Raw genomic sequence first — 72,089 nt, 5'->3', positions numbered from 1 at the left:
TCTTTGGTCTAGACCAACGTTTTGGTCAAGTTTCGTCGAATTCTGAGAACGTTCAAAATTTAGCCATTTTGCGCCGTTTTATTAGAGCAAGTTGGTTTCCCTTTTATTCAAACTTGTAGTTATTGTTATGCTTAGCAAATTTACCACACAAATTCTTCTGTCTAGACCTACGTTTGGGTCAAGTTTCGTCGAATATTGAAAACGTTCAAAATTTAGCTGTTTTGCTTGGTTTATTAAAGCCTGTTTCTTTCCTTTTATACAAATATGTAGTTATCGTTAGGCTTAGCAAATTTACCACACAAACTCTCGGGTATAGACCAATATTTCGGTCAAATTTCGTCGAATTCTGATAACGTTCAAAATTTAGCTGTTTTGCGCGATTTTATTAAACTAGTTTCTTTCCCTTTTATACAAACTTGAAGTTATTGTTACGCTTAGCAAATATACCACACAAATTCTTGTGTCTAGACCAACGTTTGTGTCAAGTTTCATCGAGATATGAGAACGTTCAAAATTTAGCTATTTTGCGCGGTTTTATTAAAGCAAGTTTGTTTCCCTTTTATACAAACTTGTTGTGATTATTACGCTTTGCAAATATACCTCACAAATTCATGGGTCTAGACCAACGTTTGGGTCAATTTTCGTTTAATTCTGAGAATATTAAAAATTTAACTGTTTTGCGCGGTTTATTAAAACAAGTTTGTTTCCCTTTTATACAAACTTGTTGTTATTATTACGCTTAGCAAAATTTACCACACAAATCTTTGGGTCCAGACCACTGTTTGGTTGAAGTTTCGTAGAATTCTGAAAACGTTCAAAATTTAGCTGTTTTGCGTAGTTTTATTAAAGCAAATTTTTTATCCTTTTATACAAATTTGTAGTTATTATTACGCTTAGCAAATTCACCATAGAAATTTTTGTCTCTAGGCAAACGTTTGGGTCAAGTTTCGTCGAATTTTAAGAATGTTCAAAATTTTACTATTTTGCACTGTTTTATTAAAGAAAGTTTGTTTTCCTTTTATAGAAACTTATAGTTAATATTACGCTTACCAACTTATAGTTATTATTACGCTTACCAAATTTAACACACAAAATTCTTTGGTCTAGACCAACGTTTTGGTCAAGTTTCGTCGAATTCTGAGAACGTTCAAAATTTAGCCATTTTGCGCCGTTTTATTAGAGCAAGTTGGTTTCCCTTTTATTCAAACTTGTAGTTATTGTTATGCTTAGCAAATTTACCACACAAATTCTTCTGTCTAGACCTACGTTTGGGTCAAGTTTCGTCGAATATTGAAAACGTTCAAAATTTAGCTGTTTTGCTTGGTTTATTAAAGCCTGTTTCTTTCCTTTTATACAAATATGTAGTTATCGTTAGACTTAGCAAATTTACCACACAAACTCTCGGGTATAGACCAATATTTCGGTCAAATTTCGTCGAATTCTGATAACGTTCAAAATTTAGCTGTTTTGCGCGATTTTATTAAACTAGTTTCTTTCCCTTTTATACAAACTTGAAGTTATTGTTACGCTTAGCAAATATACCACACAAATTCTTGTGTCTAGACCAACGTTTGTGTCAAGTTTCATCGAGATATGAGAACGTTCAAAATTTAGCTATTTTGCGCGGTTTTATTAAAGCAAGTTTGTTTCCCTTTTATACAAACTTGTAGTGATTATTATGCTTAGTAAATTTACCACACAAATTCTTGGGTCTAGACGAACGATTAGGTCAAATTTCGTTAAATTCTGAGAATGTTAAAAATTTAGCTGTTTTGCGCGGTTTATTAAAGCGAGTTTGTTTCATTTTTATACAAACTTGTAGTTATTACTACGCTTAGCAAATTTACAACAAAAATTCTTGGGTCTAGACCAACGTTTGGGTCAAGTTTCATTGAATTCTGAGAACGTTCAAAATTTAGCTGTTTTGCGCGATTTTATTAAGCAAGTTTGTTTCCCATTTATACAAACTTGAAGTTATTGTTACGCTTAGCAAATATACCACACAAATTATTGGGTCTAGACCAACTTTTGTGTCAAGATTCGTCGAGTTATGAAAACGTTCAAAATTTAGCTATTTTGCGCGGTTTTATTAAAGCAAGTTTGTTTCCCTTTTATGCAAACTTGTAGTTATCGTTACGCTTATCAAATTTACCACACAAATTCTTGGGTCTAGACCAACGTTTGGGTCAAGTTTCTTTGAATTCTGAAAACGTTCAAAATTTAGTTGTTTTGCGTGATTTTATTAAAGCAAGTTTGTTTCCGTTTTATACAAACTTGTAGTTGTTGTTACGCTTAGCAAATTTACGACACAAATTATTGGGTCTAGACGAACAATTAGGCCAAGTTTCATTATTTTCTGAGAACGTTAAGAATTTAGCTATTTTGCGCGGCTTATTAAAGCGAGTTTGTTTCATTTTTATACAAACTTGTAGTTATTACTACGCTTAGAAAATTTACCACACAAATTCTTGGGTCTAGACCAACGTTTGGATCAAGTTTAGTTAAATTCTGAGAACGTTCAAAATTTAGCTGTTTTGCGCGGTTATATTAGAGCAAGTTTGTTTCCTTTATATACAAACTTGTAGTTATTATTACGCTTAGCAAATTTACCACACAAATTCTTGGGTCTAGACCAACGTTTAGGTCAAGTTTTGTCGAATTCTGAGAACGTTCAAAATTTAGCTGTTTTAGGCAGTTTTATTAAAGCCTGTTTATTTTCTTTTATACAAATTTGAAGTTTTTATTACGCTTAGCAAATTAACCACACAAATTCTTGTGTCTAGGCCAACATTTGGGTCAAGTTTCGTCGAATTCTGAGAACGTTCAAAATTTAGCTGTTTTGCGCTGGTTTATTAAATTAAGTTGGTTTTCCTTTTATACAAACTTGTAGTTATTGTGACACTTAGCAAATTTACCACATAAATTCTTAGGTCTAGACCAGCGTTTGGGTCAAGTTTCGTCGAATACTGAGAACGTTCTAAATTTAGTTCCTTTGCGCGGTTTTATTAAACCATGTTTGTTTCCCTTTTATACAACATATAGTTATTGTTACGCTTAGAAAATTACCACACAAATTCTTGGGTCTACACCAATGTTGGGGTCAAGTTTCGTCGTATTTTTAGAACGTTCATAATTTAGCTGTTTTGCGCGGTTTATTAAAGCAAGTTTGTTTCCGTTTTATAAATACTTGTAGTTATTGTTACGCTTAGCAAATTTTTTACCACACAAATTCTTGGGTCTAGACCAACGTTTGGGTCAAGTTTTATCGAATTCTAAGAACGTTTGAAATTTAGTTTTTTTGCGCGGTTTATTAAAGCAAGTTTGTTTCCTTTTTATACAAACTTGTAGTTATTGTTACGCTTAACAAATTTACCACACACATTCTTGAGTCTAGACCAGAGTTAGGGTCAAGTTTTGTCAAATTCTGAGAACGTTCGAAATTTAGCTGTTTTGCGCAGTTATATTAAAGCAAGTTTGTTTTCCTTTTATACAAACTAGTAGTTATTGTTATGCTTAGCAAATTTACCCCAAAAATTCTTGTGTCTAGACCAGAGTTAGGGTCAAGTTTTGTCGAATTCTGAGAACGTTCAAAATTTAGCTGTTTTGCGATTTAATTAAAGCAAGTTTGTTTCCCTTTTATACAAACTTGTTGTGATTATTACGCTTTGCAAATATACCTCACAAATTCATGGGTCTAGACCAACGTTTAGGTCAATTTTCGTTTAATTCTGAGAATATTAAAAATTTAACTGTTTTGCGCGGTTTATTAAAACAAGTTTGTTTCCCTTTTATACAAACTTGTTGTTATTATTACGCTTAGCAAAATTTACCACACAAATCTTTGGGTCCAGACCACTGTTTGGTTGAAGTTTCGTAGAATTCTGAAAACGTTCAAAATTTAGCTGTTTTGCGTAGTTTTATTAAAGCAAATTTTTTATCCTTTTATACAAATTTGTAGTTATTATTACGCTTAGCAAATTCACCATAGAAATTTTTGTCTCTAGGCAAACGTTTGGGTCAAGTTTCGTCGAATTTTAAGAATGTTCAAAATTTTACTATTTTGCACTGTTTTATTAAAGAAAGTTTGTTTTCCTTTTATAGAAACTTATAGTTAATATTACGCTTACCAACTTATAGTTATTATTACGCTTACCAAATTTAACACACAAAATTCTTTGGTCTAGACCAACGTTTTGGTCAAGTTTCGTCGAATTCTGAGAACGTTCAAAATTTAGCCATTTTGCGCCGTTTTATTAGAGCAAGTTGGTTTCCCTTTTATTCAAACTTGTAGTTATTGTTATGCTTAGCAAATTTACCACACAAATTCTTCTGTCTAGACCTACGTTTGGGTCAAGTTTCGTCGAATATTGAAAACGTTCAAAATTTAGCTGTTTTGCGTGGTTTATTAAAGCCTGTTTCTTTCCTTTTATACAAATATGTAGTTATTGTTAGGCTTAGCAAATTTACCACACAAACTCTCGGGTATAGACCAATATTTCGGTCAAATTTCGTCGAATTCTGATAACGTTCAAAATTTAGCTGTTTTGCGCGATTTTATTAAACTAGTTTCTTTCCCTTTTATACAAACTTGAAGTTATTGTTACGCTTAGCAAATATACCGCACAAATTCTTGTGTCTAGACCAACGTTTGTGTCAAGTTTCATCGAGATATGAGAACGTTCAAAATTTAGCTATTTTGCGCGGTTTTATTAAAGCAAGTTTGTTTCCCTTTTATACAAACTTGTAGTGATTATTATGCTTAGTAAATTTACCACACAAATTCTTGGGTCTAGACGAACGATTAGGTCAAATTTCGTTAAATTCTGAGAATGTTAAAAATTTAGCTGTTTTGCGCGGTTTATTAAAGCGAGTTTGTTTATTTTTTATACAAACTTGTAGTTATTACTACGCTTAGCAAATTTACAACAAAAATTCTTGGGTCTAGACCAACGTTTGGGTCAAGTTTCATTGAATTCTGAGAACGTTCAAAATTTAGCTGTTTTGCGCGATTTTATTAAGCAAGTTTGTTTCCCATTTATACAAACTTGAAGTTATTGTTACGCTTAGCAAATATACCACACAAATTATTGGGTCTAGACCAACTTTTGTGTCAAGATTCGTCGAGTTATGAAAACGTTCAAAATTTAGCTATTTTGCGCGGTTTTATTAAAGCAAGTTTGTTTCCCTTTTATGCAAACTTGTAGTTATCGTTACGCTTATCAAATTTACCACACAAATTCTTGGGTCTAGACCAACGTTTGGGTCAAGTTTCTTTGAATTCTGAAAACGTTCAAAATTTAGTTGTTTTGCGTGATTTTATTAAAGCAAGTTTGTTTCCGTTTTATACAAACTTGTAGTTGTTGTTGCGCTTAGCAAATTTACCACACAAATTATTGGGTCTAGACGAACGATTAGGCCAAGTTTCATTATTTTCTGAGAACGTTAAGAATTTAGCTATTTTGCGCGGCTTATTAAAGCGAGTTTGTTTCATTTTTATACAAACTTGTAGTTATTACTACGCTTAGAAAATTTACCACACAAATTCTTGGGTCTAGACCAACGTTTGGATCAAGTTTAGTTAAATTCTGAGAACGTTCAAAATTTAGCTGTTTTGCGCAGTTATATTAGAGCAAGTTTGTTTCCCTTATATACAAACTTGTAGTTATTATTACGCTTAGCAAATTTACCACACAAATTCTTGGGTCTAGACCAACGTTTAGGTCAAGTTTTGTCGAATTCTGAGAACGTTCAAAATTTAGCTGTTTTAGGCAGTTTTATTAAAGCCTGTTTATTTTCTTTTATACAAATTTGTAGTTTTTATTACGCTTAGCAAATTTACCACACAAATTCTTGTGTCTAGGCCAACATTTGGGTAAAGTTTCGTCAAATTCTGAGAACGTTCAAAATTTAGCTGTTTTGCGCGGGTTTATTAAATTAAGTTGGTTTTCCTTTTATACAAACTTGTAGTTATTGTGACACTTAGCAAATTTACCACATAAATTCTTAGGTCTAGACCAGCGTTTGGGTCAAGTTTCGTCGAATACTGAGAACGTTCTAAATTTAGTTCCTTTGCGCGGTTTTATTAAACCATGTTTGTTTCCCTTTTATACAAACATATAGCTATTGTTACGCTTAGAAAATTACCACACAAATTCTTGGGTCTACACCAATGTTGGGGTCAAGTTTCGTCGTATTTTTAGAACGTTCAAAATTTAGCTGTTTTGCGCGGTTTATTAAAGCAAGTTTGTTTCCGTTTTATAAATACTTGTAGTTATTGTTACGCTTAGCAAATTTTTTACCACACAAATTCTTGGGTCTAGACCAACGTTTGGGTCAAGTTTTATCGAATTCTAAGAACGTTTGAAATTTAGTTTTTTTGCGCGGTTTATTAAAGCAAGTTTGTTTCCTTTTTATACAAACTTGTAGTTATTGTTACGCTTAACAAATTTACCACACACATTCTTGAGTCTAGACCAGAGTTAGGGTCAAGTTTTGTCAAATTCTGAGAACGTTCGAAATTTAGCTGTTTTGCGCAGTTATATTAAAGCAAGTTTGTTTTCCTTTTATACAAACTAGTAGTTATTGTTATGCTTAGCAAATTTACCCCAAAAATTCTTGTGTCTAGACCAGAGTTAGGGTCAAGTTTTGTCGAATTCTGAGAACGTTCAAAATTTAGCTGTTTTGCGATTTAATTAAAGCAAGTTTGTTTCCCTTTTATACAAACTTGTTGTGATTATTACGCTTTGCAAATATACCTCACAAATTCATGGGTCTAGACCAACGTTTGGGTCAATTTTCGTTTAATTCTGAGAATATTAAAAATTTAACTGTTTTGCGCGGTTTATTAAAACAAGTTTGTTTCCCTTTTATACAAACTTGTTGTTATTATTACGCTTAGCAAAATTTACCACACAAATCTTTGGGTCCAGACCACTGTTTGGTTGAAGTTTCGTAGAATTCTGAAAACGTTCAAAATTTAGCTGTTTTGCGTAGTTTTATTAAAGCAAATTTTTTATCCTTTTATACAAATTTGTAGTTATTATTACGCTTAAAAAAATTCACCATAGAAATTTTTGTCTCTAGGCAAACGTTTGGGTCAAGTTTCGTCGAATTTTAAGAATGTTCAAAATTTTACTATTTTGCACTGTTTTATTAAAGAAAGTTTGTTTTCCTTTTATAGAAACTTATAGTTATTATTACGCTTACCAACTTATAGTTATTATTACGCTTACCAAATTTAACACACAAAATTCTTTGGTCTAGACCAACGTTTTGGTCAAGTTTCGTCGAATTCTGAGAACGTTCAAAATTTAGCCATTTTGCGCCGTTTTATTAGAGCAAGTTGGTTTCCCTTTTATTCAAACTTGTAGTTATTGTTATGCTTAGCAAATTTACCACACAAATTCTTCTGTCTAGACCTACGTTTGGGTCAAGTTTCGTCGAATATTGAAAACGTTCAAAATTTAGCTGTTTTGCGTGGTTTATTAAAGCCTGTTTCTTTCCTTTTATACAAATATGTAGTTATCGTTAGGCTTAGCAAATTTACCACACAAACTCTCGGGTATAGACCAATATTTCGGTCAAATTTCGTCGAATTCTGATAACGTTCAAAATTTAGCTGTTTTGCGCGATTTTATTAAACTAGTTTCTTTCCCTTTTATACAAACTTGAAGTTATTGTTACGCTTAGCAAATATACCACACAAATTCTTGTGTCTAGACCAACGTTTGTGTCAAGTTTCATCGAGATATGAGAACGTTCAAAATTTAGCTATTTTGCGCGGTTTTATTAAAGCAAGTTTGTTTCCCTTTTATACAAACTTGTAGTGATTATTATGCTTAGTAAATTTACCACACAAATTCTTGGGTCTAGACGAACGATTAGGTCAAATTTCGTTAAATTCTGAGAATGTTAAAAATTTAGCTGTTTTGCGCGGTTTATTAAAGCGAGTTTGTTTATTTTTTATACAAACTTGTAGTTATTACTACGCTTAGCAAATTTACAACAAAAATTCTTGGGTCTAGACCAACGTTTGGGTCAAGTTTCATTGAATTCTGAGAACGTTCAAAATTTAGCTGTTTTGCGCGATTTTATTAAGCAAGTTTGTTTCCCATTTATACAAACTTGAAGTTATTGTTACGCTTAGCAAATATACCACACAAATTATTGGGTCTAGACCAACTTTTGTGTCAAGATTCGTCGAGTTATGAAAACGTTCAAAATTTAGCTATTTTGCGCGGTTTTATTAAAGCAAGTTTGTTTCCCTTTTATGCAAACTTGTAGTTATCGTTACGCTTATCAAATTTACCACACAAATTCTTGGGTCTAGACCAACGTTTGGGTCAAGTTTCTTTGAATTCTGAAAACGTTCAAAATTTAGTTGTTTTGCGTGATTTTATTAAAGCAAGTTTGTTTCCGTTTTATACAAACTTGTAGTTGTTGTTGCGCTTAGCAAATTTACCACACAAATTATTGGGTCTAGACGAACGATTAGGCCAAGTTTCATTATTTTCTGAGAACGTTAAGAATTTAGCTATTTTGCGCGGCTTATTAAAGCGAGTTTGTTTCATTTTTATACAAACTTGTAGTTATTACTACGCTTAGAAAATTTACCACACAAATTCTTGGGTCTAGACCAACGTTTGGATCAAGTTTAGTTAAATTCTGAGAACGTTCAAAATTTAGCTGTTTTGCGCAGTTATATTAGAGCAAGTTTGTTTCCCTTATATACAAACTTGTAGTTATTATTACGCTTAGCAAATTTACCACACAAATTCTTGGGTCTAGACCAACGTTTAGGTCAAGTTTTGTCGAATTCTGAGAACGTTCAAAATTTAGCTGTTTTAGGCAGTTTTATTAAAGCCTGTTTATTTTCTTTTATACAAATTTGTAGTTTTTATTACGCTTAGCAAATTTACCACACAAATTCTTGTGTCTAGGCCAACATTTGGGTAAAGTTTCGTCAAATTCTGAGAACGTTCAAAATTTAGCTGTTTTGCGCGGGTTTATTAAATTAAGTTGGTTTTCCTTTTATACAAACTTGTAGTTATTGTGACACTTAGCAAATTTACCACATAAATTCTTAGGTCTAGACCAGCGTTTGGGTCAAGTTTCGTCGAATACTGAGAACGTTCTAAATTTAGTTCCTTTGCGCGGTTTTATTAAACCATGTTTGTTTCCCTTTTATACAAACATATAGCTATTGTTACGCTTAGAAAATTACCACACAAATTCTTGGGTCTACACCAATGTTGGGGTCAAGTTTCGTCGTATTTTTAGAACGTTCAAAATTTAGCTGTTTTGCGCGGTTTATTAAAGCAAGTTTGTTTCCGTTTTATAAATACTTGTAGTTATTGTTACGCTTAGCAAATTTTTTACCACACAAATTCTTGGGTCTAGACCAACGTTTGGGTCAAGTTTTATCGAATTCTAAGAACGTTTGAAATTTAGTTTTTTTGCGCGGTTTATTAAAGCAAGTTTGTTTCCTTTTTATACAAACTTGTAGTTATTGTTACGCTTAACAAATTTACCACACACATTCTTGAGTCTAGACCAGAGTTAGGGTCAAGTTTTGTCAAATTCTGAGAACGTTCGAAATTTAGCTGTTTTGCGCAGTTATATTAAAGCAAGTTTGTTTTCCTTTTATACAAACTAGTAGTTATTGTTATGCTTAGCAAATTTACCCCAAAAATTCTTGTGTCTAGACCAGAGTTAGGGTCAAGTTTTGTCGAATTCTGAGAACGTTCAAAATTTAGCTGTTTTGCGATTTAATTAAAGCAAGTTTGTTTCCCTTTTATACAAACTTGTTGTGATTATTACGCTTTGCAAATATACCTCACAAATTCATGGGTCTAGACCAACGTTTGGGTCAATTTTCGTTTAATTCTGAGAATATTAAAAATTTAACTGTTTTGCGCGGTTTATTAAAACAAGTTTGTTTCCCTTTTATACAAACTTGTTGTTATTATTACGCTTAGCAAAATTTACCACACAAATCTTTGGGTCCAGACCACTGTTTGGTTGAAGTTTCGTAGAATTCTGAAAACGTTCAAAATTTAGCTGTTTTGCGTAGTTTTATTAAAGCAAATTTTTTATCCTTTTATACAAATTTGTAGTTATTATTACGCTTAAAAAAATTCACCATAGAAATTTTTGTCTCTAGGCAAACGTTTGGGTCAAGTTTCGTCGAATTTTAAGAATGTTCAAAATTTTACTATTTTGCACTGTTTTATTAAAGAAAGTTTGTTTTCCTTTTATAGAAACTTATAGTTATTATTACGCTTACCAACTTATAGTTATTATTACGCTTACCAAATTTAACACACAAAATTCTTTGGTCTAGACCAACGTTTTGGTCAAGTTTCGTCGAATTCTGAGAACGTTCAAAATTTAGCCATTTTGCGCCGTTTTATTAGAGCAAGTTGGTTTCCCTTTTATTCAAACTTGTAGTTATTGTTATGCTTAGCAAATTTACCACACAAATTCTTCTGTCTAGACCTACGTTTGGGTCAAGTTTCGTCGAATATTGAAAACGTTCAAAATTTAGCTGTTTTGCGTGGTTTATTAAAGCCTGTTTCTTTCCTTTTATACAAATATGTAGTTATCGTTAGGCTTAGCAAATTTACCACACAAACTCTCGGGTATAGACCAATATTTCGGTCAAATTTCGTCGAATTCTGATAACGTTCAAAATTTAGCTGTTTTGCGCGATTTTATTAAACTAGTTTCTTTCCCTTTTATACAAACTTGAAGTTATTGTTACGCTTAGCAAATATACCACACAAATTCTTGTGTCTAGACCAACGTTTGTGTCAAGTTTCATCGAGATATGAGAACGTTCAAAATTTAGCTATTTTGCGCGGTTTTATTAAAGCAAGTTTGTTTCCCTTTTATACAAACTTGTAGTGATTATTATGCTTAGTAAATTTACCACACAAATTCTTGGGTCTAGACGAACGATTAGGTCAAATTTCGTTAAATTCTGAGAATGTTAAAAATTTAGCTGTTTTGCGCGGTTTATTAAAGCGAGTTTGTTTATTTTTTATACAAACTTGTAGTTATTACTACGCTTAGCAAATTTACAACAAAAATTCTTGGGTCTAGACCAACGTTTGGGTCAAGTTTCATTGAATTCTGAGAACGTTCAAAATTTAGCTGTTTTGCGCGATTTTATTAAGCAAGTTTGTTTCCCATTTATACAAACTTGAAGTTATTGTTACGCTTAGCAAATATACCACACAAATTATTAGGTCTAGACCAACTTTTGTGTCAAGATTCGTCGAGTTATGAAAACGTTCAAAATTTAGCTATTTTGCGCGGTTTTATTAAAGCAAGTTTGTTTCCCTTTTATGCAAACTTGTAGTTATCGTTACGCTTATCAAATTTACCACACAAATTCTTGGGTCTAGACCAACGTTTGGGTCAAGTTTCTTTGAATTCTGAAAACGTTCAAAATTTAGTTGTTTTGCGTGATTTTATTAAAGCAAGTTTGTTTCCGTTTTATACAAACTTGTAGTTGTTGTTGCGCTTAGCAAATTTACCACACAAATTATTGGGTCTAGACGAACGATTAGGCCAAGTTTCATTATTTTCTGAGAACGTTAAGAATTTAGCTATTTTGCGCGGCTTATTAAAGCGAGTTTGTTTCATTTTTATACAAACTTGTAGTTATTACTACGCTTAGAAAATTTACCACACAAATTCTTGGGTCTAGACCAACGTTTGGATCAAGTTTAGTTAAATTCTGAGAACGTTCAAAATTTAGCTGTTTTGCGCAGTTATATTAGAGCAAGTTTGTTTCCCTTATATACAAACTTGTAGTTATTATTACGCTTAGCAAATTTACCACACAAATTCTTGGGTCTAGACCAACGTTTAGGTCAAGTTTTGTCGAATTCTGAGAACGTTCAAAATTTAGCTGTTTTAGGCAGTTTTATTAAAGCCTGTTTATTTTCTTTTATACAAATTTGTAGTTTTTATTACGCTTAGCAAATTTACCACACAAATTCTTGTGTCTAGGCCAACATTTGGGTAAAGTTTCGTCAAATTCTGAGAACGTTCAAAATTTAGCTGTTTTGCGCGGGTTTATTAAATTAAGTTGGTTTTCCTTTTATACAAACTTGTAGTTATTGTGACACTTAGCAAATTTACCACATAAATTCTTAGGTCTAGACCAGCGTTTGGGTCAAGTTTCGTCGAATACTGAGAACGTTCTAAATTTAGTTCCTTTGCGCGGTTTTATTAAACCATGTTTGTTTCCCTTTTATACAAACATATAGCTATTGTTACGCTTAGAAAATTACCACACAAATTCTTGGGTCTACACCAATGTTGGGGTCAAGTTTCGTCGTATTTTTAGAACGTTCAAAATTTAGCTGTTTTGCGCGGTTTATTAAAGCAAGTTTGTTTCCGTTTTATAAATACTTGTAGTTATTGTTACGCTTAGCAAATTTTTTACCACACAAATTCTTGGGTCTAGACCAACGTTTGGGTCAAGTTTTATCGAATTCTAAGAACGTTTGAAATTTAGTTTTTTTGCGCGGTTTATTAAAGCAAGTTTGTTTCCTTTTTATACAAACTTGTAGTTATTGTTACGCTTAACAAATTTACCACACACATTCTTGAGTCTAGACCAGAGTTAGGGTCAAGTTTTGTCAAATTCTGAGAACGTTCGAAATTTAGCTGTTTTGCGCAGTTATATTAAAGCAAGTTTGTTTTCCTTTTATACAAACTAGTAGTTATTGTTATGCTTAGCAAATTTACCCCAAAAATTCTTGTGTCTAGACCAGAGTTAGGGTCAAGTTTTGTCGAATTCTGAGAACGTTCAAAATTTAGCTGTTTTGCGATTTAATTAAAGCAAGTTTGTTTCCCTTTTATACAAACTTGTTGTGATTATTACGCTTTGCAAATATACCTCACAAATTCATGGGTCTAGACCAACGTTTGGGTCAATTTTCGTTTAATTCTGAGAATATTAAAAATTTAACTGTTTTGCGCGGTTTATTAAAACAAGTTTGTTTCCCTTTTATACAAACTTGTTGTTATTATTACGCTTAGCAAAATTTACCACACAAATCTTTGGGTCCAGACCACTGTTTGGTTGAAGTTTCGTAGAATTCTGAAAACGTTCAAAATTTAGCTGTTTTGCGTAGTTTTATTAAAGCAAATTTTTTATCCTTTTATACAAATTTGTAGTTATTATTACGCTTAGCAAATTCACCATAGAAATTTTTGTCTCTAGGCAAACGTTTGGGTCAAGTTTCGTCGAATTTTAAGAATGTTCAAAATTTTACTATTTTGCACTGTTTTATTAAAGAAAGTTTGTTTTCCTTTTATAGAAACTTATAGTTAATATTACGCTTACCAACTTATAGTTATTATTACGCTTACCAAATTTAACACACAAAATTCTTTGGTCTAGACCAACGTTTTGGTCAAGTTTCGTCGAATTCTGAGAACGTTCAAAATTTAGCCATTTTGCGCCGTTTTATTAGAGCAAGTTGGTTTCCCTTTTATTCAAACTTGTAGTTATTGTTATGCTTAGCAAATTTACCACACAAATTCTTCTGTCTAGACCTACGTTTGGGTCAAGTTTCGTCGAATATTGAAAACGTTCAAAATTTAGCTGTTTTGCGTGGTTTATTAAAGCCTGTTTCTTTCCTTTTATACAAATATGTAGTTATCGTTAGGCTTAGCAAATTTACCACACAAACTCTCGGGTATAGACCAATATTTCGGTCAAATTTCGTCGAATTCTGATAACGTTCAAAATTTAGCTGTTTTGCGCGATTTTATTAAACTAGTTTCTTTCCCTTTTATACAAACTTGAAGTTATTGTTACGCTTAGCAAATATACCACACAAATTCTTGTGTCTAGACCAACGTTTGTGTCAAGTTTCATCGAGATATGAGAACGTTCAAAATTTAGCTATTTTGCGCGGTTTTATTAAAGCAAGTTTGTTTCCCTTTTATACAAACTTGTAGTGATTATTATGCTTAGTAAATTTACCACACAAATTCTTGGGTCTAGACGAACGATTAGGTCAAATTTCGTTAAATTCTGAGAATGTTAAAAATTTAGCTGTTTTGCGCGGTTTATTAAAGCGAGTTTGTTTATTTTTTATACAAACTTGTAGTTATTACTACGCTTAGCAAATTTACAACAAAAATTCTTGGGTCTAGACCAACGTTTGGGTCAAGTTTCATTGAATTCTGAGAACGTTCAAAATTTAGCTGTTTTGCGCGATTTTATTAAGCAAGTTTGTTTCCCATTTATACAAACTTGAAGTTATTGTTACGCTTAGCAAATATACCACACAAATTATTGGGTCTAGACCAACTTTTGTGTCAAGATTCGTCGAGTTATGAAAACGTTCAAAATTTAGCTATTTTGCGCGGTTTTATTAAAGCAAGTTTGTTTCCCTTTTATGCAAACTTGTAGTTATCGTTACGCTTATCAAATTTACCACACAAATTCTTGGGTCTAGACCAACGTTTGGGTCAAGTTTCTTTGAATTCTGAAAACGTTCAAAATTTAGTTGTTTTGCGTGATTTTATTAAAGCAAGTTTGTTTCCGTTTTATACAAACTTGTAGTTGTTGTTGCGCTTAGCAAATTTACCACACAAATTATTGGGTCTAGACGAACGATTAGGCCAAGTTTCATTATTTTCTGAGAACGTTAAGAATTTAGCTATTTTGCGCGGCTTATTAAAGCGAGTTTGTTTCATTTTTATACAAACTTGTAGTTATTACTACGCTTAGAAAATTTACCACACAAATTCTTGGGTCTAGACCAACGTTTGGATCAAGTTTAGTTAAATTCTGAGAACGTTCAAAATTTAGCTGTTTTGCGCAGTTATATTAGAGCAAGTTTGTTTCCCTTATATACAAACTTGTAGTTATTATTACGCTTAGCAAATTTACCACACAAATTCTTGGGTCTAGACCAACGTTTAGGTCAAGTTTTGTCGAATTCTGAGAACGTTCAAAATTTAGCTGTTTTAGGCAGTTTTATTAAAGCCTGTTTATTTTCTTTTATACAAATTTGTAGTTTTTATTACGCTTAGCAAATTTACCACACAAATTCTTGTGTCTAGGCCAACATTTGGGTCAAGTTTCGTCAAATTCTGAGAACGTTCAAAATTTAGCTGTTTTGCGCGGGTTTATTAAATTAAGTTGGTTTTCCTTTTATACAAACTTGTAGTTATTGTGACACTTAGCAAATTTACCACATAAATTCTTAGGTCTAGACCAGCGTTTGGGTCAAGTTTCGTCGAATACTGAGAACGTTCTAAATTTAGTTCCTTTGCGCGGTTTTATTAAACCATGTTTGTTTCCCTTTTATACAAACATATAGCTATTGTTACGCTTAGAAAATTACCACACAAATTCTTGGGTCTACACCAATGTTGGGGTCAAGTTTCGTCGTATTTTTAGAACGTTCAAAATTTAGCTGTTTTGCGCGGTTTATTAAAGCAAGTTTGTTTCCGTTTTATAAATACTTGTAGTTATTGTTACGCTTAGCAAATTTTTTACCACACAAATTCTTGGGTCTAGACCAACGTTTGGGTCAAGTTTTATCGAATTCTAAGAACGTTTGAAATTTAGTTTTTTTGCGCGGTTTATTAAAGCAAGTTTGTTTCCTTTTTATACAAACTTGTAGTTATTGTTACGCTTAACAAATTTACCACACACATTCTTGAGTCTAGACCAGAGTTAGGGTCAAGTTTTGTCAAATTCTGAGAACGTTCGAAATTTAGCTGTTTTGCGCAGTTATATTAAAGCAAGTTTGTTTTCCTTTTATACAAACTAGTAGTTATTGTTATGCTTAGCAAATTTACCCCAAAAATTCTTGTGTCTAGACCAGAGTTAGGGTCAAGTTTTGTCGAATTCTGAGAACGTTCAAAATTTAGCTGTTTTGCGATTTAATTAAAGCAAGTTTGTTTCCCTTTTATACAAACTTGTTGTGATTATTACGCTTTGCAAATATACCTCACAAATTCATGGGTCTAGACCAACGTTTGGGTCAATTTTCGTTTAATTCTGAGAATATTAAAAATTTAACTGTTTTGCGCGGTTTATTAAAACAAGTTTGTTTCCCTTTTATACAAACTTGTTGTTATTATTACGCTTAGCAAAATTTACCACACAAATCTTTGGGTCCAGACCACTGTTTGGTTGAAGTTTCGTAGAATTCTGAAAACGTTCAAAATTTAGCTGTTTTGCGTAGTTTTATTAAAGCAAATTTTTTATCCTTTTATACAAATTTGTAGTTATTATTACGCTTAAAAAAATTCACCATAGAAATTTTTGTCTCTAGGCAAACATTTGGGTCAAGTTTCGTCGAATTTTAAGAATGTTCAAAATTTTACAATTTTGCACTGTTTTATTAAAGAAAGTTTGTTTTCCTTTTATAGAAACTTATAGTTATTATTACGCTTACCAACTTATAGTTATTATTACGCTTACCAAATTTAACACACAAAATTCTTTGGTCTAGACCAACGTTTTGGTCAAGTTTCGTCGAATTCTGAGAACGTTCAAAATTTAGCCATTTTGCGCAGTTTTATTAGAGCAAGTTGGTTTCCCTTTTATTCAAACTTGTAGTTATTGTTATGCTTAGCAAATTTACCACACAAATTCTTCTGTCTAGACCTACGTTTGGGTCAAGTTTCGTCGAATATTGAAAACGTTCAAAATTTAGCTGTTTTGCGTGGTTTATTAAAGCCTGTTTCTTTCCTTTTATACAAATATGTAGTTATCGTTAGGCGTAGCAAATTTACCACACAAACTCTCGGGTATAGACCAATATTTCGGTCAAATTTCGTCGAATTCTGATAACGTTCAAAATTTAGCTGTTTTGCGCGATTTTATTAAACTAGTTTCTTTCCCTTTTATACAAACTTGAAGTTATTGTTACGCTTAGCAAATATACCACACAAATTCTTGTGTCTAGACCAACGTTTGTGTCAAGTTTCATCGAGATATGAGAACGTTCAAAATTTAGCTATTTTGCGCGATTTTATTAAAGCAAGTTTGTTTCCCTTTTATACAAACTTGTAGTGATTATTATGCTTAGTAAATTTACCACACAAATTCTTGGGTCTAGACGAACGATTAGGTCAAATTTCGTTAAATTCTGAGAATGTTAAAAATTTAGCTGTTTTGCGCGGTTTATTAAAGCGAGTTTGTTTCATTTTTATACAAACTTGTAGTTATTACTACGCTTAGCAAATTTACAACAAAAATTCTTGGGTCTAGACCAACGTTTGGGTTAAGTTTCATTGAATTCTGAGAACGTTCAAAATTTAGCTGTTTTGCGCGATTTTATTAAGCAAGTTTGTTTCCCATTTATACAAACTTGAAGTTATTGTTACGCTTAGCAAATATACCACACAAATTATTGGGTCTAGACCAACTTTTGTGTCAAGATTCGTCGAGTTATGAAAACGTTCAAAATTTAGCTATTTTGCGCGGTTTTATTAAAGCAAGTTTGTTTCCCTTTTATGCAAACTTGTAGTTATCGTTACGCTTATCAAATTTACCACACAAATTCTTGGTTCTAGACCAACGTTTGGGTCAAGTTTCTTTGAATTCTGAAAACGTTCAAAATTTAGTTGTTTTGCGTGATTTTATTAAAGCAAGTTTGTTTCCGTTTTATACAAACTTGTAGTTGTTGTTGCGCTTAGCAAATTTACCACACAAATTATCGGGTCTAGACGAACGATTAGGCCAAGTTTCATTATTTTCTGAGAACGTTAAGAATTTAGCTATTTTGCGCGGCTTATTAAAGCGAGTTTGTTTCATTTTTATACAAACTTGTAGTTATTACTACGCTTAGAAAATTTACCACACAAATTCTTGGGTCTAGACCAACGTTTGGATCAAGTTTAGTTAAATTCTGAGAACGTTCAAAATTTAGCTATTTTGCGCGGTTATATTAGAGCAAGTTTGTTTCCCTTATATACAAACTTGTAGTTATTATTACGCTTAGCAAATTTACCACACAAATTCTTGGGTCTAGACCAACGTTTAGGTCAAGTTTTGTCGAATTCTGAGAACGTTCAAAATTTAGCTGTTTTAGGCAGTTTTATTAAAGCCTGTTTATTTTCTTTTATACAAATTTGTAGTTTTTATTACGCTTAGCAAATTTACCACACAAATTCTTGTGTCTAGGCCAACATTTGGGTCAAGTTTCGTCAAATTCTGAGAACGTTCAAAATTTAGCTGTTTTGCGCGGGTTTATTAAATTAAGTTGGTTTTCCTTTTATACAAACTTGTAGTTATTGTGACACTTAGCAAATTTACCACATAAATTCTTAAGTCTAGACCAGCGTTTGGGTCAAGTTTCGTCGAATACTGAGAACGTTCAGAATTTAGTTCCTTTGCGCGGTTTTATTAAACCATGTTTGTTTCCCTTTTATACAAACATGTAGTTATTGTTACGCTTAGAAAATTACCACACAAATTCTTGGGTCTAGACCAATGTTGGGGTCAAGTTTCGTCGTATTTTTAGAACGTTCAAAATTTAGCTGTTTTGCGCGGTTTATTAAAGCAAGTCTGTTTCCGTTTTATAAATACTTGTAGTTATTGTTACGCTTAGCAAATTTTTTACCACACAAATTCTTGGGTCTAGACCAACGTTTGGGTCAAGTTTATTCGAATTCTGAGATCGTTCAAAATTTAGCTGTTTTGCGATTTTTATTAAAGCAAATTTGTTTCCCTTTTATACAAACTTTTAGTTATTGTTACGCTTAGCAAATTTATCATAAAAATTCTTGGGCCTAGACCAACGTTTGGGTCGAGTTTCATCAAATTGTGAGAACGTTCAAAATTTAGTTGTTTGCGCGGTTTTATTGAACCAAGTTTGTTTCCTTTTATACAAACTTGTACTTATTATTACGCTTAGCAAATTTACCACACAAAATCTTGTGTCTAGACCAACGTTTGAGTCAAGTTTTGTTAAATTCTGTGAACGTTAAATTTTTTTGCTGTTTTGCGTGGTTTATTAAAGCAACTTTGTTTCTCTTTTATACAAACTTGTCGTTATTATTACGCTTAGCAAATTTACCACACAAATTCTTGGGTCTAGACCAACGTTTGGGTCAAGTTTCATTGAATTCTGAGTACGTTCAAGATTTAGCTGTTTTGCGCGGTTTTATAGAATCAAGTTTATTTCCCTTTTATACAAACTTCTAGTTATTGTTACGCTTAGCAAATTTACAACACAAATTCTTGAGTCTAGTCCAACGTTTGGGTCAAGTTTCGTCGAATTCTAAAAATGTTCAAAATTTAGTTGTTTTGCGCATTTTATTAGAGCAAGTTTGTTTCCCTTTTATACAAACTTATTGTGATTATTACGCTTAGCAAATATACAACACAAATTTTTGAGTGTAGACCAACGTTTTGGTCAATTTTCGTCGAATTCTGAGAACGTTCAAATTTAGCTGTTTTGCGCTGTTTTATTGAAGCAAGTTTATTTCTCTTTTATACAAACTTATAATTATTATTATGTTTTTCAAATATACCACACAAATTCTTTTATCTAGGCTAACATTTGTATAAAGTTTCGTCGAATTCTAAGAACGTTCAAAACTTAGCTGTTTTGCGTAGTTTTATTAAAGCAAGTATGTTTCCCTTTTATACATACTTGTCGTTATTGTTACGCTTAGCAAATTTTTTACCACACAAATTCTTGGGTCTAGACCAATGTTTGGGTCAAGTTTCTTCGAATTCTGAGAACGTTCAAAATTTTGGTGTTTTGCGTGGTTTTATTAAAGCAACTTTGTTTCCCTTTTATACAAACTTGAAGTTATTGTTATGCTTAGCAAATTTACCGCACAAATTCTTGAGTCTAGACCAGAGTTAGGGTCAAGTTTCCCTTTCATACAAACTTGTAGTTATTGTTACGCTTAGCAAATTCACCACACAAATTTTTGGGTGTAGCCCAACGTTTGGGTCAAGTTTCGTCGAATTCTGACAACGTTCAAAATTTAACTGTTTTGCGCGTTTTATTAGAGCAAGTTTGTTTCCCTTTCATACAAACTTGTTGTGATTATTACACTTAGCAAATATACCACACAAATTCTTGAGTCTAGACCAACGTTTGCGTCAAATTTCGTCGAATTCTGAGAATGTTAAAAATTTAGCTGTTTTGCGCGATTTTATTAAAGCAAGTTTGTTTTTCTTTTATACAAACTTGTAGTTATTATTACGCTTAGCAAATTTACTACACAAATTCTTTTGTCTAGGCCAACGTTTGGGTCAAATTTCGTCGAATTCTGAGAACGTTCAAAATTTAGCTATTTTGCGCAGTTTTATTAAAGCAAGCTGGTTTCCCTTTTACACAAACTTGTAGTTATTGTTACGCTTAGAAAATTTACCACACAAATTCTTGGGTCTAGACAAACGTTTGTGTCAAGTTTCATCGAATTCTGAGAACGTTCAAAATTTAGTTGTTTTGCGCGGTTTTATTAAAACAAGTTTGTTTCCCTTTTATGCAAACTTGGAGTTATCGTTACGCTTATCAAATTTACCACACAAATTCTTGGGTCTAGACCAACGTTTGGGTCAAGTTTCTTCGAATTCTGAGAACATTCAAAATTTAGTTGTTTTGCTTGATTTTATTAAAGCAAGTTTATTTCCGTTTTATACAAACTTGTAGTTGTTGTTACGCTTAGCAAATTTACCACCCAAATTCTTAAGTCTAGACCATCGTTTGGGTCATCTTTCGTCGAATTCTGAGAACGTCCAAAATTTAGTTGTTTTGCGCGGTTTTATTATAGCAAGTTTGTTTCAATTTTATACAAACTTGTAGTTATTGTTACACTTAGCAAATTTACCACACAAATTCTTGGGGTCTAGACCAACGTTTGGGTCAAGTTTCGTCGAATTCTGAAAACGTTCAAAATTTAGCTGTTTCGCGCGGTTTATTAAAGCAAATTTGTTTCCATTTTATAGAAACTTGTAGTTATTATTACGATTAGCGAATTTTCCACACAAATTCTTGGGTCTAGACAAATGTTTGGGTCAAGTTTCGTCGAATTCTAAAAATGTTCAAAATTTATCTGTTTTGCGCAGTTTATTAAAGCAAATTTGTTTCCCTTTTATACAAACATGTAGTTATTACTACGCTTAGCAAATTTACCACAAAAATTCTTGGGCCTAGACCAACGTTTGGGTCAAATTTCATCGAATTCTGAGAATGTTCAAAATTTAGCTGTTTTGCGCAGTTTATTAATGCCAATTTGTTTCCCTTTTATACGAACTTGTACTTATTGTTACGCTTAACAAATTTACCACACAAATTCTTGGGTCTAGACCCAACGTTTGTGTCAAGTTTCATCGAATTCTGTGAACGTCCAAAATTTAGCTGTTTTGCACGGTTATATTAAAGCAATTTTGTTTCCATTTTATACAAACTTGTAGTTGTTGTTACGCTTAGCAAATTTACAACACAAATTCTTGGGTCTAGACCAACGTTTGGGTCAAGTTTCGTCGAATTCTGAGAATGTTCAAAATTTAGCTGTTTTGCGTGGTTTATTAAAGCAAGTTTGTTTCCCTTTTATTCAAATTTTAGTTATTGTTACACTTAGCAAATTTACCATACAACTTCTTGGGTCCAGACCAACGTTTGGCTCAAGTTTCGTCGAATTCTGATAACATTCAAAATTTAGTTGTTTTGCATGGTTTATTAAAACAAATTTATTTCCATTTTATACAAATTTGTAGTTATTATTACGATTAGCAAATTTCCCACACAAATTTTTGGGTCTAGACCAATGGTTGGGTCAAATTTCGTCGAATTCTGAAACGTTCAAAGTTTAGCTATTTTGCGCGGTTTTATGAAAGCAAATTTATTTTCCTTTTATACAAACTTGTAGTTATTATTACGCTTAGCAAATTTACCACACAAATTCTTAGGTCTAGACCAACGTTTGGGTCAAGTTTGTTGGAATTCTGATAACGTTCAAGATTTAGATGTTTTACGCGGTTTTCATAAAATCAAGTTTGTTTTCCTTTTTATACAAACTTGTAGTTATTGTTACGCTTAGCAAATTTACCGCACAAATTTTGGTGTCTAGACCAACGTTTGGCTCAAGTTTCTTCGAATTTTGAGAACGTTCAAAATTTAGTTGTTTTGCGTGGTTTTATTAAAGTAAGTTTGTTTCCATTTTATACAAATTTGTAGTTGTTGTTACGTTTAGCAAATTTACCACACAAATTCTTGAGTCTAGACCATCGTTTGGGTCAAGTTTCGTCGGATTTTGAGAACGTTCAAAATTTAGTTGTTTTGCGTGGTTTTGTTAAAGCAAGTTTGTTTCCATTTTATACAAATTTGTAGTTGTTGTTACGCTTAGCAAATTTACCACACAAATTCTTGGGTCTAGACCATCGTTTGGGTCAAGTTTCGTCGGATTTTGAGAACGTTCAAAATTTAGTTGTTTTGCGCGGTTTTATTGAAGCAAGTTTGTTTCTGTTTTATACAAACTTGTAGTTGTTGTTACGCTTAGCAAATTTACCACACAACCTTGGGTCTAGACCAACGTTTTGGTCAAGTTTCGTCGAATTCTGAAAACGTTCAAAATTTAGTTGTTTTACGCGGTTTTATTTAAGCAAGTTTTTTTCTGTTTTATACAAACTTGTAGTTACTGTTACGCTTAGCAAATTTACCACACAAATTATTGGGTCTAGACCATGTATCAACTTACCTTCTAGACTTTACAAATTAAAATTTTGCTCTTTTGTCATTTATAACTATTTTTCCATCATTGTTAAAAAATATCACATGCAAAGCACATGTGATATTTAAGAATTATGTGATGTGATATTATTCACATATACAAAACATGTAATATTTTGCAGCAAAAAAATGATCATATACGGTAAACTGCAAATTTCACAAAGTTAAAATGTGTAGTTGACAAAAAAAAGGTTTAATGCCAAAATATAAAAATGAGCATAATTCGGATGGTAAAAATATAATTTATCCAATTATTTTTAATTGAAAATCCATCACATGTAACTATTTATTTTTAATATTAATTGGTACTGTTTATTTCTTTTTTTTTTCTTGCAATTGAGATGATACATATAAAATTATTAAATTATGTAAACAAATGCATGGATAAATAAAAAATTAATAATTTGAAATCATTGAATCAGAATTACTTTCACATAATTAAATTTTTCTAAATTATAATTAAATTAATTCATACAAATTTTCTAAAAATAATTAATGTATTTAATTTTTTTATATCTTTATATTGTTTTATAGTTGTGCCAAATTAGTAATTTGATTTTCGAAAAATAAAATTGTCTAATATTTCTTACATTTTTTGAATTTAATCTCCAATTAATTATAATCATATTCCAGTATCATATAATTTTTTGTAATTTTGACTTAATGGTAATTTTTTAGAATTTTGATTTTTTTTATTATTTTAAATTATTGTAATTGGTTTTTCATATTTATGGAGAATATTAAAGATTATTTTTCTTAATTTTCAGACTCTACCTCCATGATTTTTCAAACTTTTAGTATGTAATTTCCAAAATTTATGCATTGTTAAAATATGTATGATAAATAACAATGCTTAATAAAGAAGAATGATGTGTCTATTCTTATTTTCAAATTTTAAATTTGATAAATCCTTATTAGTGCTTCTTCATTGTGTTAGGTGTATGTCTTATTTATACGCACATATATACATATCTATCTATTATCTATACTAATATAAAAAGAAAGGCCCTCCACACTTATGAATGGCGGTTAATGACACTGTTGCACCAGTTTTATGTGTGAATCCAAAAATGCCCTTCAACTAATAGATAACTAACTTATTCATCTTTTATTTTACATTAACCTATAAATTAGTTTTGTTTTCTTTCTTTCATTCTTTTCTTTTTTGTAACGTACTGTATTATTTTATATACTTTAATCTTATTTGTAATACACTTAAATATAAAATATTATTTATTATATGCACGCATAAACGACATGCCGCAATGGCTAGTATATTATATTTGAAAGAGGTTTTTTGACCCAATCCTTCAATTTTTAGATTTTTTTTTTGGTTACACCTAAAATTTCTCCTCAAAAACATTACCATATTCTATCATTAATATAATTTGTTTTCCATCTTCTTTGTTACTAAGGTATATAATTTATTTTTCTAATATAAAATTGTCATCTTTTTGTCCTCTTGGAACTTTTCTTATTATCATTCCACTTAAACAATTCTTGATTGATGAACTTACAAAAACTGCATGGCTTTGCATCTTTTGATTCTAGAAGGAAAAATTTTATTGCTTAAAGCAGTTTCAGTAATTAGCAGTCTATTGGGTGAATAGCAATTTATGTTCATTTGATATTGAAAATGAGCACATTTCCTCCTTATGAAACAAAATATAACAATTTATCCCCCAATACTTTTTAAAATGAAGCAATTTACCTTCTTATACAGGGAGGTAAATTGCTTCATTTTAAAAATCATAGGGGGTAAATTATTGTCTTTTAAAAAATACGGAGAGGTAAATTGCTATTTCTTTTTTCATAAGGGGGTAATTTGCTCATTTGCGATATCACAAGGGGGTTCCCTGCATTTTTCCCGTAGTCTACATGATAGAATTTTTTTCGCTTTCTTATAATCTCCCTATATTTTGTTATTTTCGGCGTTTGAATTTTTTTTCATGTGTGATTTCAAATATTATTAGATGAGGTATGCACCGTATGCTAAGGTTGTATTATAATTAGTTTCATCTAATATATTTATACAATATAATCTTAGCAAGAAGAAATTATGATTTCTTAGAGAACCTCCATAGAAAGCTTGAAATTTTGAATGCATAGAGTTATAAAAAATATATAAATATAAATATATATATATATATTATAGCTTGATTATAGATATCCTCTTGAAAAAATATCTTAATTTTTATTTTTAAGATAATTTTTTCCGAGTAGCAATAAATAACTATAGAGAATTTAATATTTATACTCAAATTACTATTTGCACTATATTTTTAGCAAAATATAATATGGATCGTTTCAAATTTACATATCCATATTCTTGATGTCGATAATGTTCTAAGCACGTGTGCTCTTTTCTTCTTTTATTTATATTCTTTACTTTGATTTGTGATTATTAATTTTATTTTAGGCAATTATTCATTCTATTTATTTCATAGTCTCAACATTTCTTAATTTTTGTATTTTTTAACTTTATTTTTTTACAATTTTTATTGTCACTTTTAATCATTAAATTTGTCAGTTGTATATGTCAATCTATTCAGATTTTTTTTATTCATTCACCTTATTTTGTTAGATGTAAGAGGTTATTATTTGTAAACATTAAATTTTGCCTATAATGCTCATATATATTTTAGTTATACTTTCATTTTCTATAATCGCATATTTATTGACCTCTATTTAATTTTATTTTAATTTTTACTATATACATATTTTCTTCCTTTTTAATAGTCAAATTTTCATTTTTTGACATATTGCCTCATTTAATTTTTCATTCATCATATTCGTAGGGCATATATATATATATACATATATATATATATATGTTTCTTTTTGGACATATTTTAGCACAATCATAGTTCATTTTCTAGAATTCTTTCTACTAATTTTCAATTTTAAAGAACTATTGAGAATCCTATGTAGTATAAATATTTTGTATCTTTTGAAAAAGAGAATAAGTTTTGACGTCTGATGAATTTTTTCACTTATAAAAAAAGAATATTGGATTTTTTTCTTTAATTTGTTGCATTATTTAACATTAAAAAATATAGTTCTTTATTTTTTTTAGAATTGTAAATTATTTGGATTGTGCTATCTCTTCTATTATTATTTTGTTATGATAGTTCAATTATCGTATTCATACACTTTTCCTACTATATGTATATGGACAAATGTTTTTCCAAAAGAGTTTATTTATTTAAAACTTTTACTTGTATAATAAACAATGTAATGTTGATATGCAATTCTCAAACTTTTATCAAACTATTTTATTTACATTGGACACTTAAAAAAGTTAACAAGATTTAACAATTGATCAAATATTGATTTTATTGGATCGTACATCACTTCATTCTTATTTTGATGATTGTAAATTTCTTTGAATTTAATTGATATTGATGCACTGTAATTTGAAAAAAAAAAAAAACAAAACAGAACAAACTTAATGCACTGAAAAAAAGATGGGATTTGTAACGACTTTTTTGAAACGGCAAACACACTGCCTTTATAATGGATTTGTGATAGATAGGATGTGCTAATGTCATTAAGAGGATAATAAAAAAGAAATTTTTTGTAATGGCCAAAATCGTTACAAAAATCGCTACAAAATTGGTGTGTGTCTAAAACCGTTATCGTTGGTAGGCTGTTATTAATTTGCTATGATTTTTGTAACGGCTTGCTATTTTTGTAACGGATAATTTTCAGATGTCATGCAGTTACAAAGGCAGTGACAAAAACTGTTCAAAAGTATACTAAAAGACAATGTTGTAAGGACCGTCACATTAGGGACGGATTTCTTTGTGAAGGCCGTTACAAAATAATGGCTATATTGTCTAACGGCTATCTTTGGAGTTACAAAACCGTTATAAAAAAAAACTTATATATATTCATTTCATTTCTTGTAAGATTTCTTATATTAACCACAAACACACTCAACACTCTAATTTTTGTGCACACACATTTGACTAGCTTGTAGATTATTACTCAAATGTTGGACTGTTAACTAGTGCTGATCATCATTTAAGTTGGTTAACCAGGTAACAGAAACTAATTTAATACTTTATTGTGTTTAATTAAATTAATTATAGTACAATATTTACTTATATTATTAGTTTTATGGTTTTTTATTAATCTTATATCATTTTATTATATGTATTCTCCTAAATAGTGTACGTAGTACCGTAATATTTATAAATATGTAGACCGTCAAATTAGAAAATTAATTAGGTATATATTTTTATGTGTGAATACAATGATATATATATATATCATCATGTTACAAGAATTGAGTGGTTATAGAGTTCTTATGACTCCATCGAAGATCTACTGCTTGGGTGCTAAACTCGATACCTCCAACTATATAGTGAAGAACTTTGCTTCATATGCTTCAAATTTCCTCCAACTTGACGAGCTTGAATATAGATGATCGGGTGTTGGCGCTCGAGCGCTACATCAGAAGTGTTAGGATTTTTTTTTTTTGGTATTTTATAAAAAAATAATTTTGTAATAATATTTTAATATTTATAATTAAATTTTTATTTTTTTATATTACGTGTGCTTTATATAAATTTATTTACTTACTTTTACAAAAAAAAATAAAATATATTAGATAAAATAAAATTTAAAATATATAAAACAAATTTATATCAAATTAAATAAAATAAATATTAAAATATATTAAAAAATAATAAAGTTTGTAACTTCATTTGTAACGGGTTTTATAATACACCAATAAAATGTATGATTGTCAGGCCATTACAAAGGCTGTGTCAAGAATAGTTAAAAATTAAAACTCAAGTTGTTCCAAAAATTATTACAAAATAAGTGAAAAAAAATAATTATAAATGCAGTACCAAAAATAGATACAAATACAATACAAAACAGTTAAGTATTACAAGAACCGTTTCAAATATCTAGCAAAATCATACTTAATGTGTTGCAAAGGCCGTTACAATAACATTTATTTCAAATCCAGCCTAGCAGTTACAAAAGTCGCTCCAAATTAATTTTTATTCATGTTACTAGTTTCTAACAGTTACAACAGACCGTCACAAAATCTATTATAATTTAAAACGGTGTTTGTGCAAGCCGTTACAAATACTTTGTAATGGCTTCTGTGCAAGCCGTTACAAATAATTTATAATGCCTCGTTTAGTCGAGGTAGGCCTATCCGTTACAAAAGCCGTTACAAGAAGAAAAAAAAACGTTACAAATTTAATAAAAAAAAAGTTATTCTAAAATTCGTTCCAATAAAATAAATTTTTTTTTTTTTAGTGATGGGCTAATTTTAAAAAGAAATCCTAACTAATTTCACATAATTTATTTTTTCTATAAAATATGATTTTTTTTTCATAATTAAGTCACACCCGTGCATAACACGGGTATACGCTAATACAAACATATTTTCACAAGTACCACATTCTCATAATAACGACTACTGAATAAATGTTAAAACATCAAGAAATCTTGATTATGTTTGGTTTCAGTTTTGGATTATTTTGGAGTGTTTTGTGAAGATAAAGAGAGAAAAATAAGGATAGATAAATAATATTAGAAATAATGTGTATATTTGAATTTATTTTTAGAAATAACTTCAAATAGTGTAAAATAAGTGTTGTATGTTTGATTTGTATATTAGGAGACAAAATTCACTGTTTAATGTTAAATTATATCTCTTTTATATATATTTATAATTATATATATTATTTGATTTGTAGGTGGATTGAATTATATATATATATATATTATTGTATATGTATTTGGATGGTTAGTCATATTCAATTTATTTTTCTTATTTCATAAATATAAATATTTGTCTAATAAATAATTTTATTCACATTAGCAATGAGTTAATTTTTATAACGTTCTATTTGGATTGCTAAATTTAATTAGACTATTTCAGCAATATGTTTGACAAATTTATTGAAATAATTCTATAAACTTTTTATAAATTGTAAAGTATCCATGCAATTATAGGACATTTAGAATACATTTATTTAAATAGTTGAAATAAATATATATTTTAAATACGCACGACACGTGGAGGAGTGGTGTACTGCCCATTTCATACATACAACTTTCATCAATTTTTTAAAAATAAATATTATTTTATACTTGAATATATATAATATAGTATGTATAAAATATAATAGGGCAAAATACTTTTTGCTCCCTGAACTATTCATCATATAATAAATAACCCCCTAAACTAACAAATGTAATACTTACCCCGCATAATTAAGTTTTTAGACAATGTTATCCTTATAGACTACAAAAAAGAAGGAATTTGTAATGAATTTTTTGTAACAGCGCAACGGCCGTCCCAATTGGAAAGGCAATTGTAACAGATTGGACGTGCTGATGTCATTGGGGTGATAAAAATGCATTTAATTTGCAACCCCCGCAATCGTCACCAATGCCGTTACAAATATTTGGGGTGAGTAAAATCATTATAACTTAATGGCTGTTACTAATTTGTTATGATTTTTGTAACGGCTAGATTTTTTGTGTAACGGCTTTTAGGTAAAATAAAGAGCCGTTACAATGACAGTCGAAAAAAGCGCAAAAAAATATACAAAAAGACAGTATTACAAAAATCGTGACAATAGACACGGCTTTTTTATTATAGGTCGTTACAACAACAGCTACAAAATAACAGAATATGAAGAGTTCCACACGCCGGTACAAATAATTTAATCGTTGGAACGACTAAACTAATAAGAAACCGTTGCAATGGCCGTTCCAAATTAAGGCAAAAAAAATGGCGAAAAATGGTATTTATAACGCCCAAATTATATATTGCCGCTACAAACGCCGTTACAAATTAATATTTTTGAACTCGAAATTGAAAAAAATAGTGGGGATTCTAAATTCAATTGGCCATCACAAATATTGTTACAAAGACCGTCAGAAATGTAAATTACACAGGCCGTCACAAAAGCAGTTACAAAAAATAAGCCATTCCAAAATTCAGATTGGTAAATACTGTAGCACCCCCTATCGCTACTAGGCTATATCTTCCCTAAACGTCATACTTATAGTAACCCGTATCCATATATGTAAATATGCACATAATCATCTAATCAATATGCATATGTAATCCCAACATCACAACAGGCATAATCAACCCACAACATCATATATACACATCAAACACCACAAGTAATCCCCATGCTCACGTTCTCTCTATACAAGCAAAATACAATTTATACTCTAACTAACAAAGAGGAGAAACTGCATACTGGCCCGACCTGCCTGAGTATAGCGTGTAGATCTAGTTTTCGAAAGGCAGACACCTCAAAGTCTACTCCTGTAAGAAAATGTCAGCAGAGGAGTGAGTCTGCCACTCTGTAAGTAAATAACCAGCCCTATCTATATATATATCAAATATAGCCTCAAACAAGATAAGTAAGCAACATGCATAGAATATAGTCAATTTAATCCCAACATAATCATCTTTATTACACCGCATAGCTAACTCGCAATAAAACAACCAATTAAACTCTCTTTTTTTTAGTTTGCTTAACAGAAGATGATATCGTATTTTTTCCATCAACTCAATTTCACCATTATATAAATTCAAGTGAATCCCATTGACAGACGGCTCATCAATCTCATTTTGCATCATAGCTCTTTTCATTTCATTTTGCCTTATTGGCTTTTCAACACATCAAGGGGTATTCACACCATAATTATATTCAATTTTCATCTCTCCCTCATTTCCACATATCACCAGTCTTGTAATCAACTAGTAACGTAAAATCATATATCAATATATTCTCATTCCCAGACACTCACAACACATCACACAACAAACATAATGTTTCAATGTATTTTCTCATTCCACGTACACAATATTGTCAATCAAATTAAATCATTCACCACTCATATATTTTTAGATAATCAACGTCAACATGAACCACAAATTTATATAACAGTAATACCACAAATAAAGAAAACATATATAGATAATACTAATTATTTACTTACTTCAACCTCACAACACTTTTATCTACTCAATAGGTAACGGTTCGATCCTTTCACTTTACCCCCGTATTCTATAATGAGGTATACCACATACAAATAATATTTCGAGAATATCGTAATTTTTAAATAGAATAATTCTTTAATATTCCATTTCTATCGAAATATAAATTTTCGTTCTAGTTTTTCTTAGTAACTAGACACTCTAGACCTCATAAAGATATTTATAATTTATCAGGTAATTCATAGGAATTCATTTAACCAAACCCCTTATATATTTATAACTATCATTTTTAATAACATCCTTAAATTAGATTATCATTAAAAACCTCATTTTTCCTCTTTAATAACATATTATTTCTTAAATACAATTTTCGGAATATTTCTACAAATTTTCTACCAATCCCTCACTACTATATAACTTAATTAAAAAGTAATACATAAAATTGCGTATTTGGTTAACAATTCCGATGGAATTGTATAAACTAACTATAGTAATATTTAAATCTAACAAATTTAATAATCTAATTAACCAACGATATCATTTTTATATCCAATTTGATATTTAATTCGATACTATTTTAAATAGCCAAACTCGTAAATATTCCGATTAAATAGTACATCGCTCAATATAATCAACATTTAATAAACGGACTAATTAAATAATATAATTATATAAATTAATGTAAATTAAAATAGCAATTTTGGTACCTCTAATTTTAGTTTTTCCGCCAAGAATTGCAATTCTCACAATTGCATTTGGGTTGTGTGTGTTATGTGTATCTGTGTGTGTGTACCTAGGGGTGGGCTTCGGGTCGGGTTCCTCAGATCGGGTACCCGACTCGTCAGGTAGTGTTATACACTACCCGATCCGAACCCGAGTAGGGCGGGTACCCGACAGTCGGGCTCGGGTAATTTTACGCAAGTTTAATTTTTTTTATTATTTTTATTATGAAGCAATGAAATTTTATTCATAAAATAAATTACAATGGCAAAGAATCACAAGAGACATTCAATTTTTGCAAATATTATTAGCAAACAACATGAACAAAATAATCCATCAAGCCATTACATTCTAATCATCAATTTACAATTACATGTGAAGTACTATATCTAAAATAGTCCAAAGTCCAAACTCCAAAGTAGTCCAGTCAAATATCAATCATGGTTGAATCAACTCCCAATTTTGCAGCTCTACAAGAAAACAAAAAAACAAAAAGAATTGAGATTAATATAAATAAAAATATATAGAATTTAATATAAAACAAAGAAAAAGAAAAAATAAAAAGTACCTTGCTCAAACATTTCAATTTCACTTCAATCTTCTTCTATGGTTATTGGCTTGGAATTTTTACGGATCCAATCTTGAGCACAAATAATAGCTCGAACAATTTTAGGAGATAGTGAGCTCCTAAATGCATGAAGAACACGACTACCAGTGCTAAATGCGGCCTCTGAAGCAACAGTTGAGACAGGAACTACCAATATATCTCGAGCCATCTTTGAGAGAATCGGAAACTAAGTGTTCACTTTCCACCATTTTAATATATCAAATTTTTCTTTATATTCTTCGACATCCTCACTAAGATACTTCTCTAACTCTGATTTCACGTAATCTTTTCCCCCTGTGATGTACATCATGTACTCTTGTTGTAAAAAAAACCTGCGAGTCTCGTTCTCTTCATCATGCATAAATATTTTCTTTGATGAGGAAGAAGATGAAGAAACACGACTAGACGATGGACCCAGGCTTTCTAAAGTTTTTTGAAGAGTGTGTCCATATCTTAACTTGTAATCATTGAACAACTCATGAAGACCATCTCGTACTCTCTCTTTCATTACATCACTTTGTCTAATAACACCATATAATTTATCAAAAAAAATTTTACAAACCCCAATTTGTGGCGTGGATCAAGTATCACACCATAATACAAAACCATATTCATCTTTTCAATTGAACCCACTACTTGTCAAATTTTTCTTGCCATATCACTTAATTTAACATCATCACTATGCGACCATCTTCGGAGAAGCAAATCAACTTCACAAATTTCATGAAACCCAATATTAGATGTGACATATGAAGAACCGAAAATGCACAATGTGAGATTGTAAAAATGTTTCAAAAACTTCAATAGCATCTTTGTCCTATCCCAGTCGGATTCAATAGGAACCCCATCAAATGGTTTCTTTGAAAGATCAGTCTTATAAGCAAGATCTATATCTTCATAAGCATCAAATGCCCTTTTATAGACATATCGCAGCTTCTAACATCAAGTAGGTGGAGTTCCTGGTATGTACATCTAGAGACAATAACTTTTTTGTTTTCATAAATTCAGCGGATTCTTGAAATTTTTTGTACCTAGCCGGAGAGTTTCTCACGTACCTAACTGCCCCTCTAATACGAGATATTGCCTCATGCTCATCCTTCCCTTTCAGACCATCTTGAACCACAAGGTTGATTATATGTGCTATACACCTCATGTGCACATATTTTCCACCTAAAATATTTTGACCCCAGTTTTCAAGTAAACCATAACTCCATCATTAGAAGATGCATTATCAACAGTAATTGTAAAAATCCTATCAATACCCTATTCAAGCAAACATTTCTCAACACCTCTACTAACTTCTTCACTTTTGTGTCCGATAATTGGACAAAAATTCAAAATTCTCTTATGTAAATTCCAATCATCATCAATAAAATGAGCATTGAGACACATGTAATTGACTTTCTGAATAGATGTCCAAGTGTCTATTGTAATGCAAACCCTTTGAGCATGATTTTTAATAAATGACCTCAATTTTGCTCTTTCATTGACATACATATGGAAAATGTCTTTTGTTATTGTCCTTCTTGATGGAATAGCAAATATTGGACAAACCACCAACATGAAATATCTAAATCTAAAATTCTCAACCGTTTTAAATGGGAGCTCGTCTACAACCAACATATAAGACAAAGCCTCTCTAATTTTCTCTTGATCAAATCTCCAATTGACAAGAGGGGCCTCTTTTTCGCCTAAATGAATTGATTGAAAAGACAATCTCGTCTGATTGGTGGAAACATCATGAGGTTTATTCTTGCAAGATTCAAAGTGGTTCTTTATAGGCCTAGTTCCATGTACTTTTGGATCGGCTTTGATTTTCCTACTATAATATTTGCATCTAACCTTTTGCACTTTATCTTTTTTCACAGTAAAATTTATGAAAATGATCCCACCAAGGTGATTTAGAAGTTATTATCCTCTTTTTTCTTTTCTTAGAATCAAGTGGAATATCGTCCTCATCCTCTGACATATCCATACCCTTATCAACATCAAAGTCAACATGATCACCACTGACTTGATTATGAACCATGTTCATATTTATGCCTTGATCTTGATCCTCTAATAAGTTTACAATAGGTGAAGATTGGGATTGAGAATTTGACATCTGCAAGATTAAAACAAAAAAAAAAATTGGAATCTCACACCAAAAGAAATTGCAACAAAGTAACAATTTTAAGTTGATATTCAGCAAACACCAATTTCCATCAAGAAACAGAAAAGACCAGTGGAAGTCGTTGAGAAATAACTTAACAAACTATAACTTGTTCTTGTTCCAATGCTCTGAAGAACTGCGATTATCAAGTGGAAGTCCTTGCTTAATGCCACTAATATGTCTGCATCATTTGTGTACTTGTCTAACTATATGTCCAGAACAATCAATTCCAAGCAAGCATTATATGAAAAACTAAAACAGAAAGTTAATTTAATGTAGAATCCCACACCAAAACAAATCGCGACAAAGTAAAAATTTTCAGTTAATTTTCAACAAACACCAATTTCCATCAAGAACATAAACGAAAAAATGGAAGTCATTGCAAAATAACTTAACAAACTAACAAAACAACAAGAAACACTTGCAACACTATATACCATAGAACAACAAGAACACAAGAAACACTTACTGTCAGAAGAGGCCTAAGAAATGAGAAATACACAGTAACACAGAGATGGAAAAGAAAATCAAGAAAATAGAATACAAGAATAGAAAAATGAACAGCTCTAAGCGTAACAATGCCTCAAGATTCATAACTTCTTGGATATTTTATTAAGTCCAACAACAGAAACTTACCATTAGATGAAGATTCAAGGAAGCCCAGTTCAAAAATCAAATCTTGGACACCTCTATCAAGCGTGTGACGGCGATGGGCAGCGAGTGGTGGCTGCAGCAAAAATTCCAGGATTGATGAAACTCTTCAGCGTGCGACTGCAACGGCGACGGCGAGTGGTGGGAAGGGTCAGTAGTGAGAGAGAGGGAGAATGCAGGCAGGCAGTGAGAGAGAGGGAGAAGTGAATGCATAGTGAGAGAGAGAGGAGACGGGTTTAATCATAAACCCTATATAAATTTTACCACTTTTGAAGTTGGGTACCCGATCAGGTTAATTGGGTTGGGTTTTATAACTCGAACCGGTCCAACTAAAAATATGTGGATTTCGATTTATCCGAATCCGCCATAAAAATCCGATCAACCTACCCCATTTTACCCGAATTCGTTTAGGTCGGGACCCGATGAACCCGACCCGTTTGCCCACCCCTATGTGTACCAAGAACAAAGAAAAAGAAAGAGAAAGAGTGAGTGAGGCGGTGGGGGTGGTGGCCCACCAACTCACTCTCAATTCTTTCTTTCTCTCATATATATGTATGTATATATATTATTTACTAATATATATAAATAATATTATTATTTTATTTATTCAATTAAATTTTTCTCAAAATACCCATCACGTCCCTCCTAAATTTTCTTAATTAATATAAGTTGCTCCCAAATATTACAATGAATTATAATTTAATTCGTTCAGATTTTATTATATTCCATATGACCTATAATTTATTTATCTTTTTCGGTAAGGTAATTTTCATTAAGTAAAAAAAGTATAATAGTACAATACAACTTGCTTAATCTAAGCGGTTTCCTCGACAGGTCAAAGAATCCGCCATAAACGGTAAAGCGCATAAGTGCTAATAACAGTCGGTAATTCTACACTAAGAATCCTCTGTTGCACATCTCGAACCATCAACGCACCCACAGTATGTGTATCTCTATGTACTCCATCAAATCACCTAATGTTGCACTGACACCAGATATGATGCACACACGAGGCCAAAAGAGTGCGGTAGGCCGTATAACATAGTGTTTGCCTCTTCATCTGCGAGCAGCCTATAAGACGTCAATAGCCCAAGCTCGGTTTGACCAATCGAACCGAAGTGTGAATCGAATTACCCTCAAGCAGCCACGCGAATAAGTGCAGCAAAAGAAAAGATGATCATGAGTCTCATCAGCACTATCAGAACAAAGTACGCAGAAACTATTAGGATGAGCCAACCAAGACTTATCCATAGTAGAGAGTCTACCAAGGATCGCCATTCATAACACAAAAGCATGTCTAGGGGTTTTGAAGGGGCCCAACAATAGTGAAGCCCAGCCTACCTTGGGCCCTCCACCCCGTAGTGAACGAATCATCATAGCAATTGTTAGTTGTGTATCTCTTGACCGCCAAAGGATACGATCAGCCCCTCCATGGATGGGTGGAAAGGAATGCAAGAGCTGTAGGGAGTGAGTATCGGTGATAGAGGGCCAACACCATTACCTATCTAGAAGGAAAACCACAACCTTGTCCATCTCCATAATGTTTGTAAGTCGAGGGCCCTGCGGGAACTGCTGGATGAGTGGACCAAAATCATGCTAAGGACCGTGCCATAGCGAAAAAGTAGTTCCATCCCCTATGAAATAATGAATAAAAAGCTGGAGAAGTGGCCGTAAGCGAAGGAGTTTCCTCCAACCCTAAGAACCCCCTCGCTCAGGGGCCGTCCAGATAGTAACCTTTCTCAAGCGTGTATGAGATCCAATCAACCTAAATAGAAACTCGATTGCCACAAATAATCTGCCATAATTTGAGTCCCACAAGTGCAGGGTTAAGAGTAGCAATAAGATAAAGCCTTGCCCTCCCATCCTTTGATGCATTGATCCAGTTTTAACAGTAAGGGTTAGTAATTCGAAATAGTGAGCTATGATGAGATAAGAGGAAGTCCCAAATACTTCATTGGCAGAAGTCCTCTAGGAAGTGGAGTTGGTCAATCAGCAAATCTCGAATCCCCATAGCTGACGGTGAGATAATAAAGTTACTCTTTTGGGCGTTGACCCAAGGCCGGACAAATCCCCAAATAAATCAAGTCCTTTCTTAAGCACTCGTACGGACTCTGGCTCAGCCCGAAAGAAAAGCAATAGGTCATCAGCAAATCCAAGTTGAACCAATCTCAGCGGCTCGCATCTCCAGTGAAAAACAAACCTCCTGTCTTGATCAATTAGTTGCTGCAAAATAAGATTCAAAATCTCCATAATCAAGACAAATAAATATGGGGACATGGGGTCTCCTTGGCGAAGACACCGAGCACCAACAAAGAAACCATGTGGTTTCCCATTAATCCCAACAGAGAACGAGGTAGTAGTAATACATTCTTCCACCCAATGAATAAGCATATCAGGAAATCCAAAGAGTTGCAAGATAGCAATAAGGAAATCCCATTCAATTGTATCGTATGGCTTACGTATATCTACCTTAAAGGCATAGCGAGGTGGCAAGCACTGTTGATTATACCCTGAAAAAAGCTCCTACGCCAGTAGTATATTGTCACTGATAAAGCGACCCAGAACAAAGGCTGTTTGCGCTGGAGTAATAAGTTTATCCATCACCGGACTCATTCTTTGCACAATGATTTTAGTAATGACTTTATACAAAATATTACAACAAGCAATCGGTCTAAAGTCAGATACACATGTAGGATTGTGTACCTTGGGGATGAGTTCCAGAATCGTAGCATTCACCTGTCTCAAGAGTCGGCCAGTGGTGAAAAAATCCCGAACAACCTGCGTCAATTTAGCACCCACAATAGGCCACGCGGCTTGAATAAATCCCGAGGTATACCCATTCGGCCCAGGGGTTTTATCAGTTGCAATATCAAATATAGCCAATTTAACCTCATCGTCTGACACTGGGCGCATCATCACCTGAGCCTATTCATTGGTCACAAGGTGGCGTACCCACGGACGTAGGTACCAAAGGTCTAGAAACCTTCTACTCCGCTCTCCTCCCAGCAAGTTGCCATAGAACCCAATCAACTCCTGGATCACCTCCTGGTAACCATACAGGTATGGTCAAGCTCATCATCAATTTGGAAAATTCGGTGTTTTGTACGGCGCTGCGCAATTTTCCTCCAAATTTTTCGAAAAAATACTCGCGAGCATTGATGTCCTCCTTTCATCCATTGCATCTTGGCACGCTGCTGAAGCATAACATGCTCAAGCTGCACCGCTCGTGCATATATCAATCTGCAACAATGCTCAAGCGACAAGAGTAGACAATTATGTCGATCCATACTGAGTAACCGTTGAGCTGTATCAAGAAAGTTCTAGGCCAGCTGAGCATTACGTGATAAATCCCCCTTATTCCTTCGCTGCTGTCGAAACACGGGCTTTAATGCTTTGAGTTTACGCATAACCGAGTACATTGGAAGTCCCACAATATGGTGCCGCCAAATATTCTGCACACAAGGAATAAACTGGAAGGATAAAGCAATATAGTTATCAAAACAAAACATACCTCCCAACTATTGTTGGGCCTCCCCTCTGAGAAGAAGGGGGAATGATCAGAAGTACGTGGTGTGAAACGTATGTAGGAAGCCCTCGTTCATCTCATTACCCACATGTCATTCACTAGCATTCGATCTAATCGCTTCCATAAACTACGGGAATCAGTGTTACAGTTATGCCACGTAAACCATTCCCCTTGCATAGGCAAAGATAGCAAGCCAGTATGCACGATACAATCATTAAACTCATCACTAGCTAGTCTGTTGTCACCCGCCTGGCTACATACTTCGCTAGAATCGTGCACCACATTAAAATCACCTCCTACCAGCCACATCTCCTCAGAACACTACCCTACAAGCATAATAAGTGCCTGCCAAAGCTCTCGGTGGGCACTAATATCGTTCGCTCCATAGACAATCGTAATAGTATAGACATTATGCACATTCCTCATACGGATACGACAGTGGATATATTGGGCACCAATATCCATAACAGTGACATCAAGTAAATCATCATCCCATGCAAGCCATGTTCGATTCCCAGAACTCACATAATCAATAAACCACTTCTAACGAGGAAGGGTAGCAAGCTGGATACGTACCGCATTAGTCGCTTGGACCCGTGTTTTCAAGAGGCCGAGAAAGTGTAAGTGATAATCCTCAACCAGGGCGGAGACTGCAAGTTGGTGGTCTCACCTGTTGAGTACCCGTACATTCCATATAGCTAAATTTAGCATGGATTACTAGATGAGGGGTTACATCTGTTAGGATCCCGAGTGACTTCATCTGTATCAGTAACAAGGAAGGTTAGCGCATGAAAAGTATTATGCATCGTAATTTTCTTACCTTTATCACATCTATTTCCCGTGTTGGGGACCCCCATGCTATCATTCATAACCACCTCAACCTCCGGAGCAGGCAAAGGCGGTATAGGAGCAACCGAAGCTGCCATAGCTGCCTGAGGCCGAGCATGCTGAACATACACCAAAACCGGGGGCTTCGAAACTTTATTGATCGCACAATCCTTCGTTGCATGTCCCAGGCTTATACAAGTGGTGCATTTTGGAGGGAGCCACTCATATTCTACATCAACTTTACATGCGACTTCCCCCCCTCCTCAATCGAAGACATGAAAACAAGATGCTTTGGCAATTTCATAGTAACATCAAGCATAACACACACACGAGCGAAATCCAGTCTCGTGCATGCTCTAGTGATCGCATCCTGATAGAGCGGCCGTCCCATTCCACTTTCCACCATACTCAATCCCTCATTAGTCCACAATTCCATCGGCAGGTGTCGAATTCTAACCACATCGGGACTTGTGTGTGTTTCAACTTTCGCATCACCATGCCCGGTTCCCACTTCTGCAAGTCTATGGGTTGCCCTTAGAACAACCATGGACCCCCTCAATGATCTCCTCCATTGCCACAGTAGTCTTAAATAGGAAAAAGAAAAACCCATTTGAAGTTGTTGTAACATCAATCAACAATGGACATATAGATTTAACGTAGTCTTTAAGGTAATGAAAATAAGGACGTTTACCCTGAAAATATCCAACCGCCATGGAATTCCAACAATGTGACCCATTGAGAATAGTTTCCAATGTAGGACGAATAACAATATCTCCATTTTGCTTCGATGGGGGAACATATTCCAAAGTTTTATGGGTCGAATTATGGAATGTATCTGCAATTTTGTCACTAGCAGTAGGAACATTCAAGGGCAGGGGAATGTTACCGACAAAAAGTTCCAGTCTGTGTGAAGGGCGGCACATGTACAACAATCATCACGGGAGGCAAACCCACCACTGATGGCGTAACAGGTTGCGGCACAACGGCAGCAGTAGAAACAATCATCACCGGTGGTGCAACAGAAACAGTTTCTGTCATTGGTAGCGTTTGGACTGGCAATGCAGCAGCATCCATCATAGCAACAGTATCCATTTCCGGCGTCTGCGCAGCAGAAAATGGCGGAATCAAAGCAACAGGCGCAAGGGGGCTGGTGGAGACAGAATCGCGCACAAGCCTTGCTGGTTCATCAATGGGGGGGGACGAGCCATGCGCAACCCTCGCGCCAAACGCACTCCCAAAACACGGCTCGAGCGAGTTGGACCATATCGCGATTCTCACTTCTTTTTTAGGGTTTCCAACGCCATTAGGGAGGCAACATCTCCTCATCAACAATCCTATTCGTCAGCGTTAAGAATTCTGCAATGTTGAAAGAAGAACGAACGTCATTCGAGCCGATCGGCGATAATATTCGAACTGCAAGAACATGGTGCTCATCAGCCGCAAGGATGACCCCATTGTCGTCGGTTCCAAGGTCGCCTGGGGTGTTTTTGTCAGTCGCAACAGTAGTCAAGAAACCAATTCCATCCTCTCCCTGATGGAACTCGCCTCCTAAAGTGGCCTCACCGGCGTCCTCCACCGCACCATCGTCTCTAAGAGTGCCGTGCGTGAGGGTAGGAGAGTCCATCTCTTTTGAATTCATAAAATCCCAATATCTAATCTTTCTCTATAGGAATTCTAATTACTGCACAGTACGAAAATCTTTTCAAGTTTCAACGTAACGTAGGCCTTTTGTTTCATTCACATCTTGATAATTAATTCTGCCTCTCCACCTATAGAAGAAACCTATAAGGAAGACTTAATGACCTATAATTTATTTACTAATCACTAAGTTTCATAAGGATTTATCAATTAATCCTGCAACTATGTATTATAATCTTTGGGGTGTCACAAATATGATATCTTTACATCTGCGCACCCGTATCATACCAAATTTAAATGTATACAAGAATATGTCCAATAAGTCATATCAAACGGTGTGATTTTAAATCACATGGCCTAATTAAAAATGATTACTATTATATTTCAGGAATGATATGTCGAAATTCGTATACCTAATAAAGCTACAACTTGGCCAAATGGATTCTTTCATAAGTGTGGTCATATTTGACGATTAGATCTTAATTTTGATGACCCCATTAACCCATGAAATTCAATATTGTAAGATGACAGTTACATGAATGTAATACTAATATTTATGAATATACAAATTTATCTGCAAACTGCATACATGTATGAATGTCAAATATTTTTTTTTGTTTTTTTAATATATTTCAGTTATATTGTTCGAATATAATAATACGTTTCTACAATATTAAATCATTGAAAATGATATCTTTTTTTTTAATAATAATTTTCAAAATTAGTTAATTAATTGTAACGGCTTTTGTAATGGAATTTATCAAAACGAATTCGTATCCATATTTTGTGATGGCCTTTGTAATGAATTTTTAAACGGTTACATTAAACTACATATTTTGCAATGGCTTTTGTAAAAGTTTTTCAAATTTTGTAATTCTCTTTGGCACGGCAAAATTATATATATATATATATACAATATTATTTTTTAATTTAATTATTTAATATGTTCGTAGGAGATGTTCTTAAGGTTGATGGTGGAACGTGAGAAACAGCAGAACAACAATGAAGAGCCTACATTGTCCTCTCAAGGGTCCGTGGCCCGGACAAGCAGCAGGTTTGGATGTCTGCAACAGGTGGCTGGAAGAGGGGCTGAGTATTCGATCTCGGCTCTGAGGCCCACCACCCGATTGCTAAACCATCCCAGGCTACACAGTCGACTGCTCCCTCGCCCTCGCCATCATAGCCATAGCGCCCCGACATAGATAAGCGGGTGTTGCACTCGAGCTCTACATCTAAAGGTTGATCCCAACTGGCCCGATTATCTAACGCCCGAGCCTCCAGCTGATCCACCAGCATCCGACGACGATGACGAACAAGCGACCGCTGGCGATAACAAATCTAGATTAGGATTTTTGTTTTGGTATTTTGTAAAAATGCAAATTTGTATTAATATTTTTAATTTTTGTAATGAAATTATTATTTTTTTTGTTATATTATGTGTGTTTTATATAAATTTATTTACTTAATTTTACAAAAATAAAATTTAAAATATATAAAACAAATTTAAATAAAATAATAATTAAAATATATTAAAAATAAAATTTGTAACTACATTTGTAACGACTTTTGTAATACACCAATAAAATGTATAATTGTTAGGCCGTTACAAAAACTGTACCAAAAACAGCTACAAACTAAAACCTAGGTTGTTCCAAAAACCATTATATAATAAATGAAAAAAACAGTTACAAATGCAGTGCCAAAAATAGATACAAATATAATACAAAAGGTTACAAAGAGTATTACAAAAATTGTTCAAAGTATCTGGCAAAAATCATACCTAAATGTATTACAAAGACAGTTACAATAATATTTATTTCAAGCCTAACAGTTACAAAAGACGTTCCAAATTAAATTTTTTTATGTTACTAATTTTGTAACGGCTATACTAGACCGCCACAAAAGTCGTTATAATTTGTAACGGCTTACTTTGTAACGCCTTGTTTAGCTTTGGTAGTCCTAGCCATTACAAAGAAGAAAAAGCGTTACAAATTTTAAAAGAAGTCGTTCCAATAGCCGTTCCAATAAAATATTTTTTTTAGTGATATTATATATATATATATAGTTCAAAGAATTTCTTTTTTTTTCTTTAGTAAATTTTGCATTTTAAGTTTAATTAAAATTTTGTTAATTGAAAAAATATATTTTATTTATAATAAAATAAAATATAATTAGTAAGTTAAATAGTTCAAATTTTATTCTTTTCACAAATTCAAAATTAACTAATAAATGAGTACAATAAATACACAAAAAATTTTCATGAAAAGATTTTATTAATTTAGTGATAAAATAAAGCTATTAACTTTTCTTTTAGATAAAAATAAATAAATAAATATCAATTTTTTAACATATTTTCTTTTAAAAATATGATAAAGTATATTTATTCATTTTTTTTCTAAAAATATTTAACTTTTAGTTGAGCATATATATATAAATATAGATGTATATGACCTAAAGAAATCTGGCTGAATGAAGCCCAGGGCCCCCATAGTCAATCCAACAATCCTTGAAGAGGGTGACCACCTTAGATATTTACGGATCTAGCACAAGAACGTGATCCAACAAGTAGTGACTGGCCCAAGACCTATGTCTAAATACCCCAACGTGACATACACCTAGACCGCCAAATGTATTTTCTAGCCAACAGGGAAGACACATGTCGAGGAAGGTTCCCTCCAAGTCTCAAACTCCTAAATAAGGAGGACTCCCTGCAAATTAGGAGTCCTCGTCGGTGAAGGATCCCTTCAACATGGAGACTGACTTGCATTGGCCAGATTAACAAAGAGTAAGAATGGATTGTGGTTAACAACCTCTATCCATCCAGCCCAAGAATAAAGTGCACGTGCAAAATTCTATCGAAATGAGACATCCCCTATAAATATAAGTTTGATCCCAGGCGGGGATACCTAAGTGTTACATTTGTTAATTTAGAAGAGTAAATATTATATGATGAATAGTTTATGGAGGGCAAAATGTATTTATCCAATATAATATTTAGTATAAATTATTAAAAAAAAAGATTGAAACCCAATCCCCACCCCCTTCTTCCCCATTGCCGCCTGTTCCCATTTCCATTCTCACCCCTTGCCCCCCTCCCTTCCCTTTTCCCCCATTCCACACCCCTTGCTCCGTCTTCAGTTGCGCCCTCTTCTTTCCCCCTTGCAGTCCATGTGGGTGGCGCTCCGCCTTGCTATCATCAGTTCCCCAACGGTGACAACGTGCATCCATTAGACGCTTTCACTCCGCGACGTCTAGGGAAGGGATAGGGGTGGGCTCTCATACGTCTCTTTTGTTGGAGGCCGCCAAGACAAACCAAAATGCAATAGAAAATATTTACAAATTTTTTAATTGTGCAAAAACATGATAAAACACACAGACATATTCCAAAATAAACTAACCCAAATATATACCAAAGTATTTGGTTTCAGTTTTGAGCCATTTCAGAGATGGCCCAAAACATTTTCATGTTTGGCTTGAATTATTTTATCCATTTTTTACTAGTTTTTGAGTGTTTTAGAACAGTGTTATGACTAAAAAATACTATTTATTCACTCACAACTAAATAAATTATATACATACACATACATATATACAAAGGAGATATGATTTGACAATGAACAATATTTTTTGTCTCTCACTAACCAACATCAAATATAACATGCTTATTTTATATTATCTCCAAAATAAATCCAAACATACACACTATCTCTAACACATACTTATTTATCTTTATTTTTGTCATTTTATCTCCACAGAATACACCAAACAAGTTAAAAATAAAAATAAACATAGTGCACCCTATTTGGTCCATCTCAAAGATGGGCCGAAAATGTACACTATGTTTGGTTTCATGTTTTGAAACTTTTCGAGACAAGATCAAACACACTCAATATTTATTTTTGTATTTTTTACGCCTTATATGTGTATTTTTTTATTTTTCAACTTTCTATAATAATATATACACTTATATATAATATAGAAGAGATATGATTTGATAATAAATAATACTTTTTGTCTTAAAAAAATACATTATTAAACATATAATATTTATATATATACACATTTATATATAAAAATATAGATTTGATAATAAAGAGTGATTCTTGTTTTCCAAATCTCATTATTAAAACCTACACCACTTATTTTAAAATATTTTAAATTATCTCAAAAAATAAATACCAATATACTATTTATTTTCAATACAAACTTATTTATCTCTATTTTTCCCACCCCATTTTCAAAACACCAAAACAATAAGTTCAAAAGACAAATACAAACAATATCGAAATTTTCTTCAATCACTAGTGTACATTAGCATAAAAGTTAAAACACAGCTCCACTCCGATTCCCTCGCCCCTTTCTTTCGTTGTCCCTGCGCTCTCATCGGCGATCAGAATTTTAACGTTCATGGCGACTCCAGACCGGCAGACTCCTGCACATAATCAGACCTCGATATCTTCTGTGAAGTCCACTCTCAGAGCATACCACGTTCCTCTTTTGTTTCTCATGGCTGCGCTGTTCTGTCAGTTTGTCGTTTTGCCGAGTAACTTTCCGCCAACCCACTACGATGGTAGTGATTCCCTCCTTTGAACATCTCATATTTTTTTTATTTAATTTATGTCAAACTATAATGGGTTTTCTTTTTCTTTGTGTGTTTGTTGTTATTTTGCAGTTTTGGGGATCCCCAAGTATAGTTCCATTGAAGAAGTAACTCGGGCCTACGAAAAGATCACCTCCAAATGGTAAATTGGAGTGCAAGTTCACTTTTTTAAGTTTTTGCTGATGTGCATTGTTAGCATGTTCTGAATTTTGAGTTAGTCGAGTTGGGGAGCAAGTTTTTGTTCTTCTGTTTGTTTCTGTTTATTTCTTTAATTTGGCTTAGAGATGGAATTGCACTAAACATGTGTATTTTTCTGCGCATTCATAAGTTTGTGGTGGTTGAATGGTTTCATTTGTGAATTTAAGCATGATTCTGTTGGTCTTGTTCTTTGTGATGGGGGTGCACTCTTTGGAGAAGTTTCTGGGTTGAGGAGTGTGCATAGATAGTCAATGGCACCTACATATAACATCTCGAATCTGAACCTGTTGGAATAATATGCCCAAGAAGTTATGAATCTTTAGTATAAAAAATGAACTAATTGAGAAACATATGGCCAGGCGTGAGAGTTAAATCTTGCACATTTTATCCTATGAACTTAGAGCAAGGGATAGCATTGTACTATCATCTCTAAGTTCCTCCATATAGACTTTCATAACGCCAGTCATACTTGTCTCCCTGTTCTGTGAGTTTTTCTTCCTTAAGTTTCTGCAAACTACATTAATGAGTGTGGTCCACTTTTTTTCTTCTCTTTCAACTCTTCTTCTATGGTCCTAAGGCATTTTGTGTGCAATCATGATCATACAACAGGGATGCTTACCATAAAGGATCAACTATTCTTAAATTTGAAAGGGATATAATGGCAGGGTATTTTTCATCTAATGTTGAGGAAACAATAGAGCATTTCAACCAAATGAAAGGGATATTGCTAATTATCAAGTGAATATCTGCTTTACTGGCTTTAGCTTGCAGAAGTATATCGAAATTCTATGTAGGATCAGCCAAAAATTTAGTATCCCTTTGTATTTTTTGTCTAAGTGAATGTCATATTGAGTTTAAAGTTGCTTCTGTAGATAAATGAATGACACTTTTTCAGAAATTTAGAACTCCTTCCTATATAATTTCGTGGGGATTTAGCTAGCAAAGACAGTACTTTGAAGCTATGCACTATAGGCAAGCAGTGTATTTACCACGGCGATTGCTTGTTGACTTTACTGAGTAGGTTGAAAAAATTAGTATGACATAGATCTGCTTCTGTATGTCAAATGTGGTCCTTGTTCAGTGAACAATAGATAATTCAAGGACAAACAGCTCTCTTTGTAAGAGTAAGATGTTCACCTGCACGACAAGCTCCTTCATTGTCAAGGGACATGCAGTTTTAAAGTATTTACTCTTCTTGGAGATGCCAATGCTTTGTGGGTTGTTCTTTTTCTCGTTAACCTTATATATTGTTGTTGAACTTATTTTACTTATCCTCCATGAAGGTGCTTCTTGGTACTACATCCAACAATGTTGGCACTGTTACTTCCTGAATGTTTATTAATCAAGTATTATGAAACAGTAGAGCAGCTACAAGAGTCACAAGTTCAAAGTTAAAAACAGTTAAAAAATCGAAATTCTCGGCACTCCACTGTTACTGTGCCGAGTTAATCAATAATTATGCTACTGTAGGATTAAGTTTGTCAGCTTCAAGATTTATTATTAAATAAAAAAAGATTCATTAGTAAAATGTAATTGTTCATATTATATTATTAAAGCTTAAACTCCAGAACCTGGAGTCCCGTAAGTTGTTATTCTGTAAATCCAGAGGTCTTACCTGAACGGTTAATATTGAGACATAAAGACTCTGCAAGATAGGTTTGGCCGTTTGGGCTTTAACACTCACCTGTCTAACTTATGTTTCTAATGAAATTATTATCTCATTATTCATTGTATTTGATTGGTTATATGTTATCTTTAATTGTTATCATGATTTGATGCTGTAATGAACAGCTGCCCTTCCAAAAAACGGGGTTATTCAGCCAATTTGTTCCTCGGACTAACTTTTTCTACATTTCAGGAATTCAAGCGTTTTAGTTCCTCCAGCAGTAGATTTTATCAAGGTTTGTAACAAATTGTCCCTAGCGTATTGTGTAGTTGCTACAGTAATTTCAATACGCATAATCTTTTATAAGTTATTGCACTTTGCTGTATCTTTTAAGGTGATAAAGCTTTCAATTTAATTGTTTCACTGTTTAGTACTGAGTTCTTATATACACTATTTTGTAGTCTATTGCAATGGAAGAAACAAACAAGATGAGTGGTACAGCCATTTGGAAATATTTGAGATGGCAGGACTATATGCTGATGTTTAATTTTTGAGTTGATTTGATTCTCTCATTGACATTCTTGCCTTGCTAGTTGGACGTTGGATGTTGTAGCTGTTCTCTTGATGTTTTCCTTGTCAGAATGTATGCTAAGATCTTCTCTTCAAGATTGATTACATGTAAAAGAAAAACATAAGTGGAGCATCATCATTCCTCCTCGACTTCTTTTTCCTTATGAAGTTGAGTTTGATCAATCTGTCGCATCTAATTCCACATGGGACTTGTTTTCTTTAGTTATATTAAGAGTCTCTACCATTGTTTTGTGTGTTTTGACTGCCCCTTGTAACATCAAATGCCCTGCAACATGGATGCTTTATCAACAATTTGAGCACTACAACTAAGTTTGCTAACTGTTTGAATACACACACCCCTTCAGAAGTATCTGCTGTTTCTTTTGGCATTGTAATGGTAAAAACACTAGAAACCTCGTTTTAAGCCAGAAAGTCATGTTCTTTTGTATTTATATCCTGAATACCATCTTTAGGAAGTTGTTTAAATGAGGGTACTCTGTCCAACCTTTGAGGACTACCTTCTTCCTTCTTAAGAAGCCATGCAAAATCACATTGGCAGTTCTGGCTTGACATCAAAGAGGAAAGCCAACTTTTTCCCAAATTGATGATCACTCCTCTTTCTCTTGTCCGTGAAAAGAGTGAGATACTGAGATGTGACATTTGGTATCCTTGTTCCATCCCACGTGAAACATCTGAGATGTTTTGTTAAAGTTATCATTATACATAAATAAATGTTCATGATCTTGTACTCTCAGCTCAGCTCAGCTCACAACTAATCCGCTTATGCATGCCTAATCTGCTTAGTAACATATTGTGTAGCAAAATCAACAGGTTGGAAATTGTTTGAACAACTTCCTTGTGTCTTGTGGTTTTCTTATTTTCTTCTCAATATTATAACCTTATTGAAGGAGGAAGATAGTGTACAGGTGAAACGATGCCAGTATCATACAATTGGTAGAGCTTTTGACCTAATGTTTGGGGTTTGGTAGCCTGAGCACTCATCGGCCTTGATCTAAGTGCCCAAAATTGCTGTAATTTTTGTTATGCTACAGAATTTGTTTTAACTTCTGTTAGTCATTGTGCATTTTATCATTCATCTAGGGCTTCATGGTAAATTTGGCATATGTCCTTGGTCAAACTCATCAGTTCGCTTCTTGCCAGCTTAAGCTGATCAGTAGTACGCCACATATTCACTTTTCATCTCATCTGTTTACCAACAAATCAATGGCATACTTGTACTGCCAATAGTGGTATAATCAAGTTGGAACTCTGGTACAAAATGTAAATCATGCTCTACTCAGTCAACAATTGAAATTTTCCAACTGTGTTTTTATCATTTTCAGTCAAGTAGAAAATTCTTGATGCAGAATCAACAATGAATCTTTTTTATCTTGAGACCAGATGTTAGCTGTTTAGAAATTCTCCAAATACTACTGTATGGTAGCTCGTTATCATTAAATTAAGAGAGTGAATATGGACTAACAAGAATATTCATTCAGATGGGGGAAGTCAAGCAATATCAATTGACAGAGGATTTTGTGATCTTATTTTGGAAACTGATCAGTGCTTTACCTTATGAATGTAATATTTCATTGCTAATTAATGTACGAGATTGATAGTGGCACTTCCATTGTTCCCTATTCCAGTCTTGCTTCTATGTTCACAGTTCGGCCACCAATGTCTTAACTTCGACCGATTTTGGTAAAAAGAACTAAAATCAATAGATGAGATCATCATACAAGTGATAATGAAACTGACACTGGTTGAAAACCTGTAAGTTGCTTCTTGTAAATGGCACTTATGATAAATAATCAACCATCTTAAACCAGGTGGCTTTGCTGGAGTGGGGTATATGTTCAACCGCTTAAATAACATGCTAATCTGAGGGAAATAAAATAGTTCTCCCAGCATGTTCAAGAAATTAATATGTATGAATTATTATTCTATCGTTAAACAGTATTGCTATTACATAGTGAATCTAATAATTACATATCTGGTAAAGTGCGGCTATTATATGAATAACTTAAGTACATTATAACTTTGGATTATTTATGTTAATGAACTTCTACAATTGTATATGAGATAGTGTTCCTAGTCTCATTTCTCAAAGCCAGACTGTGTGATCATATTTAATTTGAAACACGCCAACCACTTGAATCATGCTGGTAAAGTGAAACTTCTATAGTTATTTCTTGGATGAGGTGTTTATTGAATTTGCCATCTAGTTGTTTTATGTGAAGTTTTTGGACTCCAGGAAATGCGAGGCACTTCTTCTTCTTCTTCTTTTTTTTCTTTTTTTCTTTTTACAAAGCAGTTTCCAAAAGTTTTTAAAAAGACACAGCCATGACTGTCTCATTTCCACATAGCATACTAAAATCCCTTTGCAGGCTTCTATTAATGTTTAGAAATTCAAGTAATATGAAGAATTTTTAGTTAATTTACTTGATCGATGCCATTGCATATCATACTTCACACGATGTTGTTTTACTTACAAATCTATTGGTAAATATTAAGTAAAGTTGGCATGTAGAAACTTATGATTGACCAGTGACCCACAAAATTTATATTTCACTTTTTTGCTTTTTCTTTTTTGTCTCAGTTAGGAGATAGAGAACTGTTTAGGATTGAAAATACAGCATAAGATGAATCTATGTCTCCTATAAATTCTTGACCTTAAGTTCTGGGACGTTCTTTCTTTTAGCTGCTTTAGTCTAGATCGAACAAGACAAAGTCGAGAGAGCCCATTGGAACATCACCATAACAAGATTTATTCTACTGCACTCTTGGTGTAATTCAATTATTCAGGAAAAAGCTCTTCTTCCAATCAAAATATATGAAATAAAGGTTACAATGCTCAATATGGTCGGTTTTGCAGGTCCGGTATGCCTTTGAGCTGCTGACAGATCAGTTGTTGAAGAGAGATTATGACATATTTAACATTGACGAACATGTTGTATGTTCTATTGTCTGTCAACCTCCTTTTGATTGGATCTTGTTTGCTATATTAATATATTATTAGCTAGAAAGCCTTCTCCTTCCTGCTTGACATCATTCTCCATAATGTTTTGTCATCTTTCATTTGATGCTGTTTCTTGTTGGATTTTCAGCACATTCTTGAAAAGGTTGAGGAGCATTATTCTGGGAAACATATTTCTGAAATTGACCTTCCATTGCTAAAGGCTGCTTCCTTTGGTTGGTGAAGACCTTCCATATTTGATGACCTGTTATCTTGTTTACCTACGCTTTAAAGAAATAGTCTTTTGAGCATGCTTCTCTTTATACTTTTATATAACTTTCTGTTGTATATTCATATATCTGTGTTCATCACCTTAGATCCTGCAGATCAGGATTACAGGTTTATCAACTCCAAGAACTTTTTATCCATGTTTGAAGAGGACAAGGCTTTGCTGCTACAGGTGTGACATATCTCTTGTTGTATAGTAACTATAGTTGGGCTTTCCACATGACCTTTCGGTTTTATTCATTTATGCAAAATTATTATGTTTAAATCTTTGCTATTCTTACCATCAGCAGTCATTATTAATTTTGGAAATCAACTAATGATAAGTCTTTATTTCTTTGCAAACCACCAACACCCAATTATTCATTTGGCTTATCACACAGAAGAAATTATTCCTCTATTTCCATAGTAGTATGAGTCCTTAGTTCCTTACAGTGCATGATTAATCATTAATTTGTAATATCCAGACAAACAAAGACAAACAAAGCCCTGATGCTTTGTTTAATTTTCTTTCTTTTTTTTAAGGAAAGAACGAATTAATTTGTTCCTTTGAAGCTTATGAGGAAGTTATCCATGGATTTCGTTGCTTGATATGGAGTCAGTATGAGAGTAAATCTTTAAAGTGCTATCATATAAAGTTAATAAGGTATAAATAGTCAGTGGTGCCAATCTGCTCTATAGGGAAAGAGGTCTGAAGCCTCTAAAGAACTTTATTGTCCTGTCAACTATCATGCATCTTGTCTGGTACTGTATTGCATAACATCTTCAGAAGGTCCAAATTTGACAGACCACATTTTCTTCAGTTGCAGGTGAAAACTTACATACTCAAATGCAATTCTAAGTTTTGAACTTTTAGCTCATAACAAATAAATGTTCTTCATTCCTTCTGTAGATGATTGCTTTGACCCTCTCTGTTGCATAATCCCTATATCTGTGACCCATGTTGTATATGCTTTCATTAAAACAAGGAAAAGTAAAAGGCAAACCTTAAGTGAAAAAGCTCTGGCCAGTGAGACATCAGTTTTCAGAATTTTAAATATCATAACTTTATTACGTACATTCTCTCTGTAGGAAAGGACTGTAAGATGTAGGAACTGGATGCCTTTCAAGTTACAGATGCGAGCAAATTTGCTTGTTATTATATTGTAAAAAATGTGTGTCTATTTTACCAAAAAAAAATGTGTCTGAGTTGGAAATGATCTTTTACCATTGACTCTAAATAAGTTAAGGTTAGATACTAATCAAACTACAAAATTTTACAACTATCAATCTCTACAACATTTAAGTTTGTATAAACTGCCCACAGGTTCTCTTTGAACAACAGCAATTCTGGAGTATTTTTCTCTTTGATTTCAGTATGCAGATGAACTGAAAAATAGACCATGTTTCATGTTTGTGATTGAGCTATTGCATAAACAATTATGTTTCTTAGAATAGTTCCACCAGTTTCATTCACTTAGACATTGCGATGTTATATTAATCATGAATGTTTGTCACCTAATTTATGTATAAATCTGTTCAATAGAGTTTCTTAATGAAACTTTCCCATCCAAAATTGAATTGGAGGCTGATCCTATGGATGCCGTCCCTATTTTTCTTTTCCTAGGTCAATGACGAAGAAACCCACTTTCTTGTGATACAAGATTTACTTGAATTCAAGATCTAATCTATACCATCCTTTTGCAACTGTGGGGCTTTGTTGCATATCACAATTGAGAAATCTCTATGATGTATGTTCATGTTTCACATGACGAGAACATTGAATTCTGGAGAAAAAACTAATTTGTTTGGTGGATTGCTCCAGGGGTCCACTATTGATAACCAATCATGAAATGTTTTTGACATTAATAGCTTGTTTCTCTCCGTTTTGAGTTTGAACGCTAGATACTGCTTCACTCATAAGGATTCTGACAATGACTAGATATTTCTCAAGATTTTAGAGTTCTTTTCTTATTTGTTTCTAATTTTATCATGCATTAAATGCCTACCTTTCCATCTACTGATCACCATTGTCAAAGTGTTGAAAATGTTATGTTTGAACCAGTTAACCTGCACCTTTTGCAATAATGTAGCTACTTAAAGTATACTGTTCCTGCATCCCATCTGCTTTATTTGACATTTCTAATATTCTTATTAGTGTTATTTATTGCTAAGAGAATTTGTTATTTTCCAAATACGCTTATTCTTTATTACATTCTGTCATCTGGTATAGGTAACTTCATCTAGAAGCAACCGTTGTGCACAATTTTCTACTACATGGAAGAGAGTTGGTGAGATGCTTTCCGCTAAAGTTTAGGCTGTAATATCTCTGACTTCTTTATTAAGCGGCACGCTTTTGGTTTTCTTCTTTTCTTTTATTTAGTTAATTTGCTGAATGGGGTTGCAAATACTGGAGTGGTTGAACTTGGTGACGTTCATCTTGCTATATATTTAGCTGAGAAAAAACCCAGTGGAAAGCCCTTCTTTAGAAGAGGTAAGAGCAACGTGCTGATAATTACTGGTTGTATGCTCCAATTCATTCAGAAATCTCTGTACTTCTGATTTTATGTAGCAGTTTGTAACTTCGCTTGTCCCTGTTAATACATCCTTACAATGACAAGTGCTTCAGCATGCTTGAATTATTGGTCCCTCTAGAATCTAGTTTCCCTTTCAATTTTATGGCATTTATACTATTGCTATAACAGAATTGTGTGTTGTATTTTTAATAGTGTTTACTAAGTTATTTCTTTCTTAAAACTTGAGATGTAACAAGAGGCAGACCTCAGAGCTGAGTATCATCCTGTGCTTTATGCAATCTAGATCGAAGTTGAAAATACCAAAAAACTAGGGTGCTGCCGCATAAGACGCTCTTAAGAAACAGTGCCTTCTCCAAATCCAAGTCTTGTATATGCACGTCTATTGATGGATTCAACATTTATCCAAACATTTCGGACGAACATCCCAGACCTTAATCAAAAGATTCTGTTTTGTTGGAGCAGCACAGTTTGAATACTATTTCATTGCACAAAGCATTATTGTAGAGAATGCTATATAGTTTGTTTGTGGTTACCTTTTGTTTCTCTCTCCAGATTCATCTGTTTTTTAGTTTTTTCTGATTGTTATTTAACATATACAATTCTCATTCCCACCCAACAACTCTGTGAGAGTTGTACATCAATGTGAACACCATCGACTATAAATAGTTACAGGAGAAATATATTTTATATGGGGTGGGTAATATGCGCCCTTTTGAGATCACTGTTTATTTGGATTAATATTTTGAGTGAAGGTCATTTTGCTAATATGGTTACTGATCATGCCTCTTTATTGTGTAAATTAGTGACAAAGGAAGTTAGTATGATTTGCTTACTTTTTCTCGCTGTTTTGGGTGCTTGTATCGAAATTTGTAGGACTTCCAGTAGTTTTGGCTTTTCCACCTCGGTGTAAAAGTTCAAGTTGTCTTTCTAGGTGTGTTTCCTCTTCAGATAAATCCTTTATATTTAAAGAAATTAGGCTATTTCTTTTTCAATTTTTGTTTTCTGAATTTGTAGTCTTAAATTGGTTTGTGTCCCTAGGTACAAGGGTGAGCTCTCTGTTGATGGAATAACAGACTGGGTGGCTACAAGCATCCTCAATTTACCTCGCATTCCATATTACTTCAAGGAGTCAGTGGTAATCCATTAGATTCATTGTGCATTGTGACATTTGTCGTTTTTGTCTGGAATTCCTCCTAATGATGTTTGGTTATCTTATCTGCTTGGGTGTATGCTGGCCAAGACAAAAAGTATTGAATCCTCTGTATACTTAAGAGTTATTTTTTCAGAGTATCTGAACTGTAATTGTTTGTTTTTCTCGTTTGGGTCATATGTATCTTTACCTGATGAGCCATTTACAATGACGTGCTCTTTTGTGTCTATAAATTTTGATTCTTTCTGCCTCTTTATTGCTCAAATTCAGCATATCTGGTGCATGCTTTGTTTTCTATTTGTTATAAGGATAAACTACTAATTAAATAAACATGAAGAGATAAAACACGTAGGGTCTTGGCAGATTGCTTCATTACTTCCATCATAGGATCACATTTCTGCTGACATACTCTTATATGTGCAAGTGGATTTTCATGATGTTGCTACCTTGGTGACCTAAACACATAGGAATAATTATTTTTTTCCTTTCTTCAGTGACAGGTGATATAATATAAATTTCTTATAAGTTGGCCTCAAGTGCCAAGTTTCAAATTTATTTGATACATATTCCATGTTTGGAAATGATTCAGCAAAGACTCTTGTCCTCATTCATTGCCCTTAAAATTTTGAGGTTTCACGATCGAAGTATTAGGGTTTGGGTTCAGCCTATAGATTTTGTTTGAATACAAGAAAAATTAGAAATTGGATGTATATTAAAATTCATATGTTTAAACATTTATGAAAACCTCAACTTTGATCTCTGTTTTAACTAGAAGGTAATTGTGATAATTCTGAGGAGTCATAAATGAATTAATTGCAATTTTCATTTCCTCTTTTTCCAAAAATTATGTGATTTTAGAAAATTCTATATTGTATCTGTAATTGACTAAATCCATTTTATGTGCCAAATAGCCAGAGATAGTTTCCTAAACATATTCTAATACTTTTTTGTAGCTATATCCTAAATGTTAAGTTTTTTCAAATATCTCAATGATGTTTGTGCCCCTTAAGTCTAAATCACTTGAAAGATGCCCGCTTTCTCCACTTTGTGGTTTTGATTATCAGCTTTAATATGAAATTTACTTCTTTTTTAGGTGCATAATTTTCTGGCTAAGGGTAAACCTCATCAGGTATAGTTTGTGCTCTTATCTCACAAATACATAGTACTTCTATAATTTATTGCTCATTCTTTTAGTTTTCTGATTTGATAAAACACATGCATTTATCACCATGAGAAGCATGTGATTGGTGATTGCTTGCTATTAAAAATTTATTGGTGGCTGTGTTATGAAAAATAGTTGACCAGATAATATACAAAATTTTCCATGATAATGACTCTACAGTACAATTAAAAGAAGTACTGGTATCAAACCTTTTGAACAGTGTTTCTATGGTGATTACTGACTCTACCAAACATAAACTGTAGTAAGAGAAAAATTAGGCCTGCATCAAAACCTGTTAAATAACAAGCACTAATTTTATCCAACTTATGATGACCAAATGAAGTGATTAATTACGGAGCCAATACTTAACTTCCTTTGTTCTATATCATGAAAGTATGCATAAAATATGATTTAAAAATGTAAATGTTTAGTAGTAGAAAAGAACACTCCATTTAGGTATGTGTTATGTTGTCCTTTTCCCTTATCTCCAGTTTTTCTACCATTTAGGAGCGGTTGACTTCAATTCTTTACTTTTGGTACTTTATGTCTTCTGCTGTTTGCTTCCTCTCACATAATAGGTGATACCCAATTCCCAATCATGGTATACTTCATCATGCTAGCCCTTCCACCAACTTTTCTGGAAGTCTACTTTGGCTCGAGCTTATTACAATGCTTGAGAGAACAGTTAATTTGGTCCAAAAATTTCTCATCGTCTTTAGCAGTTTCTTTTGTTCTAAGGAATTGGGGTTACACCGTCGTCCACCTACTGGAGTTCAAGAATGTGCTTCTATAGGCCCCTGGCATTTGAAACTTTAAACCCATCCTTGGAACTCCCACATCTTCTCTCATTATGGAGCCTAAGCCTGAGGAACCCTTGCCTTCATCTATAGGCTGTCCCTAGATGCTGGTTCCGAATTGGTAAACAAAATTCCCTGTCAAGGTCTTCTCATTCTTGGCAGGAGGGGTAATCAGAACTTGCTTAAGAGATAAGATAGAGGAAACACAAAATAGAAGGTTGGTTCTATCTGAATCTCAGATGCTTCTGAGAGGAACTGTTTTTATAATTATAGCAACTGAATTAGTAATTAGTAGGAAATGAAGAACTGGAATATTTCGAGTTCCTTAGTTAGAATACCCAGATCTCCTGAGATCAGGACTCAAATCCCAGAATAAGAAAGTGAATAAACTGGCAAACTTAATGCTTAAATTACTAAAATCAGCAAATGACTAATGGTAATTAACAAATAAAGGTATTGCTTTAACTATGACGATTAGACTTTGTCCAATTGGTCGGCCATGAGCTTTACCTTTTTCTTCATGTGGTGTATGGTAGTGCTCAAATTTGTTTATTATTATGCTAATCGGCATTTGTCATGATCCTACAGCATTTTGGTCTGTTCTCTTTTCTTTTAATTTTTATCTTGTGCTAGGAGATGTAAATTGTCAGTTGAAACTTCTCTCTTTGCTGGATTACTTGAACTTGAGTGGCTTCATTAGGTGCTTGGGCCCCTAATTCTTTTACAACTTTATCCTGGTAGGTTAAAGTAATTTTCATCTCAAAAACTGGAGAACGTGCTACTCCATTAATTCGTCAGGCCGCTAAAAACTATTCGCCATATGCCACGTTTGCCTTCACTCTATGGAAAGAAGACGAATCTGCTTTCTGGTGGAATATGTATGTGTTTTCTATTTGTTTTTTTCTTTTCCTTGTCTCTGTGTCAGAAGAGGCATGCCATGTTTGCCTTCACTCTATGTGAAAGAAGACGAAATTGCTTTCTGGTGGAATATGTATGTGATTTTGTATTTGTTCTTTTTCTTTTCCTTGTCTCTGTATCAGAACAGGTCCTTTTCTGTGTGCATGGATTTTTTATGTTTGTTCACTCATTGACTTTTCTCTGTGTTTTGTTCCTTATTACATTCTTCTGGATTTGCTTGGCACATTTTATGCGGTCGAACGAAGCACATAATAGTTATTTTAAATTCAATGAAGTCAAGAATGATCTTTTGATCCTGCAAATTTTATAAACTAGCTGCAGTCACATTCCAGCGAATAACATGCAGATGTAATTATTAGGTGCGCCTTTTTCAGTATGGTTCCTCTATATGGAGATTCAATATGCTCTGAACTTCTATACTTAGTCTTAGTACTGTTTAGACAGGTGATGTCTGACTTTGATAAGTTGTAGATTGACTTATCCATATTTATATTAGTGAGATCTGTTGTGAGCTAGATTGCCTTTGCCAAACAGAAGTAAGAGCAGGTGATCACAAGTTCTGGTCAAGTTCACATCTTAAGTTGGCTATTCGACTAAATTAGTGTGGGAACTTCTTTGCACCCAATGACAGAGAAAGAGAAAACAAACTCTTCACTCATAGAGGTTTTGCTGAAAATTTTAAGATTCATTTATCAAACTGGAGACATTTATACAGCATCCTATATACCATTTTATTGAATCAAGTTTATTTTCCTTAGACATTTGTTATCATTTCATATTTTCCATACAACAGGTTTCGTGTGGATTCTGCTCCTGCGATAGTATTTTTGAAAGATCCCGGAGTTGAACCTGTTGTTTATCAAGGCATGTAGCAGTTCTTTTATACTTGTATAGTTAGATGATTCAAGTTAGGTGGATATGTATGAGCTCATAAATTCACATTATTCTGTTAGGTATTAGCTAATAAGTCTTTATTATTTTCAGGATCGGTCAATACTTCGTCGTTGATAGATATTTTGGAGAAGAACAAAAATCATGGTACAGTTGCCCTTTCTACTCTTAAGTTAATTGCATTTGTGTCATACGTAAAATTAAACCTTGTCTCGAACATGTTACTGCTCTCATTTTAATTTTGGTAGTTGAAATTGATGTTGCTGCTGTCTAATATAAAGTTATGCATTTCAAGACATATTTTTGCAAATTGTAGTCACTAGTCACATGATAGTTATCCTTTTTGGCATTGTATAACTCTTTAAGTTTTCTGTTTCGGGTTGCTCCATATGTTGACTGTTGGCCTCAAATTGCCTCGTCTCGAGGGGAAATTTTCAGATGTCTTACAATCCACACCAAGGTTTTTTTTCCTGGAAAACAATAAACCAGACTTGTTCTTAGCCTTGTTCTAGAATGCTTCTTTGATCAAGTTACAACTGACGTGATTAACACAAAACCTTTTCACATAATTTCAGTTTAGTTCGATTGCTCTGAATAGAAATGGTGAGGGGGAAATTTTGATCACCAGATTTGAATTTTACTCGTTCCAAGACCACCTGGAATAATTAGGGTCCTACCCTCTTTTAGCATTCTAGGGTTACTTTCTTCTGGTTTTGACAAGTAAATGAGTACAGGAAGTCTTTGATAACTGGTCTTTGCTTATGGTTGAGATTTTTCTGAAGGAACCTTAACTGTAAAAATGGTTTTAGTTTGAATCTCTTGTTATGTGCTTTCAGTGCTTCCACAGCTGAGAAATGTAACTTCAATGGAGTTAGGCTGTGACGTCCATGGCTATTCACGCGCCGGAAGTGGTACCAAGATTTGGTATTGTGCCCTTGTTGCTGGGAGGCCAAGCCAGGAACTCAATGAAATGCGTGAAGTGAGCTCATTATTCTTTTCTCTTTGTTTTCCTCCTCCTCACTGTGTGTTTGTCTGTCTGTCTTAATACTAATTATGTGGTATTAGGACTTTGAAATGGTCTCTATGTGTCATTCTTGCATTATGAGTCTTTACTTATTTTGTTCCTTTTCTTAATAGGTAATTCATACGGGAAAAATAATGCTTAAATTCATAGAATTATAGAACCCAAGGGAAAAGTGGGTTGAACAAGTTACGGAAATCATGGAGTGTTTTAAGTAACTAGTAGCATCAGGTGGTTATTTGGGATTATATTTCTTCAAGGATCACAAATGATAATTGCATGATATTCCCATGCAGTTATACAGATTCTGCCTGTGTTTTATATAAAGAATTTTATTAATTCAGCAACCTCCAAGGTCGTCTGAATGACATATGTTTTAAAGATCATGCGCAGAGTGCAAGATAAACTTTCAAACTACGGGACGACGGATGTAGCTGATCAAGAGCCCATGTCAGCTCCAGCAGCCATAGCACTGAAACAGAAGCGACTCACATTTGCTTGGCTAGATGGGGAGGCACAGCATGTGAGCTCCATTCTTCTATTGCCATTTGATTTTGTTCTCGATTGTTGTTCTGGATTCATTTACAATACTGTTGGTTGTAATTTTTTTCAACTTCACTGGTATCTTTATTAGAAAGTCTGCCCGATAATATATCAAAGACAGAGCAGTTAATCATATTTAACTACTTATAAACATGTTTATGTTAATTATTTTTCTGGGTTTTGCATAACACTGCACTATAATGATGGTCTGGCTTAGTTTTATAATATTGTTAATGTGCTAGTCTTCTATAAGAGAAGTAGTAGCTATCGGGAACTGGGTCATCTTATTCTTGGGGAGATTTGGCCCACTAATGAGTGATACAACATTCAAGAAAGTATTTCTGTGGAAATGTATGTTTCCCTGTAGCCCTATTTGAGTTCTTTCTGGAAACTCTTGATTGGGTTTCTATTGTTTTCGAATCATGGTATTTTGTAAGCTTCAACTGGTTTTACTTGTTAAGTCTAGTTATGGCATGCATTATTTCAGATTAAAGTATGCTTAGTTTGGTTGTCACTTTGATAAACTTCCAATTTCTGAAACATGCCATATCTGGTGTAGACTATTACTGGCTTGATTTGAATTGCAGTCTCCCCATTGATTATAGAAGCTTTGAAGCGTTTGTGTGATCGTGTGATGTATCAAACATTCTAAGTTCTAGTCTGATGCCTGGTCGCTTATTTTCCTCTTCCTGATGCTGTTCTAGAGCCTAAGACAGCCTTCAATTAATTTTATTTTTTATTAAGTTTCATTTGTCCAAAATTTACATTCAATATATCCACATCTGGTTATACACATTTAAATATTCTAATATACTGAGTGAGTAGATTAATATGGTTTGGTAAAATGATGTTTTCATTGTGCCTATTGGAAACTAATGGGACTAGCATTCATGGTAAACCTATTGGAGGAGATTGACCTAAAATCACTTGGAATGACATTTATTAAGATCTGTGTTTTTTTCTCAACCAATGGTCAAGATGTTTAATGAAAAATGAAAAATCATCTGCTAATCTTTCTCTAGCTGAAGAAATTTGCTTAACAGCAAGATTATTCCAAAAATGTCCAAGCTTGTTATTGATTTGCCAACTAGCATATGCTTTTATAAAGCAACTCTCTTCTTGTAATAGTATTCTTTTCTCATCTTACTAAAGCATTTTATACATAATGTTGTGATATTGATAACTAAGGTTATCCCTTTTATGCAGAGGTATTGTTTCTTCCACATTCATTCAGAAAATAGCTATGAGACATGTGGACCTAGGAAGAGTCTGACGGATGTAGCTAGGTTGTTTATTGTGCGTTATGAGAGGAACCCTAACTCTGAGAAAGTGGACACGTCGAAACAGGCAAACAGTATCTTCCATTCTTTGTATCATACTGAAGCTGATCCAGTATCCACACTTGTTGCTAAGTACAACGGATCGGGCGAAATTTCAGAGGTTAGAATTCTTTAGAAAGTTATGTGCTCTTTCAAAGTCTATGTTTGTGAAATAACTTCGCTTTTTGTAGACATTAGTTTCAGGTTATCGTATTTTATGCATTGGGTTTTCGCTTAAGTTGCCTTTCATTCATGAGCTCTCTTTGCGCATTTTTTAACCATATTATATGGAAGGAATACTTTTTTGCAGGTTGTAGTTCAGGTATTTACTTAACAGCTTCGATCATGCATGCTTCATAGATTATGTAATGACTCTTATCACTGAAAATTTGATTCAATTCCCAGATCATAACATGGATTTCTCAAACAATTAAAGATGGTGACACCAGAGAACTCCCTCCTTTTGTAAGTTGGTCCCTAAACTCTTTGCAAGTCCTGAAAATTAGCTTTTCTATCAGGTGACTGCAGGATTCCGTTCCTTATCTCATCCTCCTATTCTTTTGTTTCTTGTGTTATATTCTGTTTGACAATCTCTCTCCCTCTGTGTGTGTGTGTGTGTGTGTTTATGTGTGGTTATATCTGTTATGAGAAAAGAGCTGTGCACCCACACCCACACACATTCAGGGTACATGCTAGTTTTGAGTTCTAGATGCTATGGGCTTGCCCTTACCTGTTCTTTCCTCGAAATGGATTTAAGCTGTGAGCAGCTTGCTCTGGTGAAAGGTTTGTTAGTGTGCTGAGCGATATCATGCTGACGTCCGCATGTACTCCATTTATTTTATCTTGATTCTTGTATGACTATATCAACGATGATTCTGATGTTCACTTCTGATGCTATTTGAGTTGCATTTACATTCCTTCTACTCATTTTGTTGCTAGTGTTTGGACTTTAGCAATTTCTAGGAGATGTCAGCAGGCTGTCTTAACGTAATCATTCTATACATTCCTCATTCACATTTGACCATCATCCAGAAACTGGAGCCAACTGCTGTTTATTTTCTCTACCCATTCATTATACCACTGCTATAGATGAGGCTAGGGTGTCAGTAATCAAAGTCATCTTCCTTATTGCAGTTCTCAAATACGCATTCCTTATTCTGCAGAAAACAAGAGCTCCTGAGCTGGTGCCTGAGGACGGAGATCAGATCTGGTCAAAGAGTTCCAACTTGATTTCTTCTGGAAGAAACATGAGAGAATGGATCAGTGGATTCATATCCAGTATACCTGATCACCTTAGCGATCCAAGAATCGGCCCTTCCTTGATGTTGGTTGCTTTGATGTCATCTGGTCTGATTTATCTGAACAGAAGCCGATCAATTAAACCCGGCAACCAAAACGAACCTAACCAAGAAAAGGTACAGAGTATCGTGTCCAACACTCATTCCATTCCCAGTAAGCAACTGCATGCATGAGCACTTGAAATTCCATTACACAAGTCTGACTCTTGCATACCTCCTTAAACCTATTCGGTGTATGTGAATTTGTTTGCCTCTCAGTTAAACCCCTCCGTTTTTATGTTATTAACATCACATAGAATGCTTCTATATACTTACACAATTCTGCATGTTTGTGTTCCTATTAAACTCAACTATGAAATTTTCTTATGATGTTGGATCTAATGTTGTTTTTTGTATGTCAACTGCAGGATGAGAACAAACCAGGGCGAAGGAGTAGACGAAGAAAAGCCTCAAACCAACCTATACCGCCTTCCATCACTGACGTAGAGCCAAAAGATGCAAAACAAATACCATTGCTCTCGGATTCTGAATCCGAATAAAGAACTGGTTTTTGTTCCGCGTTTTATGGTAGGAAAGACTTGCTGCGATCAGGAACAAATATTGAAGGGGTTGAAATTGCAAGCTACACTGAAGTTTTTACATATTTATTCTTGATGCAACTCATTTTTTCCTGCATATATTGCAATATTGGAGACGGTAGAGATATATTTGTGTTGGATAATAACAAGGTTGATTTTGGCTGAGATGTAAATATTAGGAGTACTTATAAACAGTTCAGAAGTCGATTCGGATATCTTTCCCTTCCATGTTAATTGGTGATATATTTTTTATAAAGTCTTTTTAGAAAAATTTTCTCAGGATGGAAAGATTTGGATTTTAATAAAGATTTAAGAAAGAGAATTGTAATGACTTATATAAAAAAAATTATAATTCATCAATATTCCACAAAATATAATTTGAAATAAATATAAAAAGTTTTATAATCCATAATATTATATTTTTAAAATTTGAATTTTCTATCCTTGAATCATCGGTACCGGTATTCTCTCAAATCACATACATTTCTATTTTGTAGTTTTATAGTGCAGCTCAAATTTGGTACCGGTAGTCTCTCAAATCACATGCATTTCTATTTTGTAGTTTTACAGTGGAGCTCATTTTGTGCATAAAATAGAAATAAAAACTAAAAATTGGTAAACTCATTTGGCTAAACTTTTTTTAAGACATTTTATAAGCTGTTATATTTTATATGATATTTTAGGAGTTCACAGGATGTTGAATTTTATTTTAAAATATAAAATATTAAAACGTTTGGATAAAATAAGATGTTAAAATTCATAAAATATTTTTAGATTTTATAAGATGTTAGGGTATCCGGTATAATAGGATAGTTTTATTGGTAAAATGATAAAATTGAATATGATACTATTAGAATCAAATAAGTAACTCTTTTTGGACATAATTTGTATTTAAATCTTTTTAAAATACTTTTATCAATAGTACACATTAGTTTAATTCTAAATAAAAATTAAATAGGTAATCTTTTTCAAAAAAATTAAAAAAATGAGGAATTATTATCTAAATTTTTTAATACCAAAAAAATATATGTACATTCATACAAGTCAAATATTAACGAATAGAGACATAATTGATTATTGTTTTTATTAATTCAATTATTATTTCTAGTCACGACATTCATGCAAGTCGGAGGTGATGACTCTTGATGAAAAATTTTCTCCCATATGGGGCCCCTTGCCAGCGGAGCAGGACAGTCCTCCAAGTAGGTAAAAGGCAGCACCCAGATGACCAAGTAACCAACAAGAAGATTCTTGCTGTTCTCCAGCAGGACAATGCTGTACCTCAGTACCTACTGAGGCCGCCAGCAAAGAGGGAATCGCCCAGGGCCTCCCGAGAGTTGATACACTCTCAAGAAAAGAAGATGGAATTTTTCACCAGGAGGTAAAGAAGGAAGCCTTACTCTTGGAACGTGGTGATCCCTCCGTACCGACATCATGCCAAAAGAGCAGGGAGGCTTCACATCTGTTTGCTTACAATGCCACTACAGAGCACATTCGTAAGTTCAAAAACAAAGCACTGTTGCACAAGTATACCAATGGTCTTACAGTTTGAATAATACTAATTTTATTTTTCTATTGACAAATTCAGGCATGGATACCACATTATCTTGTCTGAAGGAAGGAAGAACTGAGAAACTTGATCTTATAAGTGGAGCTGAATCACATGTTGCCTATAAAAAACGATACCATATTTATGGAATTCAGCAATGACTTCACCTTCTAGATCAATGGTTGGATGATGTTTTTCCTTAAAAGATGCACATTCTATGTTGATGTATGTCAACCGTGTAACTCTTGGGTGTCTGCCTTTTGTTAAAAATCATCCTAGATTGCAAATCCCACGTCCCTCAAATTTCCACCAGAGAATAAATTATCAAATGGAAGGCATTAAGTTAAAAGAAGCCTTATTTCCTATGATTAAAACCTTCCGGCAAAATTGAAGACGCATGAAGCTAATTTTCTCACTAATCGTGCGTATAATGTAATTTTGCTTATCTAATTCTATTATGGTTGTTCATCCTGCTGGTTGAATGAGAAGCAGACCTGTGATAAGAGGTCTTTTAAATTTAGACATTGATGTTGTGCTTCAGCCTCTCTGCCCTATGCATACAAATAATCTTTAGCCAAGGCTTTGATGTATTGTAAGTAATCAGCCTTCAGAGTGTATCATTGCTTGTTAGAGTTCTCATTTATTGTGAATTTGGATGGTTCTATCGGTTCACATGCTGTAACATCTTGGGGTTAGTGTTTGCTCTATGCTCTGTGGACCACCATGGTTCTGGGACCATACGCGAAAAATAAAGCTAGCTACCAAGAGGTGTAACAGTTGAAATCCAGATATGGTGGTCTTAGAAATTATTGTTCAATTGAAAAGATGATCTAACTGTTCTTGGCTGGTTGCACTCCAACTACTGGCAATCATGAGTACCAGTCCAGGACCGTAAAGAAGCATCGAGGATGGGTTAATCTTACAACCTTGGCTAGTATAACTTTGGATGTTTATTCAAACATCGTAGTTCAGGATCAGACAATTAGAAAAGAAATAAAGCAAAACAAGGGTCTTCCACAGCAACCTGAGAAATCTGATTTACTTTAGAAACTAATGCCACAGTGCAAGGCTGTAGAGCTTGAAAGCTTAACTTATACCAGCATATTTCTAGTCATAGAAGGTTAAATTTGTTTAAAAAAATTAATTATGAAGCAACGGATTCTTAAAGATATATTACAATGGAAGAATTCTACAACAGTTGGACCCTCCAGACAATGTCCATTATAACCACTTGTGGGCCAAAGCCTTGATAAAGACGAAACATGTACGCCACAGACAGCCTAGTATGTTTGATCATTTTTGGATACTTACGAAGAATGTATGACCTTTACCCGAGTGGGGGAAAAAGCAAGCATTAATGGTTCAGAGTTTACTACATTGTTTCAACCAGCTTAAGACCCCAGCTCATATCCTCACAATGCTTAACATGAGGAACAAGAGCACCTGTATCCATACCTCTCCTCAACTTGCAATCATAGAAAGGAGGAGCATGGAAGCATGGCTCCATCGACGCTGCACGCTGACATGGTGGGTCTGGTGCCGTCCGATTTTCAGGCTTGTAGAGTATCCATGGCTTCAGGTTTCCAAGACCTTGAGCCACATAACCAAAAGTCGACCAAGAACTTGTTACCAGTTTATCCGTTAAGCTAAGTAGATACATTTCTGCCCATGCCTTTCTATTGTGATTTTGCTTCTCGGTTTGTTGATGGCCTTCATGACTTGGCTGGTAAACTTCAATCACATCTCCTGTCACAGTTGGATGTTCCCAGTACAAGTCTCTAACTTCCTCAAAGTAACCGCCGCTTAAAGACGTCATCAGGACAGATACAGTCTTCTGCTTTCCAGAAGGCTTAATGATTGGTTCCTGCTCATTAATTTGTGGTAGTATACCTTCCTTCATGGTACAAGATAAAATCTGATCCAGGACATGTTTAAATGGACCAGTTTCTGTATCAAATACCCTTATTTGGATTCCAACTTTTACATCAGCCTTAGATAAATAAGCTTCATAGTATCTGCTTATAAGCCCCCACACTGAATTTGTAGGATGGAACAGATACCGCCCCAAGAGGTGGAAAACAGTTTCCTTATCCGGGAAAAGATTATGCAACTCTTGCTCAAACGAATGGATCAAAAATAGGGAGGGGATGAAATAGTTATCAGTCTTCATTATCAGCCATGGTATCTTCTGCAGATATGATTGATCTTGATCGCAGAAGAAAAGTTTATCGTGGTCGTCATAATCATGAACCAGATGGAGATAGACATACGGTTGTGGTGCTGAACCAGTTATATTACCTACGGACTTGCTCTTCAGCAAATTCCCATAACTCTGTCGTGATTTCTGGTTAAAGCCATTAAACTGGCTAGTCAGTGGGAAATCCAAGGGAAGCAACCAAGAGACATCTGGAAATGGCTCGCAGAAAAGATCTGGAATGTCAATTCCAGGATCAACAAGAAGGACCCGGTCAGTGAGAAGAGCATAAAGGAAAGCTGAAGCAAGTGTCAAAATCCTGTTCCCCAGACCACTAAAGGATATCCAAACAAGGTATTTACAGTCAGATATGCTCGAGTATCTGCCCGATTTAAGATCTTCCATGGTTTTATTGTACAAAGCTGTGTAGGGTCCACATTTCTTATGCAGCGCTTCATAGCTTCGTAACTTGGATATGAGGTGGGGGGAAGCTTTTCGCGGAACTCCTCGGCGATATAAGAGTGACTGATACCTACTAAGGCAAGATTTTTCATCAAATCCAGTCGGGAGAATGTCACCAAGAATCTTATCTTTAGGCACCTGAACAGGCTGAGCAGGATCATCTTCTGGTAGTATGGCTGCCAAAAGGTAAAGCGAAAATTAGAATGTAAAATACAGCAATAAGAAAGAGAGAGAAACAGAAAAAGTCGGTAAAAAATTGGATCCACCCAGGAAGATAACTTAGTTCATACTATCCTGTGCATGATAGAATATGTTTGATATTTAGTTGTATTCATATAAACTATTAACTATATACTTAGACCGCCTTTGGAATAGCACAATTTACAGTTTGAAAATTACACTTACACCCGCTCAAGAAATGTTCCATTTAACAATCACCCTGATGTTAGCATTTCGGATGAAGAATGTTCGGCATCAGAAAAATATATAAGTGAACTCCCAATTTTCTACCCCTCCAACCGGTCAGTTGAAAATGTTTTGCAACTTGTTGTAGCGTCAACATCATGTTCATATAGTTCAAAGGGGGCAAAGTAATATTGGAAGTAGCTACTGGAGATGGGGAAAGTAGCCATTTTCTGGGGTTTTTATCTTTCTATATATATTTTCACCCATTCTCGCATTTCTCACATTAAAATGTTTTATGCAAGCCCTTCATCTAGTGTTGCATAATTGAAATATAGAAAAAAGAAATGTCTACAAAGCATTTACTAAAGAGAAACATTTTGATGGTTTCTAAGATGGTAACCGGAAAGGTTGCTTTACTACTGCCTTACAAGTCATTGGCAATAAACTTAATAAAGCCTAGGAGGCCTAGTTCTATCTATCCATCTTAAAAGTATTAAGATCCTCATGATCAAATCCTCCAGGCATTATCTCAAAATATTGAAAAAAGGAAAAGAAGAAAAAATAATCCTAGAAAGACATCTTTTTAACTATACGAGCATTACAAATTCATCTCTTTCAGAGTATAAAATTGGGGCATTTTCAGACAATGCTTAGGTGTATTCTTCAAAGTTAAGTGTAATTTTGCCATTTTGAAAATGGGCTAGGCGTAATTAACCTTTTATATAAATTTTTCGAGCTGACACATATCATTTTCTAATCCTCCAAAGGATACTCTCATATTTGTCACATATAATCATAGGACAACTTTTCTGTATTCACGATGATAGCGAACAGTTGCCTTTTCATACAAAATTTTTGTTATATCCGAATGCACAAGTTCATAACTTAGCTCCCCAAGGTACAGAACTCAAAGCAGCACTGCATGATCAACAAGCAGAACCTGCATGATCAACAACAAGCAGTACAGAGTTCTATAACATTACTGCATACTGTGTTATATTTTAATTGAATCACACACCTACACCTAAAAAATACACTCGTCCACTAACTATGAGGGAAAAGAGAAGTTGATGTTTGAAAATGAGTACTAAGCAAATGTTTACTAGTCCAAATCAAGAATAAATTGCATTGTCTTTTTTGTAGGCTTCATATTTATCATCCTTATGTTGTTACAACCATTCATCAGAAGTTATTTACTAAGAATCGTAAACATAATTAGAAATAACTAAGTGAAACCCATACTGTGGGTAGAACATGATAAACTACCTGTTCTATTTCATAAAGTTTTGGTCACAACACTGTATAACAAATAGCAGCACTCCTTTTTTATTTGACATGGAGGGGTATCTATTTTAGATGTAGAGCAGTGCGTAATCTTATGATGCTTTAAGTTAACTGGTGTAGGAAATCCCTGATTTTCACCATGATTTAAGACGACAGAAAAAATGAAAGTAAGCCCTAAAGAAAAGCAAATGTCAAAACTTAAGTTCATAAAGAAGCAGCCGAGATGCGTAACATCATGGAGGGTAAAAAATACATTCTTCTCGTATGACTTTGTTACCTGATGGTGTACATATTTTCTAACTTGGCATTTGAAACAATTCGGTGCACATAATTTCAAAGAGCCCTGTTCTAATTCCACAAGACAACTACATTTCCCACTCATCTGCGTCTCTGCTGAATTCAGCAAAAGACCATGTATTGTAGTATGGTGATCCACAATTTGGACAAGGAAGATGTGGAACTGAACTAAGACAAATCACACTGTATGCACCACTCTACTGAGAAAAGAATTCCTTCAACTCATTAACCATCCATTTTGCGAGCTCAATTCTCAAGAATTGGTATAACACAATCAGTTCTACTTACCGTCATTACGAAAAGCAAACAACTTGGTTAATCATACTCAGTACAAGCAAATTAACCGCAAACAAGAACAATATCTACATATCTTAACTGTTCAGAACACCCAAAAAGAAAAAACCGAAAACAGTAAACTTTTGCATAATTCCACATAAACCATCTGTACCATACATAGAAAACAAAGATATGCAAAACAAGAATACCTTTTCGAACCCTATGATCAAGATCCCTGGCTTCAACGACGGTCCAAAGCACATCCAAAGGCGGGTCCCTCAGCACAACAGATACTGAGAACAAACCAGAGAAACCCATTACAGTAACTAGGAAAACACCCATCAATTTCATAAGACTCAAACCCCATTTGCACTCCAGACCCCTCGCCACGGCGTCGTTCCCATGATCGCCGGCCGTCGTGGGTTGGCCTCCACTGGAATCAGTCGCAGCCTTGTTGAACCTCTTCATCCTCAGTAACATATCACAGAAGATGATGTTTTGTCATCGGGGTTCTTGATACAATGCGATGGATGATGGTTAGATAAAAAAATCAATGCTGTCGTACGACGATCTCTGGAGGTAGAGAGTGTAAGTGTAATTCTGATGAACTGCAAAGGTGGTTTCACTTCAGTTGCTAGTGTGAGTTGTGTGTGTGTATTTGTTGTGGGGTTTTAGGTTTTTCCTTTTTTTTCTCTTCTTTTTCCTTCTACTTACGGTGGGAAAAAAACTGTGTTGTCGGTCAAGATCATTTTTTCTTAAATGATTTTTTCTAAAATTATATTTGAATTGATTAATTTAAATTTAAAAAAAGCATTTAAAAAAATATTTCAAATAACTCAATGAAAAAAAGTTAAATCGTTAATATTTAAAATTCTCTAAATTTAAAATACTGTTAAAAAATATAAAAATTATTATTTCAAATCTTTCAATTTAAAAAAAAAACTTACTTAATTTTTTTTATTCTTTTATTTTCTGGGGTAGCATTTTATTTAATTTAGGTTTTAACTTGAATGCTTGTAGGAGTCTGCATGGCACTAACTTCAAGGCCTGACTATAAAATATAATTATTTTATTTATCCCATAGAATTTGGTAATTTAAATTTATGGGCATATATCTTTTTAATTTTAAATTTTTTAATAAATTTGAAAAAAGAAAATATAAGTAACGACATCACTGATTTTCATCTTGAAGCACTCGATGATGAAAAAGCAAGATAGACTGTTGACATAGAAATTGATAGGTGCCAAACCATCCAAGTTCATAGACGTAACAAACATAGTACAACTATGAGATGCTGATGCATTTGACTGATGCGCTACCTCCGTACATAAATTATATTTGTGATAATATGTAAGTGCAATATGCATTTATAGCTATAGTTCTAAATGTATGACTGTTTTGACGATTTGAGAGTTGTGTTAGTGAATAATATATAAATACATATGTATCTATAGTTTTAAAGACATGCTCATTACATCGATATGAAATTATGTTAGTGGATAATTTTTAAGTATATATGTAACTGTAAATCTAAATGCATGTCCTACTCTATATAGATGAAACTGTGTCGAGAAATAATTTGTAAGTACATTTATAATTGTAATTCTAGAGGCATACTTTGCTCTGTAGTAATAGCTGTGTTAGTGGTTGATCCGTAAGTATACCTATAGAGTATAATTCTTAAGGCATGCACTTCTCTGTCGTGAGATAATTTATAAGTCCACTTGTAACTATAGTTCTAAAATATGCCTTTGTATTGTCTACATAAAATGTGTTAGTAAATTATAAGGACACCTACAAACGACCCACAATCTATAATGTATATTGTTGGAGAAGGTCCAAAATAATTTTGGTTTGCAATTTTCTTTAATTTTTTTTTAAATTAATAAATTATTCTTAACTTTCCCACTCATCTTGATCTTTATAACTACCCCTTAGTCGATTTTTTTCTCATGCATTTTTATCTTACATATATATTCTTATTTATCTTATATATATATTTTAGGTAATTTTAACTCTAAAAAAATAATATCATTTAAAAATATTTTATTTTTAAATATTTTTTAAAAATTATGCACATATCTTATATATTGCACATTCATTGATTCTATGAAGTAACTCCGAACTTCTTCTGTATTGAAAAAGAAAAGAAATGGGGTTGAGGTCAATAAATATGGGTTGTGATGGTGTCCTCTATACTTAGGACATGGAAGGTCAAATGTGTCAAACCAATATAAATTCAGGGATGAGACCAAGCAAAATGGGCCCTTGGTCTAATAAATACTGGTGAATACTCAACCATTCTCATTCATTGTATTTGTATGCTACAATTATTATTCATTTTCACCAATTAAAA

At 33.5% G+C, this 72,089-nt stretch overlaps 2 protein-coding genes and 1 long non-coding RNA gene across 4 annotated transcripts; 2 read left to right on the top strand and 1 right to left on the bottom strand.

Moving 5' to 3' along the window:
* Nucleotides 1-45,145: 45,145 nt before the first annotated feature.
* LOC105179763 (DNAJ heat shock N-terminal domain-containing protein) lies at nucleotides 45,146-63,480 on the top strand. 2 transcript variants are annotated; one of them, XM_011103404.3, is made up of 20 exons: nucleotides 45,146-45,427; nucleotides 45,530-45,599; nucleotides 47,514-47,556; nucleotides 50,707-50,784; nucleotides 50,939-51,023; nucleotides 51,174-51,247; nucleotides 53,285-53,342; nucleotides 53,435-53,545; nucleotides 54,462-54,519; nucleotides 54,627-54,723; nucleotides 55,832-55,867; nucleotides 57,439-57,575; nucleotides 58,409-58,479; nucleotides 58,600-58,653; nucleotides 59,343-59,485; nucleotides 59,910-60,050; nucleotides 61,277-61,510; nucleotides 61,795-61,854; nucleotides 62,553-62,804; nucleotides 63,095-63,480. In XM_011103404.3, the coding sequence occupies exons 1-20, from the start codon at nucleotides 45,265-45,267 to the stop codon at nucleotides 63,224-63,226; spliced, it is 2,097 nt and encodes a 698-aa protein (XP_011101706.1). In that variant the 5' UTR covers nucleotides 45,146-45,264; the 3' UTR covers nucleotides 63,227-63,480. The 2 variants fall into 2 exon arrangements, with proteins under 2 accessions (XP_011101706.1, XP_011101705.1); XM_011103403.3 differs by having other exon boundaries at nucleotides 51,165-51,247.
* Nucleotides 63,481-64,290: 810 nt separating this feature from the next.
* On the top strand, nucleotides 64,291-65,334 carry LOC148788646 (uncharacterized). Its single transcript, XR_016065009.1, has 2 exons — nucleotides 64,291-64,761; nucleotides 64,854-65,334. It is a non-coding gene; the product is annotated as an uncharacterized LOC148788646 (long non-coding RNA).
* Nucleotides 65,335-65,958: 624 nt separating this feature from the next.
* Nucleotides 65,959-70,415, bottom strand: LOC105179762 (galactoside 2-alpha-L-fucosyltransferase-like). Its single transcript, XM_011103402.3, has 2 exons — nucleotides 69,942-70,415; nucleotides 65,959-67,646 (listed from the first exon to the last, which is right to left on the bottom strand). Exons 1-2 carry the CDS (start codon nucleotides 70,210-70,212, stop codon nucleotides 66,187-66,189), a joined length of 1,731 nt encoding a protein of 576 aa, XP_011101704.1. The 5' UTR covers nucleotides 70,213-70,415; the 3' UTR covers nucleotides 65,959-66,186.
* Nucleotides 70,416-72,089: the final 1,674 nt, after the last annotated feature.

The sequence above is a fragment of the Sesamum indicum genome, linkage group LG3 (genome assembly GCF_026168435.1).
Source record: "Sesamum indicum cultivar Baizhima isolate 11 linkage group LG3, ASM2616843v1, whole genome shotgun sequence".
NCBI lineage: Eukaryota > Viridiplantae > Streptophyta > Magnoliopsida > Lamiales > Pedaliaceae > Sesamum > Sesamum indicum.
Note: the sequence above shows the minus strand (reverse complement) of the source record. Positions and strands in the feature narration are given on the sequence as shown.

What these genes read in the sequence shown, in the direction of transcription:
- LOC105179762 (XM_011103402.3), bottom strand. Translation starts at nt 70,212, where the DNA reads ATGTTACTGAGGATGAAGAGGTTCAACAAGGCTGCGACTGATTCCAGT. An exon ending in TGATCATAGGGTTCGAAAAG is followed by an intron (nt 67,647 to 69,941) that starts GTATTCTTGTTT and finishes ACCTTTTGGCAG; the next exon opens with CCATACTACCAGAAGATGAT.
- LOC105179763 (XM_011103403.3), top strand. Translation starts at nt 45,265, where the DNA reads ATGGCGACTCCAGACCGGCAGACTCCTGCACATAATCAGACCTCGATA. An exon ending in ATTACTTCAAGGAGTCAGTG is followed by an intron (nt 54,724 to 55,831) that starts GTAATCCATTAG and finishes CTTCTTTTTTAG; the next exon opens with GTGCATAATTTTCTGGCTAA. An exon ending in ACGAACCTAACCAAGAAAAG is followed by an intron (nt 62,805 to 63,094) that starts GTACAGAGTATC and finishes TGTCAACTGCAG; the next exon opens with GATGAGAACAAACCAGGGCG.